At 45.1% G+C, this 65,791-nt stretch overlaps 1 protein-coding gene and 1 pseudogene across 1 annotated transcript; one reads left to right on the forward strand and one right to left on the reverse strand.

Moving 5' to 3' along the window:
• Positions 1-52,061: 52,061 nt before the first annotated feature.
• Positions 52,062-55,988, forward strand: LOC124663028 (BAG family molecular chaperone regulator 4-like). The gene is made up of 4 exons (XM_047200790.1): positions 52,062-52,221; positions 52,987-53,249; positions 53,341-53,487; positions 55,650-55,988. Exons 1-4 carry the CDS (start codon positions 52,062-52,064, stop codon positions 55,845-55,847), a joined length of 768 nt encoding a protein of 255 aa, XP_047056746.1. The 3' UTR covers positions 55,848-55,988.
• Positions 55,989-56,126: 138 nt separating this feature from the next.
• Positions 56,127-59,855, reverse strand: LOC124663029 (annotated as a pseudogene).
• Positions 59,856-65,791: the final 5,936 nt, after the last annotated feature.

Consider the following 65,791-nt stretch of genomic DNA (forward strand, 5'->3'; position numbering starts at 1 on the left):
TCTTGACCGTGGGTCGTTTTCGTACGTGTTTCATGATCCTTGCTATCTGCGGCACTCTTTGAGGCATCTATAGCGAAGGAAAAGAGAAAGGTCCCCGTTGCTTCATGATCCTTGCTATTTGCGGCACTCTTTGAGGCATCTATAGCAAAGGACAAGAGCAAGGTCTTCGTTGCTTCATGATCCTTGCTATTTGCGGCACTCTTTGAGGCATCTATAGCAAAGGACAAGAGCAAGGTCTTCGTTGATTTTGCATAAATGCACTCGTAATTTCAGAGGCTTTTTCATTATCCTTGCTATCTGCGGCACTCTTTGAGGCATCTATAGCAAAGGACAAGAGCAAGGTCCCCGTTGCTTCATGATCCTTGCTATCTGCGGCACTCTTTGAGGCATCTATAGCAAAGGATAAGAGCAAGGTCCTCGAAATAATCTTCAGGGGACCGTGAGCATAGTCAAATCTTCAAGGGACTGTGAGCACAGTCAAATCTTCAAGGGACTGTGAGCACAGTCAAATCTTCAAGGGACCGTGAGCACAGCCGAATCTTCAAGGGACTGTGAGCACAGTCAAATCTTCAAGGGACTGTGAGTACAGTCAAATCTTCAAGGGACCGTGAGCACAGTCGAATCTTCAAGGGACCGTGAGCACAGTCGAATTTTCAAGGGACTGTGAGCACAGTCGAATCTTCAAGGGACCGTGAGCCCCGAGGTTCGTTGTAATATACGAACAAGGTTCCTGACGATGCAGTTCGGGTGTCCCGAATTACTGCAATTCTTCAAAACTTGAGTCTTCATGTCTTCTTGGGTTCCAGCGAACCGGCGCTCCCGATGGGAGTAATAGTCTTCAAATCTTCTTAGGTTCCAGTGAACCGGCGCTCCCGATGGGAGTAACCGCAATAGCTCGAAGATATTTCAGGAGCCCCCGAGTAATTCCAGCGCTCCCGATGGGATCGCATCGGGTCGATATTAAATAAGATGACATCCATTGAATATTCCAGATGATGAATCCACCAACCCGAGAGTGCATCGGGAGAAGATATATCCAGAGCCGAAGAAGATAAGTCCATCGAGTAATCATAGATGATGGAGAAAATAAATCCACTGATTCGGGGAAAATAAATCCACCGAGTAATCGAGAGTACTGGAGGTAACGATGTAATGGCGCTTCCCCAATCATCGGGTGTGGCGAAAGAAAGAGGAACACTTAGTTCCGCGGGCGCAATCGAAATAGTTGCACGGCCAAAGATAGTCTGTGCGGCGCGCGCAGCCGAAATAATTCCGCAGCCAGAGATAGTCCATGCGGCAGGCGCAGCCGAAATAATTTCGCGGACAGAGACAGCCATGCGGCAAGCGCAGCTGAAATAATTCCGCAGCCAGAGATAGTCCATGCGGCAGGCGCAGCCGAAATAATTCCGCGGACAGAGATAGTCCACGCGGCAGGCGCAGTCGAAATAATTCCGCGGACAGAGATAGTCCACGCGGTGCCTAGCTGACGTGGCCGATGAAGGGGACGCGGTTGACATAGTCGATCCGCTGTGAGTGAGCATCCGAATATATCGGGTCCGTAATATCGGGTCCGCGGCAGGCGAGCCCCCGAGTAAGAAGAGTGCGCGATGGCGGGCGCGGTCAGCCGAGCAGAGCAGTCGACGGGCGAGCTCCCGAGCGTGGCGACTGCGCGTGGTGAAACAGTCGAAGCTTGTTCCGATCTGCAGTCATATTACAGCGCAAAAAACTGTGCACAAATAATAGTACGAGCTAAAAATATTTAGCTAAAATAAATTTCACGTAATTAGAAGTATAGCATCTGATAGTTTTTGTGTTGGATGGCGGATTCGAAGCAGCAGGTTCGTGTCAGGCGACTCATTGATGAACTTGCAATCTGCACTCCCGAACTAACACGGTTGTTCGTCTAATTTTCTCTGATGGATTAATCAGATCCGTATATCTCTTCTTCTTTGTTTGGAAACTTATATCCACGCGAAGCTGTTGGTGATCAGAATACGCTTTCTCTCCTTGGAACTTGATCCCACGTGAAATCAAAGAAAGAAGCAACTCCACGATCGTTGTTTTGTCGAAGCTTTCCAGCCGAACTCCTTTCTCTACTTACGAAGGCCATAAGTACTTTTGCCTTCGTGGTCCGGCCTTCACGTGATGGAGTAGTAAGGCTGACGATTGATTAATCCTTTTCCTTAAGACATGAGCTGCTTGTATCCTTGGTTGGGTGATGCATGTGTGCCCATGTAAACTTTTTCCCTTGACTTGTCCTGATTAACTAGATTAGCCGATCTTGCAAAGGTGAAGCTGCAGTCGCGGTTGTTGATGAAGAAGCAGATGAATCGGCCACACAGGATCTGGTGATCATTGATGACGAGGCCGACGCTGATGATCTTGATGATGATCTCGGCGTATCCCGCCCGGATGACAAAATCCAGCCGACGCTTTCCCACAGACGGTGCCAATTGACGAGGCGGTTCCTCGGCAATGCCCACCATGAGGGGCTTGGATTTTAGAGAAAGGCGACGACGGAAGTTCCGGGAGCGAGGCGGTACACGACGTACCCAGGTTCACGTCCCCGCGGTGGAGGATCGCTACGTCCTGCTAGCAATCCAGTATATGAATATATGGGTACAGGGGGCGCCATAGGCGGAGTTGTTGGATCTAGTCTAGTTCTAATCCGCCGGTTGCGGTTTCTAGGCGTGTCGCCTCTATGATTATGTTTCTGATTGTGCGTGTCTAAGTGGTGCCCCTGCCTGGCTTTATATATCAGCCAATCTAGGGTTTACAAGAGTCCTAGTAGGATTCATATTGGAGTCTTCTTTCCTTGTAGTCCAAGTTGAGGCGCGTGCAAGTCCAGCTTGTCGAGTCCTCGTGCTGGTCCACCTTCATAGCAATCACCGGGTATGGCAATGTCGAGTACCCGAAGGGTTATGCCCACGTCAGTTGGGTAGCTTTCTTCGCTGGGGAAGCACAGCGCCTTGGGCTTCTTGCTGATCCCCAGTTTCTTCAGGAGGTTGATGTCTTGGGTGGAGATTTTGGATCTCTCCCACTCGGCGCTTCCCAGATCCACGGAAGCCATCGTCGATTCTGGCGTGCTGTGTCTGGTCAATCTACGCGGTGGCATTAACAATGGCGCAGGAATGCAGCTTGGGAGAAGATGAGCTCAGAGAACTATGGGGCGCAAGAGGAGTTTTTGCAGAAGAGAGCAGGAGAACGACGCGAGCGGAGGTGCTCGAGGAAGAAGAAGGGGATCTTATATAGAGGTGCGGCGAAGCGGCGCACCGTTGGATGGAAAAAGTCTGTGGCAGATGATGTACACGTGGAATAGGGGTAAAAATTAATTTCACCCTAATGGAGTTGCAGTGCGTGCGCCAGGAAAAGTGGAGAACGTGTGTCCCCCACTTCCACGACGTGTCAATACAATGCGAAAATTGGGCCCGCAAGGCAGCGAGAGGGAGCATCTCGCGATTTCCAGGAATTAAAGTCGTGGCTATCGTCAGCAATGACATCACTTTAGCAAAAAAAAATTCAACTCAGTAGCTTCGTAAAAGTGGCGACGGTAAAAATATTGGAGAGCCTTTGATCAAATACAAGTTTTTGATCAAATGCTCGGGGGCTACTTTGGAAAAATGAAAAATTTGAGAAAGACAAAATAGAAATGGCGAGAGCCTATGATCAAATACAAGTATTTGTTCATAGCCTCGGGGGCTACTCCCATCGGGAGCGCTGTTCGCGCACCCGAGAGATTTTGACAAAATATGTGACAGGAGAAAATATAGCGACATAAGGCATGGAGCCTACACCCAAGCACAAGTCCTTGACTGTAGCCTCGGGGGCTACTCCCATCGGGAACGCTGTTCGCGTGCCCGATGAAATTATAAAAAAAAAAGAGAGATGGAGAAAAAGAAGAAGAAAAAGTGAGCATATTTCGAGTTATATACATAACTCTACATATACTCCCATCGGGAGAGCAATATAAGTCATCCGTTGACTCAATAAAATGTGCATTCCAACAGCCGAATAAGCACTCGACAATATATTCTCAGAACGCCAAAGTTGCGAACAATTTCTGAATGCCGCAAATTTGCGAAGGTAAGACCCCAGATCCGTTCGTGTGGCGTGGCGCCGTCTCCGACGTCGGTTTGTTACTTTTATCCGTATCAACAGATACGAAGAAAAATCCTAACGGACGCGTTAGGTACCCGATAAATATGACCGGGACTCGACAGAATGGTAAGACCTTAAGCCGCACCTCGTCGAAGTTTACACCAAGTATCCCGAGATCATGTCCAGGGACGTGATCTTGAAGTAGGTTTTTGTGGATTGCCACTAGAGCAGTTAACTAGTACCTGATCCGTTAGATGAACTAGCCCCAACTACCATTATCCCTGTACAATATAGAAATTCATATGAAGAAATATAGTGAAGTGTTAAGTTGTCGAGTAAAAATAAACAGTGGAGATTTTCCCTGACTCTACGATTCAAGCAAAATCTCGGGGGCTACTGACATAGGCATCCCCAATGGGCCTGCCGAAGATAGTACCCTGGGTTTACTGAAGGCCCACGACCCGAAGAATATGAAGATTCGGAAGCCCAAGTTGATATGAAGGAAAGTTAGAATTGTAATAGAGATGATGTTTGTAATCTTGCGGGATGAGTTGTAAACCCTCCCGGACTATGTAACTTGTACAACACGAATCCCTCGGCTCCACCTCCTATATAAGGGGGAGTCGATGGGACAAAGAATATATAGAATCATTGTCTTTCAAACCCTAGTTTTCATAACCATCGAGTACTTTTCGGCTGAAACCTTCGAGATCTACTTGCCCTCTACTTCCAACTAAACCCTAGTCTACAACCCGTAGGCATTGACAAGTTAATCCCTTGTCAAACTGTGGATCCCGGTCCATTCTTTTACATCTGAAATACAACCTACTGCAATCATTATTCTTTTTTGTTTTATGCAAGCAAACATCATTTTCCATACCATACGTTTAATCCTTTGTTTTCAGCAAGCCGGTGAGATTGACAACCTCACTGTTAAGTTGGGGCAAAGTAGTTTGATTGTGTTGTGCAGGTTTCACGTTGGCACCGGAATCCCTGGTGTTGCGCCGCACTACACTCCTTCACCAACAACCTTCACGTGGTCTTCATCTCCTACTGGTTCGATAACCTTGGTTTCTTACTGAGGGAAAACTCGCTGCTGTACTCATCATACCTTCCTCTTGGGGTTCCCAACGGACGTGTGCTTTACCGTCACAAGCACTTCGCGAGTCGGCGCTCGCGCAGGAGAGGTCGGTGACTCCTCCGGCCATGCCGACGCGTTCCAACGACCGCCCGTCGGCTGCTTCTCCTTCAACGGCATGGGATCCGTGGCCACCTTCACCACGGCCTCCTGCACTGCCGATGGCCTAGTCGCAGTTGCCGCAGCCTACCCTTCCCCTCCACCACCGGCGTACCAGCTTCCATGGCCGGCGCCGGAGTTCATCGACCTCATCAGCGATGATGAGCAGTAGCTGATGTCTACGCCCCCTCCTTTTCCTGTAGACAGTGTTGGGCCTCCAAGAGCAGAGGTTTGTAGAACAGCAGCAAGTTTTCCCTTAAGTGGATCACCCAAGGTTTATCGAACTCGGGGAGGAAGAGGTCAAAGATATCCCTCTCATGCAACCCCGCAACCACAAAGCAAGAAGTCTCTTGTGTCCCCAACACACCTAATAGGTGCACTAGTTCGGCGAAGAGATAGTGAAATACATGTGGTATGAATAAATAGTAGCAACGGCACCAGTAAAAGTGCTTTGCCCAGGACAAGTAAACAAGCAGTAGTAACGCAGCAGTAGTAACACAAGTAAAACAAGAAACAAGCGGCGATAGCAGTATTTAGGAACAAGGCCTAGGGATCATACTTTCACTAGTGGACACTCTCAACTTTGATCACATAACATAATAGATAAATGCATACTCTACACTCTCTTGTTGGATGATGAACACCATTGCGTAGGATTACACGAACCCTCAATGCCGGAGTTAACAAGCTCCACAATTCAATGTTCATATTTAAATAACCTTAGAGTGCATGAAAGATCAACACGACTAAACCAAGTACTAACATAGCATGCACACTGTCACCTTCACACTATGTAGGAGGAATAGATCACATCAATACCATCATAGCAATAGTTAACTTCATAATCTACAAGAGATCACAATCATAGCATAAGCCAAGTACTAACACGGATGCACACACTGTCACCATTACACCGTGCAGGAGGAATAAAACTACTTTAATAACATCACTAGAGTAGCACATAGATAAATTGTGATACCAAACACATTGCAATCATAAAGAGATATAAATAAGCACTTCACTATGCCATTCATAACAGTGAATAAGTATTCTGTGAAATATAGCCTAAGAGACCCACACGGTGCACACACTCGTCACCTTTACACACGTGGGACAAGGAGTCTCCGGAGATCACATAAGTAAAATTCACTTGACTAGCATAACGACATCTAGATTACAAGCATCATCATATGAATCTCAATCATGTAAGGCAGCTCATGAGATTATTGTATTGAAGTACATGGGAGAGAGATGAACCACATAGCTACCGGTACAGCCCCGAGCCTCGATGGAGAACTACTCCCTCCTCATGGGAGACAGCAGCGTTGATGAAGATGGCGGTGGTGTCGATGGAGGAGCCTTCCGGGGGCACTTCCCCGTCCCGGCGGCGTGCCGGAACAGAGACTCCTGTCCCCCAGATCTTGGCTTCGCGATGGCGGCGGCTCTGGAAGGTTTCTCGTACCGTGGCTTTTTCGTCTCGAGGTTTTAGGTCCAGGGGCTTGATACGTCTCCGACGTATCGATAATTTCTTATGTTCCATGCCACATTATTGATGTTATCTACATGTTTTATGCACACTTTATGTCATATTCGTGCATTTTCTGGAACTAACCTATTAACAAGATGCCGAAGTGCCGCTTGCTGTTTTCTGCTGTTTTTGGTTTCAGAAATCCTAGTAAGGAAATATTCTCGGAATTGGACGAAATCAACGCCCAGGGGCCTATTTTTCCACGAAGCTTCCAGAAGTCCGAAGACAAAACGAAGTGGGGCCACAGGGTGCCCAAACCCTAGGGCGGCGCGGCCCACCCCCTGGCCGCGCCGGCCTGTCATCTGGGGCCCCTGTGCCCCCTCCTGACTTGCCCTTCCGCCTACTTAAAGCCTCCGTGACGAAACCCCCAGTACCGAGAGCCACGATACGGAAAACCTTCCGGAGACGCCGCCAACGCCGATCCCATCTCGGGGGATCCAGGAGATCGCCTCCGGCACCCCGCCGGAGAGGGGAATCATCTCCCGGAGGACTCTACGCCGCCATGGTCGCCTCCGGTGTGATGTGTGAGTAGTCTACCCCCGGACTATGGGTCCATAGCAGTAGCTAGATGGTTGTCTTCTCCCCATTGTGCTATCATTGTCGGATCTTGTGAGCTGCCTAACATGATCAAGATCATCTATCTCGTAATTCTATATGTTGCGTTTGTTGGGATCCGATGAATAGAGAATACTTGTTATGTTGATTATCAAAGTTATATCTACGTGTTGTTTATGATCTTGCATGCTTTCCGTTACTAGTAGATGCTCCGGCCAAGTAGATGCTTGTAACTCCAAGAGGGAGTACTTATGCTCGATAGTGGGTTCATGCCTGCATTGACACCAGGACGATGACGTAAAGTTCTAAGGTTGTGTTGTGCTCGTTGCCACTAGGGATAAAACATTGATGCTATGTCTAAGGATGTAGTTGTTGATTACATTACGCACCATATTTAATGCAATTGTCCGTTGCTTTGCAACTTAATACTGGAGGGGGTTCGGATGATAACCTGAAGGTGGACTTTTTAGGCATAGATGCAGTTGGATGGCGGTCTATGTACTTTGTCGTAATACCCAATTAAATCTCACTATAATCATCATGATATGTATGTGCATGGTCATGCTCTCTTTATTTGTCAATTGCCCAACTGTAATTTGTTCACCCAACATGCTGTTTGTCTTATGGGAGAGACACCTCTAGTGAACTGTGGACCCCGGTCCAATTCTCTTTACTCGTAATACAATCTACTGCAATACTTGTTCTACTCGTTTTCTCGCAAACAATCATCTTCCACACAATACGGTTAATCCTTTGTTACAGCAAGCCGGTGAGATTGACAACCTCATCTGTTTCGTTGGGGCAAAGTACTTTGGTTGTGTTGTGCAGGTTCCACGTTGGCGCCGGAATCCCTGGTGTTGCGCCGCACTACATCCCGCCGCCATCAACCTTCGACGTGCTTCTTGACTCCTACCTGGTTCGATAAACCTTGGTTTCTTGCGAGGGAAACTTGCTGCTGTACGCATCACACCTTCCACTTGGGGTTCCCAACGAGCGTGTGCTTTACGCGTCATCAAGCTAAATTTCTGGCGCCGTTGCCGGGGAGATCAAGACACGCTGCAAGGGGAGTCTCCACTTCTCAATCTCTTTACTTTGTTTTTGTCTTGCTTAGTTTTATTTACTACTTTGTTTGCTGCACTAAATCAAAATACAAAAAAATTAGTTGCTAGTTTTACTTTACTTGCTATCTTGTTTGCTATATCAAAAACACAAAAAAAATTAGTTTACTTGCATTTACTTTATCTAGCTTGTTTTATTTACTGTTGCTAAAATGGCCAACCCTGAAAATACTAAGTTGTGTGACTTCACAACCACAAATAATAATGATTTCTTATGCACACCTATTGCTCCACTCTGCTACTACAGCAGAATTCTTTGAAATTAAACCTGCTTTACTGAATCTTGTTATGCGAGAGAATTTTCTGGTGTTAGTTCTGATGATGCTGCTGCCCATCTTAATAATTTTGTTGAACTATGTGAAATGCAAAAATATAAAGATGTAGATGGTGATATTATTAAACTAAAATTGTTCCCTTTCTCATTAAGAGGAAGAGCTAAAGATTGGTTGCTATCTCTGCCTAAGAATAGTATTGATTCATGGACTAAATGCAAGGATGCTTTTATTGGTAGATATTATCCCCCTGCTAAAATTATATCTTTGAGGAGTAGCATAATGAATTTAAAAAAATTAGATACTGAACATGTTGCTCAAGCTTGGGAAAGAATGAAATCTCTGGTTAAAAATTGCCCAACCCATGGACTGACTACTTGGATGATCATCCAAACCTTCTATGCAGGACTAAATTTTTCTTCGCGGAATTTATTGGATTCAGCTACTGGAGGTACCTTTATGTCCATCACTCTTGGTGAAGCAACAAAGCTTCTTGATAATATGATGATCAACTACTCGAATGGCACACGGAAAGAGCTCCACAAGGTAAGAAGGTAAATTCGTCGAAGAAACCTCTTCCTTGAGTGATAAGATTGATGCTATTATGTCTATGCTTGTGAATGATAGGACTAATATTGATCCTAATAATGTTCCGTTAGCTTCATTGGTTGCACAAGAAGAACATGTTGATGTAAACTTCATTAAAAATAATAATTTCAACAACAATGCTTACCGGAACAATTCTAGTAACAACTATAGGCCATATCCTTATAATAATGGCAACGGCTATGGTAATTCTTATGGGAATTCTTACAACAATAATAGGAGTTCACCCCCTGGACTTGAAGCCATGCTTAAAGAATTTATTAGTACACAAACTGCTTTTAACAAATCTGTTGAAGAAAAGCTTGGGAAAATTGATATACTTGCTTCTAAAGTCGATAGTCTTGCTGCTGATGTTGATCTTTTGAAATCGAAAGTTATGCCTAATGAAAATCATCATAATAAAATTACTACTACAGCAAATGCCATTCAAGTTAGAATTAATGAGAATATAAGATTAATGGCTGAACTGCGTGCTAGGTGGGATAGAGAAGAAAATGAAAAACTAGCTAAAGAGAAGAATGTAGCTAAAGTTTGGACTATTGCCACCACTAGTAATGCTAATGCTACACATGTTTCTGCACCTCCTACTAATACTAATAAAAGAATTGGTGTTAGCAATGTTTCCACTTCTAATGCAAAGCGCGAAAAACTGCCTGAAACTGCTAAAACTGCTGAAACTGCTCGTGATAAAGCTCGCTGAAATTTTTTCCAACATTGGGGATGATGATCCCATTGCTTTAGATTATAATGGTTTGAATTTTGATGATTGCCACATCTCTGAAGTTATAAAGTTCTTGCAAAAACTTGCTAAAAGTCCTAATGCTAGTGCTATAAATTTGGCTTTCACGCATCATATTACAAATGCTCTCATAAAAGCTAGAGAAGAGAAACTAGAGCGTGAAGCCTCTATTCCTAAAAAACTAGAGGATGGTTGGGAGCCCATCATTAAGATGAAGGTTAAAGATTTTGATTGTAATGCTTTATGTGATCTTGGTGCAAGTATTTCTGTTATGCCTAAGAAAATTTATAATATGCTTGACTTGCCACCGCTGAAAAATTGTTATTTGGATGTTAATCTTGCTGATCATTCTACAAAGAAACCTTTGGGTAAAGTTGATAATGTTCGCATTACCGTTAACAATAACCTTGTTCCCGTTGATTTTGTTGTCTTGGATATTGAATGCAATGCATCTTGTCCCATTATATTGGGAAGACCTTTTCTTCGAACCGTTGGTGCTATCATTGATATGAAGGAAGGTAATATAAAATATCAATTTCCTCTCAAGAAAGGTATGGAACACTTCCCTAGAAAGAGAATGAAGTTACCTTTTGATTCTATTATGAGAACAAATTATGATGTTGACACTTCGTCTCTTGATAATACTTGATACACACTTTCGCGCCTAGCTGAAAGGCGTTAAAGAAAAGCGCTTATGGGAGACAACCCATGTTTTTACCTACAGTACTTTGTTTTTATTTTGTGTCTTGGAAGTTGTTTACTACTGTAGCAACCTCTCCTTATCTTAGTTTTGTGTTTTGTTGTGCCAAGTTAAGCCGTTGATAGAAAAGTAAGTACTAGATTTGGATTACTGCGCAGTTCCAGATTTCTTTGCTGTCACGAATCTGGGTCCACCTCCCTGTAGGTAGCTCAGAAAATTAAGCCAATTTACGTGCATGATCCTCAGATATGTAAGCAACTTTCATTCAATTTGAGCATTTTCATTTGAGCAAGTCTGGTGCCATTTTAAAATTCGTCAATACGAACTGTTCTGTTTTGACAGATTCTGCCTTTTATTTCGCATCGCCTCTTTTGCTATGATGGATGAATTTCTTTGATCCACTAATGTCCAGTAGCATTATACAATGTCCAGAAGTGTTAAGAATGATTGTGTCACCTCTGAATATGTTAATTTTTATTGTGCACTAACCCTCTAATGAGTTGTTTCGAGTTTGGTGTGGAGGAAGTTTTCAAGGATCAAGAGAGGAGTATGATGCAACATGATCAAGGAGAGTGAAAGCTCTAAGCTTGGGGATGCCCCGGTGGTTCACCCCTGCATATATCAAGAATACTCAAGCGTCTAAGCTTGGGGATGCCCAAGGCATCCCCTTCTTCATCGACAACATTATCAGGTTCCTCCCCTGAAACTATATTTTTATTCCATCACATCTTATGTGCTTTTTCTTGGAGCGTCGGTTTGTTTTTGTTTTTTGTTTTGTTTGAATAAAATGGATCCTAGCATTCACTTTATGGGAGAGAGACACGCTCCGCTGTAGCATATGGACAAGTATGTTCTTGGTTTCTACTCATAGTATTCATGGCGAAGTTTCTCCTTCGTTAAATTGTTATATGGTTGGAATTGGAAAATGATACATGTAGTAATTGCTATAAATGTCTTGGGTAATGTGATACTTGGCAATTGTTGTGCTCATGATTAAGCTCTTGCATCATATGCTTTGCACCCATTAATGAAGAAATACATAGAGCATGCTAAAATTTGGTTTGCATATTTGGTTTCTCTAAGGTCTAGATAATTTGTAGTATTGAGTTTGAACAACAAGGAAGACGGTGTAGAGTCTTATAATGTTTTCAATATGTCTTTTATGTGAGTTTTGCTGCACCGGTTCATCCTTGTGTTTGTTTCAAATAGCCTTGCTAGCCTAAACCTTGTATCGAGAGGGAATACTTCTCATGCATCCAAAATACTTGAGCCAACCACTATGCCATTTGTGTCCACCATACCTACCTACTACATGGTATTTTCCGCCATTCCAAAGTAAATTGCTTGAGTGCTACCTTTAAATTCCATCATTCACCTTTGCAATATATAGCTCATGGGACAAATAGCTTAAAAACTATTGTGGTATTGAATATGTAATTATGCACTTTATCTCTTATTAAGTTGCTTGTTGTGCGATAACCATGTTCACTGGGGACGCCATCAACTATTCATTGTTGAATTTCATGTGAGTTGCTATGCATGTCCGTCTTGTCCGAAGTAAGAGAGATCTACCACCTTATGGTTAAGCATGCATATTGTTAGAGAAGAACATTGGGCCGCTAACTAAAGCCATGATCCATGGTGGAAGTTTCAGTTTTGGACATATATCCTCAATCTCAAATGAGAAAATTATTAATTGTTGTTACATGCTTATGCATAAAAGAGGAGTCCATTATCTCGTTGTCTATGTTGTCCCGGTATGGATGTCTAAGTTGAGAATAATCAATAGCGAGAAATCCAATGCGAGCTTTCTCCTTAGACCTTTGTACGAGGCGGCATAGAGGTACCCCTTTGTGACACTTGGTTAAAACGAGTGCATTGTGATGATCCGGTAGTCCAAGCTAATTAGGACAAGGTGCGGGCACTATTAGTACACTATGCATGAGGCTTGCAACTTATAAGATATAATTTACATGATGCATATGCTTTATTACTACCGTTGACAAAATTGTTTCATGTTTTCAAAATCAAAGCTCTAGCACAAATATAGCAATCGATGCTTTTCCTCTATAGAGGACCATTCTTTTACTTTCAATGTTGAGTCAGTTCACCTATTTCTCTCCACCTCAAGAAGCAAACACTTGTGTGAACTGTGCATTGATTCCTTCATACTTGCTTATTGCACTTATTATATTACTCTATGTTGACAATATCCATGAGATATACATGTTACAAGTTGAAAGCAACCGCTGAAACTTAATCTTCTTTTGTGTTGCTTCAATGCCTTTACTTTGAATTATTGCTTTATGAGTTAACTCTTATGCAAGACTTATTGATGCTTGTCTTGAAGTGCTATTCATGAAAAGTCTTTGCTTTATGATTCACTTGTTTACTCATGTCATATACATTGTTTTGATCGCTGCATTCACTACATATGCTTTACAAATAGTATGATCAAGATTATGATGGCATGTCACTCCAGAAATTATCCGTGTTATCGTTTTACCTGCTCGGGACGAGCGGAACTAAGCTTGGGGATGCTGATACGTCTCCGACGTATCGATAATTTCTTATGTTCCATGCCACATTATTGATGTTATCTACATGTTTTGTGCACACTTTATGTCATATTCGTGCATTTTCTGGAACTAACCTATTAACAAGATGCCGAAGTGCCGATTCTTTGTTCTCGCTGTTTTTGGTTTCAGAAATCCTAGTAAGGAAATATTCTCGGAATTAGACGAAATCAACGCCCAGGGGCCTATTTTTCCACGAAGCTTCCAGAAGTCCGAAGACGAAATGAAGTGGGGCCACAGGGTGCCCAAACCCTAGGGCGGCGCGGCCCACCCCCTGGCCGCGCCGGCCTGTCATCTGGGGCCCCTGTGCCCCCTCCTGACTTGCCCTTCCGCCTACTTAAAGCCTCCGTGACGAAACCCCCAGTACCGAGAGCCACGATACGGAAAACCTTCCAGAGACGCCGCCAACGCCGATCCCATCTCGGGGATCCAGAGATCGCCTCCGCACCCTGCCGGAGAGGGGAATCATCTCCCGGAGGACTCTACGCCGTCATGGTCGCCTCCGGTGTGATGTGTGAGTAGTCTACCCCTAGACTATGGGTCCATAGCAGTAGCTAGATGGTTGTCTTCTCCCCATTGTGCTATCATTGTCGGATCTTGTGAGCTGCCTAACATGATCAAGATCATCTATCTGTAATTCTATATGTTGCGTTTGTTGGGATCCGATGAATAGAGAATACTTGTTATGTTGATTATCAAAGTTATATCTACGTGTTGTTTATGATCTTGCATGCTTTCCGTTACTAGTAGATGCTCTGGCCAAGTAGATGCTTGTAACTCCAAGAGGGAGTACTTATGCTCGATAGTGGGTTCATGCCCGCATTGACACCGGGACAAGTGATGTAAAGTTCTAAGGTTGTGTTGTGTTGTTGCCACTAGGGATAAAACATTGATGCTATGTCTAAGGATGTAGTTGTTGATTACATTACGCACCATATTTAATGCAATTGTCTCGTTGCTTTGCAACTTAATACCGGAGGGGTTCGGATGATAACCTCGAAGGTGGACTTTTTAGGCATAGATGCGGTTGGATGGCGGTCTATGTACTTTGTCGTAATGCCCAATTAAATCTCACTATAATCATCATGATATGTATGTGCATGGTCATGCTCTCTTTATTTGTCAATTGCCCAACTGTAATTTGTTCACCCAACATGCTGTTTGTCTTATGGGAGAGACACCTCTAGTGAACTGTGGACCCCGGTCCAATTCTCTTTACTTGTAATACAATCTATCGCAATACTTGTTCTACTATTTTCTGCAAACAATCATCTTCCACACAATACGGTTAATCCTTTGTTACAGCAAGCCGGTGAGATTGACAACCTCACTTGTTTCGTTGGGGCAAAGTACTTTGGTTGTGTTGTGCAGGTTCCACGTTGGCGCCGGAATCCTCGGTGTTGCGCCGCACTACATCCCGCCGCCATCAACCTTCGACGTGCTTCTTGACTCCTACTGGTTCGATAAACCTTGGTTTCTTACTGAGGGAAACTTGCTGCTGTACGCATCACACCTTCCACTTGGGGTTCCCAACGAGCGTGTGCTTTACGCGTCATCAGGGCTTTATATAGGCGAAGAGGCGGGGTCAGGAGGTCGAAGGGGCGCCGACACTATAGGGGGGCGCGGGCCCCCCCTTGGCCGCGCCGGCCTAGGGTTTGGTGGGCCTGTGCCCCCTCTCTGGCGGTTCTCGTGTGTTCTGGATGCTTCTGGGCAAAATAGGAACCTGGGCGTTGATTTCGTCCAATTCCGAGAATATTTCGTTACTAGGATTTACGAAACCAAAAACAGCGAGAAAACGAGAACCGGCACTTCGGCATCTTGTTAATAGGTTAGTTCCAGAAAATGCACGAATATGACATAAAATGTGCATAAAACATGTAGATATCATCAATAATGTGGCATGGAACATAAGAAATTATCGATACGTCGGAGACGTATCGCATCCCCAAGCTTAGTTTACGCTCGTCCCGAGCAGGTAAACGATAACAAAGATAATTTCTAGAGTGACATGCCATCATAACCTTGATCATACTATTGTAAGCATATGTAATGAATGCAGCGATCAAAACAATGTAAATGACATGAGTAAACAAATGAATCATATAGCAAAGACTTTTCATGAATAGTACTTCAAGACAAGCATCAATAATTCTTGCATAAAAGTTAACTCATAAAGCAATAATTCATAGTAGAGGTATTGAAGCAACACAAAGGAAGATGAAGTTTCAGCGGTTGCTTTCAACTTATAACATGTATATCTCATGGATAGTTGTCAATGCAAAGTAATATAACAAGTGCAATATGCAAGTATGTAGGAATCAATGCACAGTTCACACAAGTGTTTGCTTCTTGAGGTGGAAAGAAATAGGTGAACTGACTCAACAATAAAAGTAAAAGAATGGTCCTTCAAAGAGGAAAGCATCGATTGCTATATTTGTGCTAGAGCTTTGGTTTTGAAAACATATAGAGAGCATAAAAATAAAGTTTTGAGAGGTGTTTGTTGTTGTCAACGAATGGTAGTGGGCACTCTAACCCCCTTGCCAGACAAACCTTCAAAGAGCGGCTCCCATGAATTATTTTTATTTTTGGGTGGCACTCCTTCCAACCTTTCTTTCACAAACCATGGCTAACCGAATCCTCGGGTGCCTGCCAACAATCTCATACCATGAAGGAGTGCCTTTTTATTTTAGTTTTATTATGATGACACTCCTCCCCACCTTTGCTTTCTCAAGCCATGGCTAACCGAATCCTTGGGTGCCGTCCAACAATCACATACCATGGAGGAGTGTCTATTTTTGTTAATTAATTTGGGACTGGGAATCCCATTGCCAGCTCTTTTTGCAAAATTATTGGATAAGCGGATGAAGCCACTAGTCCATTGGTGAAAGTTGCCCAACAAGATTGAAAGATAAACACCACATACTTCCTCATGAGCTATAAAACATTGACACAAATCAGAGGTAATAAATTTTGAATTGTTTAAAGGTAGCACTCAAGCAATTTACTTTGGAATGGCGGAGAAATACCATGTAGTAGGTAGGTATGGTGGACACAAATGGCAGAGTGGTTGGCTCAAGTATTTTGGATGCATGAGAAGTATTCCCTCTCGATACAAGGTTTAGGCTAGCAAGGTTTATTTGAAACAAACACAAGGATGAACCGGTGCAGCAAAACTTACATAAAAGACATATTGTAAACATTATAAGACTCTACACCGTCTTCCTTGTTGTTCAAACTCAATACTAGAAATTATCTAGACTTTAGAGAGACCAATTATGCAAACCAAATTTTAGCATGCTCTATGTATTTCTTCATTAATAGGTGCAAAGTATATGATGCAAGAGCTTAAACATGAGCACAACAATTTCCAAGTATCACATTATCCAAGACATTTTAGCAATTACTACATGTATCATTTTCCAATTCCAACCATATAACAATTTAACGAAGAAGAAACTTCGCCATGAATACTATGAGTAAAGCCTAAGGACATATTTGTCCATATGCTACAGCGGAGCGTGTCTCTCTCCCACATAATGAATGCTAGGATCCATTTTATTCAAACAAAACAAAAACAAAAACAAACCGACGCTCCAAGCAAAGCACATAAGATGTGATGGAATAAAAATATAGTTTCGGGGGAGGAACCCGATAATGTTGTCGATGAAGAAGGGGATGCCTTGGGCATCCCCAAGCTTAGACGCTTGAGTCTTCTTGATATATGCAGGGGTGAACCACCGGGGCATCCCCAAGCTTAGAGCTTTCACTCTCCTTGATCATGTTGTATCATCTCCCTCTCTTGATCCTTGAAAACTTCCTCCACACCAAACTCGAAACAAAATCATTAGAGGGTTAGTGCATAATCAAAAACTCACATGTTCAGAGGTGACACAATCATTCTTAACACTTCTGGACATTGCCTAAAGCTACTGGAAGTCAATGGAACAAAGAAATCCATCCCACATAGCAAAAGAAGCAATGCGAAATAAAAGGCAGAATCTGTCAAAACAGAACAGTCCGTAAAGACGAATTTTATTGAGGCACCAGACTTGCTCAAATGAAAATACTCAAATTCAATTAAAGTTGCGTACATATCTGAGGATCGCTCACGTAAATTGGCATAATTTTCTGAGTTACCTACAGAGAATTTTTCCCAGATTCGTGACAGCAAAGAAATCTGTTTCTGCGCAGTAATCCAAATCTAGTATGAACTTTACTATCAACGACTTTACTTGGCACAACAAAACACAAAACAAAGATAAGAAGAGGTTGCTACAGTAGTAAACAACTTCCAAGACACAAATATAAAACAAAGTACTGTAGCAAAATAAACACATGGGTTATCTCCCAAGAAGTTCTTTCTTTATAGCCATTAAGATGGGCTCAGCAGTTTTAATGATGCACTCGCAAGAAATAGTATTTGAAGCAAAAGAGAGAATCAAGAAGCAAATTTAAAACACATTTAAGTCTAACATGCTTCCTATGAAAAGGAATCTTGTAAATAAACAAGTTCATGAAGAGCAAAGTAACAATCATAGGAAGATAAAACATGTGTAGCTTCAAGATTTTAAGCACATAGAGAGGTGTTTTAGTAACATGAAAATTTCTACAACCATATTTTCCTCTCTCATAATAACTTTCAGTAGCAACATGAGCAAACTCAACAATATAACTATCAAATGAAACATTCTTATCATGAGTCTCATGCATAAAATTATTACTCTCCACATAAGCATAATCAATTTTATTAGTTGTAGTGGGAGCAAATTCAACAAAGTAGCTATCATTATTATTCTCATCATCAAATATAGGAGGCATATTGTAATCATAATCAATTTATCCTCCATAACAGGCGGCACCATAAGACTACTATCATTATAATCATCATAAATAGGAGGCAAAGTATCATCAAAGAAAATTTTCTCCTCAATGCTTGGGCGACTAAAAAGATCATACTCATCAAAACCAGCTTCCCCAAGCTTAGAATTTTCCATAGCATTAGCAACAATAGTGTTCAAAGCATTCATATTAATAACATTCCCATTAGCATGCATATAGAGTTCCATGGGTTTTTTAATTCTCTCTTCAAACACATCATGTCCTAATTCAAGATAAAGTTCATAAAGATCTCTCATATTTTTGTTGTTGTCCATTATGCCTAACTAGTGTAAACAAGAAACAAAAAGATGCAATTGCAGGATCTAAAGGAAATAGCTTCGAGCACAAACACAATGGCGCCAGAAAAGTACTGTTACCTGGAACCGGAGTATGAGTGCCTTTTACCTTTCCTCCCGGCAACGGCGCCTGGAAAATAGCTTGATGTCTACGCCCCTCCTTTTCCTCGTAGACAGTGTTGGGCCTCCAAGAGCGAGAGGTTTGTAGAACAGCGGCAAGTTTTCCCTTAAGTGGATCACCCAAGGTTTATCGAACTCAGGGAGGAAGAGGTCAAAGATATCCCTCTCATGCAACCCTGCAACCACAAAGCAAGAAGTCTCTTATGTCCCCAACACACCTAATAGGTGCACTAGTTCGGCGAAGAGATAGTGAAATACAGGTGGTATGAATAAATAGTAGCAACGGCACTCGAGAAAAGTGCTTTGCCCAGGATAGTAAACAAGCAAGTAGTAACGCTAGCAGTAGTAACGCAGAGTAAAGCAGTAAACAAGCGGTGATAGCGAGTATTTAGTAACAAGGCCTAGGGATCATACTTTCACTAGTGGACACTCTCAACTTTGATCACATAAGAGAATAGATAAATGCATACTCTACACTCTCTTGTTGGATGATGAACACCATTGCGTAGGATTACACGAACCCTCAATGCCGGAGTTAACAAGCTCCACAATTCAATGTTCATATTTAAATAACCTTAGAGTGCATGAAAGATCAACACGACTAAACCAAGTACTAACATAGCATGCACACTTGTCACCTTCACACTATGTAGGAGGAATAGATCACATCAATACCATCATAGCAATAGTTAACTTCATAATCTACAAGAGATCACAATCATAGCATACGCCAAGTACTAACACGGATGCACACACTTGTCACCATTACACCGTGCAAGAGGAATAAAACTACTTTAATAACATCACTAGAGTAGCACATAGATAAATTGTGATACAAAACACATTGCAATCATAAAGAGATATAAATAAGCACTTCACTATGCCATTCATAACAATGAATAAGTATTCTGTGAAATATAGCCTAAGAGACCCACACGGTGCACACACTGTCACCTTTATACACGTGGAACAAGGAGTCTCCGGAGATCACATAAGTAAAATTCACTTGACTAGCATAACGACATCTAGATTACAAGCATCATCATATGAATCTCAATCATGTAAGGCAGCTCATGAGATTATTGTATTGAAGTACATGGGAGAGAGATGAACCACATAGCTACCGGTACAGCCCCGAGCCTCGATGGAGAACTACTCCCTCCTCATGGGAGACAGCAGCGTTGATGAAGATGGCGGTGGTGTCGATGGAGGAGCCTTCCGGGGGAACTTCCCCGTCCCGGCGGCGTGCCGGAACAGAGACTCCTGTCCCCCAGATCTTGGCTTCGCGATGGCGGCGGCTCTGGAAGGTTTCTCGTACCGTGGCTTTTTCGTCTCGAGGTTTTAGGTCCAGGGGCTTTATATAGGCGAAGAGGCGGCGTCAGGAGGTCGAAGGGGCGCCGACACTATAGGGGGGCGCGGCCCCCTTGGCCGCGCCGGCCTAGGGTTTGGTGGGCCTGTGCCCCCTCTCCGGCGGTTCTCGTGTGTTCCGGATGCTTTCGGGCAAAATAGGAACCCGGGCGTTGATTTCGTCCAATTCCGAGAATATTTCGTTACTAGGATTTCTGAAACCAAAAACAGCAGAAAACGAGAACTGGCACTTCGGCATCTTGTTAATAGGTTAGTTCCAGAAAATGCACGAATATGACATAAAATGTGCATAAAACATGTAGATATCATCAATAATGTGGCATGGAACATAAGAAATTATCGATACGTCGGAGACGTATCAGTAGCCAATAGTTAGGTTTTAGCCAGCCTTTCTGGCCTTTTAAAGTCTTTTTATGTTTTTATTAATGTTAATTATGGGTTTTTCAAAGGGGAAAAATTATGCGTCGTGCTGCTAGAGCCACCCCCGCAAAGGGACGCCGATCGATTTCAACTATTTAGGCTAATGCAAACGGACGCGACGCGTCCATTTTAGCGTCCGAAATGCGTCGCCCCGATGGAGTTGCCCTAAGGGTAAAACAAGATCACGAAATAAACTTGAAGCGTAACTATTTTACCTGACTAATCCTTTAAGATAGCATATATGCCAATGGCTCTATACACTAGAGTGTAGCATTCATGGGAGGGGCGTTGCATGACTCGGGTGGGCCATGGCCTAGCCATGCCTAGCCACGTTGGTAGGATGTGTACCATCGCTCCCATGGACACTACACTATGGTGTATAGAGCAGCTCTCAAAGGCTCTCTGCGCATCCTAGGTGTTTTCCTATACGAGATAACAATCTTGGAGATCATCACACAACTCCTTGCTCCCACATGCCCTATAAAAGTTTGAACAAAAATCCCTCATGCACCATGGATAGTGCATGCGAGCATGCCTCGGAATGTTAATCTTAACTGCGTTGAGAATTTCTTGATGACAATTAGAGATGACACAAACTTCTCTTGAAGGCGGAATAACATTTGTTCTCAATAGATGGAAAAAATCACTCCCAGTTGTCGTTGTTCTCAAGTGCAACCAAAGACAAAGACCAAGGCATCAAACGGTTGTCGGCGTCGTTTGCTACTGTAACCAAAAGTGTCCCCATGAATTTTCCGGTCAATAGGGTGCCATCGACGGAGATAATGGGCCTACAATGTTTGGAAGCACTCACGCATTGCTCAAACATCCAAAATACACGGCCAAAAACTCGGACGGTTGCACCGTTGTGTACTGTTGTCTTTTGACCAAAAGGCTCCACCACATGAACCATGCCCGGGTTAGTAGCGGCCATAGCTCCCAACAACCTAGGGACACGGTTGTATGGATCCTCTCAATCACCATACAACATCTTAAATGCGGCTTGTTTGGCCTTCATGTACTTGTTATCACCAGAATTTGACCGGATCAGAGGTGGGCCGCGATCAAGGTTGGGCTTGAAGAATATACATGGAAGAAATACGTGAACCGGCCTTGTACACGAAGTTTGGGTAGTTTGCCCTTGTATCTGTAAATATAATAGGATACGTGTCGGTTAGTTAGAGTTTGGCTCGTGCACGGTTGGGATTATTCCCACGTTAGAAAGTCTACGGACTATAAATATGTATCTAGGGTTATCAAGAAAGACAACAATCACGTTCATCACAAACCAATCTTGGCGCATCGCCGACCCCTTGTTTCGAGGGTTTCTTCCGGGTAAGCATCATGCTGCCTAGATCGCATCTTGCGATCTAGGCAGTATACGTTTATTCGTTATCCATGCGTTGCTCGTGTTGAAGCCTTGTTGATGGCGAGCAACGTAGTTATCATAGATGTGTTAGGGTTAGCATTGCTTTACCGTGCTACATGTTTTCGTCCATGCAACCCTTAGACGTCTAGCCGTCCTTACACCTTTCTTAGGTGTAAGGGCGGCATCTTGCTTGATCATTGTTTAGTAGATCCGATCCGTTATGATCGCTCCTTGATTCATCAAGGATTAGTTTAATATCTGCATAGTTAGGCCTTACAAACGGGTTGAATGATCCAGTGGCACGTAGGGTGTAGTTTGCTAACCCTAGACAAGATGTTCCGGGGATCAACTTAATGTTGGTTTTTAGGCCTTGTCTAGGGTCGGTTTATGATCACCGTGCGTGGCTGCCAGGCTCAATCACGAGTAGGATGTTCCGATTATGCGGTGAAAACCCTAGATCGTCGTAGGTCGTTTTAGCTTTGTTTTGATCAAGCAGGACCACCATGCAATCGTAAACCCCATACGAGTCATGGGTGGATCGGCTCCTTGAGCCGATTCACGGGACAACCTGAGAGCCGATCGAGGCTCGTATTTAATGTTTACGTGTATGCCATGCAGGAAACTAAGCGAAGCAAATCCATCACCTTCCTGATCGGTATAGATCGGGTGGCACGCCCTTGCACCAAGCATCGGGACGTGCGTACCGGAGAGCTTTGCGGGCCGTCGCTCGGAGGGACCAGGGCCAGCCGCAGCCCTAAGGTTGTTCCCGGCTCTTCGTGTTGCCAGCCGTAGCTCGCCGGTGGGTTTCGCACGCCAACACATTCTGGCACGCCCGGTGGGACAGTCTTCGACATCAACTGCATCGCCATCTACATCTGAGATGGTGGAAGGTACTCCAGTCACGTACGAGGATCTGCCCGAGGAGCTCAAGAAGAAGTATGACGACGTCAAAGCTATCCTCGAGGCCGACCTCATCGGCTCTTTCCACGAGGACTCGCTCGCATGGCATCAGGTGGAGAGGGTTCACACCGGAAGGCGCGCTCGATGGAGTGGACCTGTCCACCCCTTCAGAAGAACGCACCAGGTCCTTGCGTCAGGAGATCAATTTCATGGTAGCTCATTCGCTACACCGCCATTCTGAGAGCCTGGTGAACACTTTGGAGCGTGTCGCCCTTCAGGTGCTCCATGAGATCTTGAGGCATCAGTACTCTCCGTCAGGACCTGCTCTAGGGACTCACCAAGGAGAGCTACCACTCCAGAGCCGACCACCGCTGCCGTTCGCGCTGACAGCACCAGAGGTGCCGAGTACACCGGCATTCGTCGTCTACAAGAACGGTGGCGATCCTAGCGATTACCAGTTCTTGTATGAGGCGCCTAAGGAGATCCCTCATGGATACACGTGCACATACGTGCCAGACAGCAGTAATTGGGCACTCATGAACCAGGCTGCAACAGCAGGGACTTCTGGAACAGCAGGAGGAGCCTCTGGATCAGATCTTGAGAAGCAGACGTGGCTAGCTAAGTACGCCACTCCGACGAACGTCCAGAGCTCAACTCCTGCGGCTAGCTCAGATCTTGAGAAGCAAGCGTGGCTAGCTAAGTATGCCACGCCAGCGAATCTTCAGAGCTCCACTCCTGCAGCTAGCACTGCGGATCAGATCAGCACGATCTTGAGAGACCAGTTCGGCATGGTGCCGAAAAGGAGGGCAATCGGCTATTCCAAGCCGTACCCCAACGACTACGATTTGATCCCACTACCACCCAAATATCGGCTCCCCGAATTCTCCAAGTTTAGTGGGTCGGATGGCTCCAGCTCTATCGAGCATGTAAGCCGATATTTGGCGCAGCTTGGGCACGATCTCAGCTGCAGATGCACTACGCGTGAGGTTCTTCGCACGGTCCCTCACGAGATCGGCTTTTGGGTGGTACACATCACCGCCACCGGATTCGATCCGGACTTGGAAGCAGTTGGAGGAACAATTCCACATGCAGTATCACTCAGAAGCTTCCGAGGCTGGCATAGCCGATCTAGCACAAGTACGTCAGAAGCGCGGAGAAACAGTGTCAGAGTACATCCAGCGCTTCAGGACCGTGAGGAACCGATGTTATTCGGCTCGTTTGACTGAAAAAGAAGCAGTCGAGTTGGCGGTGGTGGGTCTCGCATCACCGATCAAGGATATGGCTTCCCAAGCAGACTACCCTTCACTGGCGCACATGGTTCAGAAACTGTCATTATATGAACAGCGCCACCCAGAGCTGTACCAGGACAAGTTCAAGCGTGCAGTAGTCCTGGTTGAGACAGAGGAAGATGAAGGGTCTGCGGGAGATCAAGAGGTAGCAGTGGCTGAATGGACTCGGGGGGCAATGTTGGAGATATGCCCAAGAGGCAATAATAAATTAGTTATTGTTATATCTTGGTGTTCATGATAAATGTTTACATCCCATGCTATAATTGTATTAACCGAAACATTGATACATGTGTGTTATGTAAACAACAAGGAGTCCCTAGTAAGCCTCTTGTATAACTAGCTTGTTGATTAACAGATGATCATGGTTTCGTGATCATGAACATTGGATGTTGTTAATAACAAGGTTATGTCATTGGGGTGAATGATATAATGGACATACACCCAAATAAGCGTAGCATGTGATCAATTCATTAAGTTCAACTTGCTATAAGCTTTCGATACATAGTTACCTAGTCCTTTGACCATGAGATCATGTAAATCACTTACACCGGAAGGGTACTTTGATTACATCAAACGCCATTGCGTAAATGGGTGGTTATAAAGATGGGATTAAGTATTCGTAAAGTATGAGTTGAGGCATATGGATCAATAGTGGGATTTGTCCATCCTGATGACTGGATAGATATACTCTGGGCCCTCTTGGTGGAATGTCGTCTAATTAGCTTGCAAGCATATGATTGGATCATAAGAGATGACATACCACGGTACGAGTAAAGAGTACTTGTCGGTAACGAGGTTGAACAAGGTATGGAGATACCGATGATCGAACCTCGGACAAGTAAAATATCGCGTGACAAAGGGAATCGGCATCGTATGTAAATGGTTCAATCGATCACTAAGTCATCGTTGAATATGTGGGAGCCATTATGGATCTCCAGATCCCGCTATTGGTTATTGGCTCGGAGAGGAGTCTCGACCATGTCTGCATAGTTCACAAACCGTAGGGTGACGCGCTTAAGGTTCGATGTCGCATAAGTAGATTCGGAATATGAGATGGAGACCGAAGTTTGTTCGGAGTCTCGGATGGGATCCGGGGCATCACGAGGAAGTCCGGAATGGTCCGGAGAATAAGATTCATATATGGGAAGTCATTTTCGGGGTTACCGGAAAAGTTCAGGATTTTTCGGTATTGTACCGGAGGTTCTAGAAGGTTCCGAAGGGTACCATAGTGGGGCCCACCTATCCCAGACGACCAACATGGACCGAAGGGGTCGCATAGGCCCACATGGGCCATGCACACCAGCCCCCCCAAGGCCCATGTGGCTGTACCAAGTGGATAAGATCTAATCCCTTGAAAATAGGGACTTAACTTGGGGGGAAGTTGCCCCCCTTGTTTTGGCCGACCCAAAGGCTTGGAGGAGGGGCCAAGGCAGCCCCCCACGCCTATATAAGAGGGAGGGGAGGGCTGGGGCGCAACACATCATCCCCCAAGCCCTAGCCGCCCCTCTCTCCCTCCTCCTTCCTGCGCAGGCTTGGCGAAGCCCTGCAGGAATTTCTCCTCCACCTCCACCACCACGCCGTCGTGCTGCTGGGATTCCGAGGGGATCTACCACACCTCCGCTGCCCGCTGGAACGGGGAGAGGACGGGCTTCATCGACACCGTACGCACGACCGAGTACGGAAGTGCCGCCGGATTGCGGCACAGGATGATCGACTACATCAACAACGAGATCTAATCTCGTAGGCTTTGGAAATCTTCGAGGGTTAGTCTCACAGGCATCTCGTTGCTTCGATCTTCATAGATTAGATCTTGGTTTTTCCTAGATTGGATCTTGGTTTTGTTCTTGTTCACGGTAGAAATTTTTTGTTTTCTATGCAACGAACCCATCAGTGGTATCAGAGCCATGTCTATGCATAGATCTGTTGCACGAGTAGAACACAATGGTTTTGTGGGCGTTGATGCTTTTGTTGCTTTAGTTTGTGTACTTTGCATCTTGCGGGATGGTGGGATGAAGCGGCCCGGGCTAACTTTACATGACCGCGTCTCATGAGACTTGCTCCACGCTTGACATGCAACTTGTATTGCATAAGTGGCTTTGCGGGTGTCTGTCTCTCCCACCATAGTGAAGATTCCAATTTGCACTTTCTATTGTCAACACTAGTATCACCGTTGTGGTTCATGTTCGTAGGTAGATTGGATCTTACTCGAAAACCCTAAACCACGTAAAATATGCAAACCAAATTAGAGGCGTCTAACTTGTTTTTGCAGGGTTTGGTGATGTGATATGGCCATGATGTGATGATGATTATATTTGATGTATGAGATGTTCATTATTGTATTATGGCAACCGGCAGGAGCCTAATGGTTGTCTTTAAATTTGTTAAGACCTGCGTGTCTATTCTTCATGTAATAGCTTTATTTCAAGTAGTTGTTATAGTAGCTATAAGTGATGGACAACCATGAAGCGGTGCCATGGACCCTGGTGCAATGCTGGTGATGATGGAGATCATGCTCATGTGCTTTGGAGATGGAGATCAAAAGCACAAGAAGAAAGGCCATATCATATCACATATTATGAATTGCATGTGATGTTAATCCTTTATGCATCTTATCTTGCTTAGATCGCGACGGTAGCATTATAAGATGATCCCTCACATTAATATCAAGATAATAAAGTGTTCTCCCCTCGTATGCACCGTTGCTACAGTTCGTCGTTTTGAAGCATCTCGTGATGATCGGATGTGATAGATTCTACGTTCACATACAACGGGTGTAAGCCATGTTTGCACACGCGGAATACTTGGGTTTGCTTGGCGAGCCTAGCATGTACAGACATGGCCTCGGGACACAGGAAACCGAAAGGTTGAACACGAGTCATATGGATGATATGATCAACATGTTGATGTTCACCATTGAAGCTACATCATCTCACGTGATGATCGATTTTGGTGTAGTGGATATGGATCGTGTGCCACTTAACAACCATGAGGGATGTTGTATTAAGTGGGAGTTCATTAGTAATTAGATTAAAACATGAACTAATTATCATGAACATAGTCTCGAATAGTATTTTGAATTAAAGTTTGTAGAATTGGCATCCGTTTTCTACCATGCGCTAGTCTTGTAATTGAGATAGAAATACCGTTAAGTCTGACAAGTAACTTTACGGACTGGTACCGTATTGTTAAAGAATCAAGATATGATTAAGTCCTAATGCAAACTTTTAGTAAACCTCACATTGATGATTCAAAGAGCAATGGTTTCAATTAGTACAAAATCATCTTGTCTCCGTGAAACTTGAAGTTCAAATCCGTTTGAAAAGTAAGGAGCTGAAAATTTTGTTTTCAGAAATAAGCGAGGTATGAGATATATGTGATATCTAAGACCTTATTGCAAGATGATAGAATATAATCTAGTGAGACTACATAAACTCATAAGTTTTATGGGAATGTACGAAGGTTGAAGACGCCAGGCGTCCCAATCCTCCAACTAAGTTGGGCACTAACGATATTCGCATATCCATGAAGTGATCGTCCTCGTATGCACCGTTGCTAAGACTCGTCGTTTCGAAGCATCACGTGATGATCGGGTGTGATAGATTCTACGTGTGCATACAATGGGTGCAAGCCAGATTTGCACATGCGAATACTGAGGTTAAACTTTACGAGCCTAGCATGTACAGACATGGTCTCGGAAAGTCGTCATGATATGATGGATAAAATGATGAGTGAAATTGTTCATCATATTACAAAGTTGCTAATAGTGAAGTCTGGAACACTTGTCATATGATGATCAACTTCAAGGTAAGAACCTCAAGGTTATTGGTATTTGACCAACAAACCTAGAAGTTATTGAAGGTGAAGTGTTTTCTGAATAATGAGGAAAGCTAAAAGAGAAACTACAAAAGATATTTTGGCAGAAATAAAAAGACTAGAAAGTCTAGCTCAGGTGTATATAGATGATATACATGTTATGGATGTATTCCTTGTTTGGTCACATAATAAAATTCTTGGGTATTTGTACCAGATTGGTTGGTATGAGATGTCATACAATACAACGCAATACAAGAATCCGATGGCCTAAGTGACTTATAAGGAATATGGTAATAATGCACGTCTGGAACATAATAAAGTGTTATTATGTTTGTCGTTGGCATTCTACCTAGCCCTTAGAATTTATAATAAAGAACTTAATAAATTGTTATTTTGCTCTAGTCAAATGAAAACAATGAGTTGTTCAAATTATGACATTACTCCATGTACGATGGATAAGTTATTATAAATCTTAATGGTGAAACACACACACACATAACACTGACGCTAAAATGCCATAAGGCAAATGATTTGAATTCCGCTTATTTGTGGAACCGCCATTTAGGTCATGTTAGAGAGGAACGCATGAAGGAACTCCATGCAAATGGGTTTTTGGAGTCATTTGATTTTTGAATCGTTTGGCGCTTGCAAATCTTTTCTAAAGAGAATGACTGAAATACCGTTCATAAGCTAACAGTTGAACGGGCAACTAACTTAGTGAAGACATACATGATGATATATGTGGTTCACTGGGCATAGTTGTGTGCGGGAGATTCTTCTACTTCATGAAAACTTCCAACAATGAATTGAGTATATATATGTGGATATATTCGATAAGGAAGAAGTTTGAAACATTTGAATGGATTCAAATAAATTTCAGCATGAAGTGGAAATCATCGTAATAGAAAAGTCAAGTATCTATGATTGGATCATAGTGGAAATATTTGAATTACGAGTTTTTAGCGAACATCTAAGAGAGTTATGACGTTGTTCTACAACTCACGTTTCTTGGAGTATCATAGTGATGATGAAGTATCCGAGAGACGTATCCAAACCTTGTTGGATCAAAGATGAGATAAAATATTGATGCCATTATATTTTTATGGATTATGCTTTAGAGACTACCGATTTTACACTGAATAGAGCATCATCATGATCCGCTGAAATGACACCATACAAGTTATGGCATGGGTATAAACCCTAATAGTCCTTTCTTAAAACTTTGGTATAAGCAAATGAGTTTACAACCAAAACCGGATGAATGTCTTTGTTGGTTATCCCAAGAGAATGGATTGGGAATTCTTCCCACTATGAAGTAAAAGACAAAAGTGTTTGTTAATGTTACTTTCTTATTTCCAAGAAATTGTTTTCTAGCAAAGTATTTGAGTGGGAGGACAATAGAACTTGATAAGGTTTATGAACCTGAGCATAATGATCAGAGTAGCACAACATCGGAATTGGTTCCGGAAGCAGCTACGAAGATCATGGCTCCCATGTCTACAAAGTGTTATAGTCATGGGGATCAAAGTACTTATTGAACCTTATAGATGTGGTTTATTTTGTGATCAAATAAATGATTTGTGGACAAATGATTGTTTTTGAACAATGATAAACCGACTACATACAAAGAAATTATGATGGGCCCTGACTCCGTTAAAATGGCTGTGCGCCATGAAATCCAAGATAGATGAACACTTTTTGAAAGTAAATGGATCTATAAAATTGATGGACTTGGATGAAATATCATTGAAGAAGCTTGACTTGTTGAAAAGTTGTTTACGACAAAGTTCAAAGAGTTGACTACAATAAGATTAGATCTTCCGTACCAATGCTTATAGTCTATGTGGATTATTCTAGTAATCGCTACATATTTCTTTTATGAGATATGCTAGTAGGATGGCAAAATACATTACTTAACAGAAGTGTGTATTAAAGGTGTATACAAGATACAACCAAGAGTTTTGCTAGTCCGTGGAATACTAGATAGGTATACGAACTTCAAATGGATGAAGTAAGTATCACGGAGTTGGAATCTTCACCGGATGAAATAGTCAAAGAGTTTTTGATTTCATCAGAAACGATGAAGATGCTTGCATTTGCAAGAAATTAAGTGGGAGCGCTGAGACATATTTATAATACTTTATGTAGATGACATATAGTTGGTTATAAATGATGTGATTATATACTTGATTAAAAGGTTTCATTTAGAATTAATTTCAATGAAAGGATATGGACGGAAACATATTTAGTGTCAAGATCTATGAAGATAGATTGAAACACATAATAAGTTTAAGTCAAAGTACATAGAATGAAAATTGAAGTAGTTCAATATAAAAATATTAAGAAGGTGTTCTTTTCCATGTTTAACAAGATTTGAGTGTATTTGACACTCGATGAGTAAAAACACATGAGTGATTTTAGATCACGAATAATATGTACAAAGTCAGATGTCTTGTGCTCTAAAGTGTTACGAGCATATACCAGAATGATTCATGTAATGATCATTGGACAACAGTAAGAATATCCCTGAGTGCTTTAGAAGAACCAAGGATATATATATTTTTATATGGGTAATGACAAACAAATCACTGTAAAGTGTTGCACCGATATTAGTTTGGTCACATATAAAAGTAAAATTTTAATCTCAATTAGGCTAAGTGTTATTTAAAAGGGTAGCACAATGAGCTAGAATATGTCTATCCTAGATTTAGATGAGTTCTAAATATTGTGACGGATTCTACAAACGAAGGCAGAGTATGTCATTGTTTTGACAATGACTGAGGATGTTGAGTCAAGGAGTTCTTTGAGAACTTGGTGTAGTTCCGATAGTGTCAGAACTTTTAAGCTACATTGTGTATGACAATATTAGTGACTTATTTTCAGACCGCGGAATTAAGGTTCCACCAGAGGACTAAGCATATACAATTAATGCCGACTCATTTGGAAAATGAGTGATGCGTTGAGACGCAAATGAATTGCAAAATACATACGTTTCTGAGTGTGTCAGAACCGTTGACTAAAACCTCTCCCGTGAGCAAAACATGATAAAGCACCAGAAGGCCAAGGTGTTATATCTTTACAAATGTAAATTAGATTATTGACTCTAGTGCAAGTGGGAGATTGTTGGAGATATGCCCAAGAGGCAATAATAAATTAGTTATTGTTATATCTTGGTGTTCATGATAAATGTTTACATCCCATGCTATAATTGTATTAACCGAAACATTGATACATGTGTGTTATGTAAACAACAAGGAGTCCCTAGTAAGCCTCTTGTATAACTAGCTTGTTGATTAACGAGATGATCATGGTTTCGTGATCATGAACATTGGATGTTGTTAATAACAAGGTTATGTCATTGGGTGAATGATATAATGGACATACACCCAAATAAGCGTAGCATGTGATCAATTCATTAAGTTCAACTTGCTATAAGCTTTCGATACATAGTTACCTAGTCCTTCGACCATGAGATCATGTAAATCACTTACACCGGAAGGGTACTTTGATTACATCAAATGCCATTGCGTAAATGGGTGGTTATAAAGATGGGATTAAGTATTCGGAAAGTATGAGTTGAGGCATATGGATCAATAGTGGGATTTGTCCATCCTGATGATGGATAGATATACTCTGGGCCCTCTCGGTGGAATGTCGTCTGATTAGCTTGCAAGCATATGATTGGATCATAAGAGATGACATACCACGGTACGGGTAAAGAGTACTTGTCGGTAACGAGGTTGAACAAGGTATGGAGATACCGATGATCGAACCTCGGACAAGTAAAATATCGCGTGACAAAGGGAATCGGCATCGTATGTAAATGGTTCAATCGATCACTAAGTCATCGTTGAATATGTGGGAGCCATTATGGATCTCCAGATCCCGCTATTGGTTATTGGCTCGGAGAGGAGTCTCGACCATGTCTGCATAGTTCGCGAACCGTAGTGTGACGCGCTTAAGGTTCGATGTCGCATAAGTAGATTCAGAATATGAGATGGAGACCGAAGTTTGTTCGGAGTCTCGGATGGGATCCGGGGCATCACGAGGAAGTCCGGAATGGTCCGGAGAATAAGATTCATATATGGGAAGTCATTTTCAGGGTTACCGGAAAAGTTCAGGATTTTTCGGTATTGTACCGGAGGTTCTAGAAGGTTCCGGAGGGTACCATAGTGGGGCCCACCTATCCCGGACGACCAACATGGACCGAAGGGGTCGCATAGGCCCACATGGGCCATGCACACCAGCCCCCCAAGGCCCATGTGGCTGTACCAAGTGGATAAGATCAAATCCCTTGAAAATAGGGACTTAACTTGGGGGGGAAGTTCCCCCCTTGTTTTGGCCGACCCAAAGGCTTGGAGGAGGGGCCAAGGCAGCCCCCCCACGCCTATATAAGAGGGAGGGGAGGGCTGGGGCGCAACACATCATCCCCCAAGCCCTAGCCGCCCCTCTCTCCCTCCTCCTTCCTGCGCAGGCTTGGCGAAGCCCTGCAGGAATTTCTCCTCCACCTCCACCACCACGCCCGTTGTGCTGCTGGGATTCCGAGGGGATCTACCACACCTCCGCTGCCCGCTGGAACGGGGAGAGGACGGGCTTCATCGACACCGTACGCACGACCGAGTACGGAAGTGCTGCCGGATTGCAGCACAGGATGATCGACTACATCAACAACGAGATCTAATCTCGTAGGCTTTGGAAATCTTCGAGGGTTAGTCTCACAGGCATCTCGTTGCTTCGATCTTCATAGATTAGATCTTGGTTTTTCCTAGATTGGATCTTGGTTTTGTTCTTGTTCACGGTAGAAAATTTTTGTTTTCTATGCAACGAACCCATCAGGCAACCCCCGTGTCCTGCAAATGGGTTAAGCCACAAGGTCCTCCAAGAGGGTTTGATTTTGACGTAACTAAAGCTGAGCAAATTTTCGACCTCTTACTTAAGGAGAAGCAACTGAAGTTACCCGAAGGCCTCAAAATCCCCACGGTACAGGAGCTGAACGGAAAGCCATACTGCAAATGGCATAACACGTTCTCCCATACGACCAACGACTGCAGGGTGTGGCGTCAGCAGATCCAAATGGCGATAGAACAAGGACGTCTGATTTTCAACCAATACGCCATGAAAGTCGACACACACCCCTTCCCCGCCGTTAACACGGTGGAGTACGCTTACCCCGAAGGGTGCCAGCCAGGTTTCTCGTTGAGCATTAACATGGTCGAGCCTGGGCACCACTCTGGTAAGGACAAAGGCGAGGGCAACCGCTCTCGTACCAAGGATAAAGAAGAAGCCGCTCCACGCGATCGGCTCCGGCACGATGGCAAACGCTACATCACAGAGGGAGAAGTAAAGAATGTGCGATATCAACGACCTCTCTCTGATCATCTCCTCAACAAATATGTAAGTCAGTACGACCAGCGCCGGCGGTACAACAGCGACGATGAAGGGGATCGTCTAGCTAGCAGGGACGCCAGGAGACATCGGTGCGCCGTGCCAAGGAAAGGTCAAGAGAACAAGACGACGTGGACAAGCACTGGGACTGTCCTTTCTTCAAACATTGCTGGGATTCAGGAATGAGCCGATTGCCCACAATCGGCAACTGCCCAGAATGTAGGCAGAAGAAGAAGGGTGCGCCGTGCCAAGGAAAGGTCAAGAGAACAAGACGACGTGGACAAGCACTGGGACGTGTCAGTGTTCAAACATCTAGGGCCTCTCCCATCTAGGAACAAGCAAACTGAGTCCTCTCGGGAAGAAGACCTCGAGGAGTTAGAAGATGACTACGAAGAAGAAGAGGACAAGTACCACCGGCCAAGGTGGTGCCCTGACGGACTCAGCCGTTCCCAAAAGCGTAGGGTTCAGCGACTGCGTGGCTTGGAGGAAGCCGAAAGGTTATACCTGCACACGCTAAGGAAGGCGCGGCCTGATCTGGCCGCGAAAATTCAACGAACCCTGGACGAAGAGGGTCGACCACAAAAGATGGAGTGGCGCCCCAAGCAAAGGAAAGCCGATGATGAGACATCGGCTAGTACAAACATGGTCTTCATCCTTCCAGCGGAGTTTTGTGCTCCAGGATTAGACGAAGCGCCTGTGGCACAACTTGACTGCGGCCCACGGCCGGTTATCTTTGAGAAGCCACGTGAAAGAAGCTACAGACACCTGAAGGCCCTGTACTTACGAGGTTATATCAATGGGCAGCCTGTCAATAGGATGCTGGTGGACACCGGAGTGGCGGTCAACATCATGCCATACTCCATGCTAAGTCGGTTGGGACGCTCTAGCTCGGATCTGATCAAGACCAACGTTACACTGAGCGATTTCAACGGCCAAGCATCTGATGCACAAGGTGTTCTGAACGTGGATCTGACCGTAGGGAGGAAGACCATCCCTACGACATTCTTCATTGTCGATAGCAAGAGCACTTACGCTGTCCTGCTAGGGAGAGATTGGATCCACGCCAACTGTTGCATTCCATCTACGATGCACCAATGCCTAATACAGTGGGATGGAGATGAGGTAGAAGTCGTCTAGGCAGACGATACAACCGAGATTTCAACGGCTGGCATGAACGTTTGGGAGACGGAAGGCCAAGAGCCACTCTCAGGCATCACTTTGGACGACTGCGAGTACATCGACGTGTCAAAAAACGGGGTGAGGCTGGTCTTATCCACTGGCCTAACCGTGTAACAGGAGCAAAGTCTATGAACGTACATGGGAAGGCCGATCCTTGTGATCGGCCCCAAAAAATAAAAAGTAATGATCTTGTCTCAAGCATGTCACGTAGTCATAGTGAAGCACGAACAAGATGTAAACCTCTTTTAAGCAATGCAATCAAGATGGGGGCCGATTCCAGCAATCGGCCCATATTATCCTTGCCACACGTTTTCCCTGTGTTCAGTGTCGATCTAACAGGTGACGAAAAGCTAGGGTATGGGTTTACATCGGTCGATGAGCTAGAAGAAGTCGACATTGGTCCCGGGGATAAGCCACGACCAACCTTCATCAGCAAGAAGTTAGATCCACATCTCAGGAGCCAGATGATAGCTCTATTAAAAGAGTACCCAGATTGCTTTGCATGGGATTACACAGAGATGCCTGGTTTAGACAGGAGCATCATTGAGCATCGACTCCCTCTCAAGAAAGGATTTCGGCCATTCCAACAACGAGCACGTCAGATGAAGGCCAAAATCCTCGAAGAAGTCAAGAAAGAGATCGAGAAAATGTTAGCCGCCGGGTTCATCAGGCCATGCAGGTATGCTGAATGGATCTCCGCGATTGTACTCGTGGAGAAAAAGGACGGCCGATGGCGTGTGGCCATAGATTTTCGAGATCTTAACAGGGCCACTCCAAAGGATGAATATCCAATGCCTGTGGCAGAAACATTAATCAACGCAGCTGCTGGCCATAAGGTGTTGAGTTTCATGGATGGCAATGCCGGCTACAACCAGATTTTCATGGCCCCAGAAGATATACACAAGACTGCATTCCGAGTACCAGGATCAGTGGGCTTGTTCGAATATGTGTTCATGACTTTTGGTTTGAAGAATGCCGGTGCAACATACCAACGAGCCATGAATTATATTTTTCATGATCTGATCGGCAAGTTGGTGGAAATCTACATCGATGACGTGGTGGTCAAGTCCGTCTCCATGGAAGGACACTTAGATGATTTGCGACGCATCCTAGACCGAACTCGGAAGTTCGGACTCAGAATGAATCCAAAGAAGTGTGCCTTTGGTGTGACGGCCGGTCAGTTCCTAGGTTTTCTTGTTCATGAACGAGGAATTGAGATCGGCTCGAAAAGTCGGAGGCGATACGTACCATGCAGCCGCCTACCACGAAGAAGGAGCTCCAACGTCCGATCGGCAAGATCAATTTCGTCCGGCGATTCATCTCTAATCTCTCGGGACGAATTGAGCCGTTCATGGCGTTGGTCAAGATTAAATCCGATGACGAGTTTCACCGGGGGCAGAACAGACGGGCGTTTGACGAGATTAAGCGGTATCTAACAACACCGCCTGTGCTAGTTCCGCCTCGGCGGGACAGAGCCGTTCTACATCTACCTATCGGTAGCCGACACGTCCATTGCTTCGGTGGTGGTGCAACTCTACGAGGGCGTTGAAAAGGTTGTATTCTACCTCAGCGAAGGATGTTGGATGCGAGAGACAAGGTATCCCGAGGTCGAGAAGTTATGCCTCCGCTCGTTCTTCACCTGCACCAAGCTCCATCACATCCTTTTGACAGCAGAAATCATCGTCATATGCAAGTCAGACGTTGTCAAGCACATGCTGTCGGCTCCTGTTTTGAAAGGCCGACTTGGTAAGTGGATGTTTGCGCTATCGGAGTTTGATCTCCGGTATCAGCCTGCAAAGCAGATCAAGGGACAAGCGTTGGCCGATCTCATAGCTGAACGGATCAATACTAATATAGCAGCACTATCTATACGTGCATGGGCTATGTTCTTCGATGGATCGGCTTGTGACGATGGTTGTGGCATCGGCATTCCGCTCGTGTCGCCCGGGGGGCAACATACTCCTTCTCCATCAGACTATCTACTCCTTGCACAAACAATGTCGCTGAGTATGAGGCAGTACGCAAGGGACTGGAGTTGCTGCTGGAAGCCGGGGCAGAAGCGGTGGAGCTTTTTGGAGACTCGAAGTTGGTAATTTACCAGCTCATGGACGAATACAAGTGCGAGAGTGAGTCGCTCTTCCCATATTGGATGGAATGTCGTGAGCTGATGACGCATTTTTGGTACATCAATTTCAATTGGGTCCCAAGATCTCAGAATACCGACGCCAATGATCTCACGCAAATGGCGTCAGGGTACAAGGACATACCAGATGGGTCAGAAGTTCAGGTGCAGTTCCTGGAACAGGATGATTGGAGAGCCGATATCTTCAATTACTTGAAAGATTCGGCTCGGGGGGCACCTAAACGGATAAGATACAAGGCCATGAAATATATCCTTATAGGAGATGACATGTTCTACAGGACGTTGGAAGGGTTACTACTCAAGTGCCTAGGGCCAACTGAGTCTAATCGGCTCTTACATGAGGTGCACGAAGGCGCCTGTGGAACTCACCAATCGGCTCATAAGATGAAGTGGCTGATTAGGCGATCAGGGTTTTATTAGCCCACTATGCTTGAGGATTGCTTCAAGTACTACAAGGGATGCCAAGCGTGTCAGATGTTCGGGAAAATTCAGATGGTACCCGCATCAGCGATGAACCCCATCATCAAGCCTTGGCCATTCCGAGGTTGGGGCATGGATATGATCGGCAAAATCCATCCTGCGTCGAGCAAAGGCCACGAGTGGATCCCGGCCATTACAGATTACTTCACCAAATGGGTGGAGGCCGTCCCTATGAAGAAGGTAAAATCAGAAGATGTTATCAAATTTGTGAAAGAACACGTCATTCATAGGTTCGGGATTCCCCAAACAATCACGACCGATGGAGGTTCGGTCTTTATTTCTAAAGAATTCGAGAAAATTCTGCGATGACATGGGGATTAAGCTGATCCGATCATCTCCATATTATGCTCAAGCCAACGGGCAAGCTGAAGCGTCTAATCGAGCCCGATCAAGCTGATCAAGAGGAAGATTGACGAGAACCCTAGGGTGTGGCATGAAACACCGTCGAAGCTTTGTGGGCCTACCGCATGTCATGCCATGGAGCCATAAAGACTTCGCCTTACCGGCTTGTCTATGGGCAGGAAGCCGTATTGCCTTGGGAAATTACGGCTGGATCAAGACGTGTCACGTTTCAGAATGATCTAACAGCTGAAGAATATGCAACTTTGATGAGTGACACTATTGAGGATGCAACGGAACTTAGACTTTGGTCGTTGGAAAAGATTAAAGAGAATAAAGCCAGGGTGGCTCGTGCATACAATAAGAAGGTGAGACCAAATGAGTTCCAAGTTGGTGATCTAGTGTGGGAAGCCGTGTTGCCATTAGGAACCAAAGATAAAGCATATAGCAAATGGTCTCCTAATTGGCACGGTCCATACAAGGTCGTTCAAGCCTTGAAGGGTAATGCATACATGCTGGAGCAGCTGGACGGCGCTAAGTTCCCAGTAGCTGTCAATGGTCAGCATCTCAAGAAATATTTCCCAAGCATGTGGGATGACCAGTAAAATGGGGGCCGATTCAAGAAATCGGCCAGTAAATTTTTTTTTTATATACAAATCATAGCCGATGCGCAGACATCGACTTGAGAAATATAGATATCAGTACAGCCGATGCATGGACATCGACTTTAGAATAATGAAAAAGCCGATGCATTACCATCGACTCTAGACAGAACAAGCTCGATTGAGCAGGTTAACAGGTCAGGTTCAAGCCAGAGCCCATGGCATTTGAGATGATTTTCTCGATTGGATTTGCTGAATTTGTGCGTTTGGAATTTGAGGTTGGCGTGGACACAAATTGGATCTGTTGACCGTGTGAACAGGCAACTTTTATGGCTTTAGAGCATGTTTATGGCATAAGCCGATGCCCTGCCATCGGTTCTTTGTGCATTGATTTCATTTGACAATCGGCAAAATCGACAAAGAAGCCAAATTAATTGGGGAATATTTCTTCATTAATAAAGGATTTCTTACAGAGAAAGAGCCGATTGCTCAAGGAAGGAAGAACAAAAGAAGGGCTTATTGGCCAATCTACTACTACTAGGCCTATAATAGTAGATCCTAGTCTACGGGCCGTTGATGCCCTCGTCGTCGTCGGAGCTCTCGTCGACGCTGCTGCCGGCGGGCTCCTCGTCACTGCTCCAGCGGCCCCCAGGGGGGGCCTCGTCATCTTCATCATCGACGTCGTCGTCGTCGTCGTCGTCATCATCGTCTGACCCGGCGCGGAACCGCTTCGCCGGCGGGTAATCCTCGAGGGAGTCGGTGTCGTCGTCTTCCTCCTCCTCTTCCTCGGAGAAGGTGTACCCGTCCCAGGAGAACGAGTCATCCTCGCTCTCCGATTCCAGTTCCCCGTCGGCGAGGAACTGGAGCTCTTCGTCTCCGCTGGTCAAGGACTTGTCGTCCTCGGACCAAACGGAGGAGGCGTGGTCCTCCTGGTCCCACTCTTCTGGGGCGCGCCTGTTGTGCGCCCTCATCTGAGCAGCCACCGGGTCCCACTCCGGCGTCGGCTCACGGGATGAGGAGGAATCGAAGAATACCGACGAGCTGGAGGAGGACGAAGAGGAGAAGGACTGGGAGGAGAGATCCGATGAGGCGAAGGAGGAAGAGGAGGAAGCCATTGCTCTGGATTGGGGATTTATGGGTGCCGATAGCCAGAACAGAGCAAGGGGATGAAGAGGCGAACTGTTCGGCGCGGTTAAATAAAGGGGATATAGTGGAGATTCAATGCCACAGCGGTTTCCGAGGAGGTGGTGCCCAAAGAAAAAAAGAAAACAACGGTCAAATCACGCGGAGAAGTTGAGAAGGCAGGGCATCATGATGAAGGATACTGCGACGGTTTTGCTCTGCCACGACATGACCCGACGAAGAAAAAGCAGAGTGATTTTGGAATTATCAATTCCAAAACCAGGGGGGCATGTGTTATCACCAGAATTTGACCGGATCAGAGGTGGGCCGCGATCAAGGTTGGGCTTGAAGAATATACATGGAAGAAATACGTGAACCGGCCTTGTACACGAAGTTTGGGCAGTTTGCCCTTGTATCTGTAAATATAATAGGATACGTGTCGGTTAGTTAGAGTTTGACTCGTGCACGGTTGGGATTATTCCCACGTTAGAAAGTCTACGGACTATAAATATGTATCTAGGGTTATCAAGAAAGACAACAATCACGTTCATCACAAACCAATCTTGGCGCATCGCCGACCCCTTGTTTCGAGGGTTTCTTCCGGGTAAGCATCATGCTGCCTAGATCGCATCTTGCGATCTAGGCAGTATACGTTTATTCGTTATCCATGCGTTGCTCGTGCTGAAGTCTTGTTGATGGCGAGCAACGTAGTTATCATAGATGTGTTAGGGTTAGCATTGCTTTACCGTGCTACATGTTTTCGTCCATGCAACCCTTAGACGTCTAGCCGTCCTTACACCTTTCTTAGGTGTAAAGGCGGCATCTTGCTTGATCATTGTTTAGTAGATCCGATCCGTTATGATCGCTCCTTGATTCATCAAGGATTAGTTTAATATCTGCATAGTTAGGCCTTACAAACGGGTTGAATGATCCAGGTGGCACGTAGGGTGTAGTTTGTTAACCCTAGACAAGATGTTCCGGGGATCAACTTAATGTTGGTTTTTAGGCCTTGTCTAGGGTCGGTTTATGATCACCGTGCGTGGCTGCCAGGCTCAATCACGAGTAGGATGTTCCGATTATGCGGTGAAAACCCTAGATCGTCGTAGGTCATTTTAGCTTTGTTTTGATCAAGCAGGACCACCATGCAATCGTAAACCCCATACGAGTCATGGGTGGATCGGCTCCTTGAGCCGATTCACAGGACAACTCGAGAGCCGATCGAGGCTCGTATTTAATGTTTACGTGTATGCCATGCAGGAAACTAAGCGAAGCAAATCCATCACCTTCCCGATCGGGTATAGATCAGGTGGCACGCCCTGCACCAGCATCGGGACGTGCGTACCAGGAGCTTTGCGGGCCGTCGCTCGGAGGGACCAGGGCCAGCCGCAGCCCTAAGGTTGTTCCCGGCTCTTCGTGTTGCCAGCCGTAGCTCGCCGGTGGGTTTCGGACGCCAACAGTACTTCACGTTGTAGTGAAAGAGGGCTTTCACAAGATCTTGGACGACCTAATGCTCATCGTTGGAAGTGACAAAATCCGGTTCGAAAGCTTGTAAGCGATGAACTCGGAGTTAAGTTGTCGGTGGTCGTACTTTACATCTTTCCCATCAAGCATCTTTCCCCGGAACATGTGAGTTGCTATACAACTAGTTATTTGCCAGTGAGCCCTCCTTTCAAAGTTCTTGCACGACACACCCATGAAATCCACCCTCTTCAAATTTAATCGTGTAGCGCATTTTGATGTCCAAGTGAATAATGGTGTACAACCGTTGAATTATAATCCAAAACTACTTGATCCATACCTTAAACTCCAACAAGGTTTCGAACGTTGATGCATGATGCATACATGAACTTTGTAGTTTGTTGACTGATACCTCTGATCCGGATTACGAATTGTAGTATGGTAAGCTTTTTTTCTAGAAGACCTAGATTTAATCGAACCATGAGAAGCACTGCTAAATGGTTTATGAAACAAACATCTACAAGATTTTGCTAGTGTATTTTATCTTCAGTTTACCAAACCTATCTAGTTTACTTTTAAGGGGGTTGTGTTCAATGATGGAAATAGGCAAGAGTTAAGGTTTCACCTGCGGCTATGCATACATATATAAATAAAGCTCATATGTGTAACAAATAAAATAGAGATAAGAGATTTGTGAGTAGCACATCTGTAAATACCCTTGCCCCTAAAGCCAGAGGTGACATGAGCCTAATGGTTCAACCATTTTCCTCACAGCCGCAAGCAACAACAATTTTTAAGTAAATACAGACCAAAGCCTTAAGCTAGATGCTTGTGATATGATCATGAATGAATCACTAAACATGTACCGGTACTTTCCCCTTTATGTTACTGAGGTTTCGTGATAGCACGCCGTTCTCCACTCATTCCACCTCTTCCCTTGATCCTCTCGAATGATATGGGTACCTACAGATCGTCAAATAAGAGGCAAAGAGGCAAAGAGACAAAGATACAATATCGCAAAACTCATATTCAATCCTTACACATAACATAACATTAGATGCATATAATTGTTGCGAGGATTTACCCCAACCTGCATCCCGTGAGGACTACTCAAACATAATATAAAGATCAAATACAAAGATAGAAATCATTATGCAAAATACTTAGATTGAAATCACAATATTCTTACAATGATCGCCAATTCTCAAGGAGATCACTATTACAATGTAGTGGCTATGGCTATGGAGGAGATGGAGGATGGAATGGATGAACTACGGGGATGGATCTCCTTCGGTGTGTTGCAGATGAATCTAGTGGATGGCGGCTCTATTTGGCGACGAATTGCTCTCTTTTCAGCGTCGGTCCCTTCACGACTTTTATAGTGTTTGACCTCGAGAACGTAGCATGTGGATGGTACGGGCATACGGTACGGGCGGGGCTTGCCTATACTGATGCCTGTTAAAGCCCCTGGAACTGCCTTTCCGAGCGTAGTCAACTTTGCCATGCTCCCGACGCGATTTTCTTCAGTAATTGTAGGTCCATTTGCCACTATGACGTGATATCCTGCACAACATCAAAAAATAGAAGAGATTGCACATATTTGCATTGATTAGGCATTAGTGGCAAGTTGAGAGGTAAACTTAGTTAATTTCTTGACTTAGCTAGGGATTTAAACGCGAGAAAATATGGCGTATTTCACAGCTATCATTGACACATATTCCCATACATTTGTAACATATATGATGTTATATCCATATTTAATATTTATTTTTGCGGATTTATCAAACATCCCATTTATTTTGGTTATAACTTTGTAGGATAGGAAAACTATGTTTTGTATATTTTTAACTTTCAAGGACCTAAAAGAAGTCAAATTAAGCTAGAATTGATTGTCCTAGATCTGCTTCACCGCTACCGCAATCGTAACGATACCTCTTCACTAACATCCACCGCACTGGAACAAGTTCACTCAGTCTCTCGTCCACCGCACTTGATACGCTTCACCGACCTCGTCGTGCATGGCAGTAGATATGCTTCTCCCATGCTCACGTTCACCGCATAGAAGCCTTCAACGGCCTTCCTAGACCTACATCTCGTGTAATAACCCTGATTTTCAGAGTTATTATCAGTTTGTGTTAAATAATAATTGGGCCTTAATTCTGTTTATTTTCCCTAATTTCCATGCTTTAAAAGGTTATGATCAAGTTTGATATATACATGTAATACAAGTTTAGCCAAACAAATAGGTAGCACATGTCTAGTTGGAGCCATCGAGTAGTTAATATTCAGCCATACATGCATCTAGTACCAGATATTTAGCTATGAAAGTGCAACGTGGCTTCTTCCTAGAGGTAGTTGGGAAGTGTTAGCAAAGTAGAATGGTTGAGTCAGCAAACTATCTACGTGGAGTAGCTGCATGATGGCCATGATTTTTTTTTTTTTGAACAGAGGAGTGCCCTAGAAGGGCCACGAACCTTTCATTAAAATAACAGAGGAGGTACAAATATGTTACAAAGGACCCCATAAAATGAGAAAAACACACATAGGTCCCTAGCTTTTGTAGGAAGGACCTTGCTAAAAGATCTGAGATTACAATCTAGTCCCTCCTCTTCTCCACTGCGGAGCAGCAAACGCAGCTCGCTGCAGCCATCGACGACGGCGGGGACAGAACCACTTGCCGTCGGCCTGGCAAAGCTCCCAGCGACTGCGCCGATGAAGGGCCTCCAAAAGGAGGTTGAAGACTTGCCGGAGCACACCGGCGTTGATGAGATGAGCGCCCAGATCATGAACGCTGCAGAAAAGCTCCATGAAGAAAAGGATCTTGGACCCCAAAGCTGCTTCAGAAAATCACTTGGAACACGGCACCACGACGGCAGGGAAGCCAGCCAACCATCAGAACCAAGATTACTGCCACGAATCTGGGTAGGTAAGCAGAGATGATATCGATGGCGACGGATCTGAGCACTTGCTGGAACAACTTCAAGAGCCTCCACTTTATTACAACAAGAAGAAGTGGGGATGGAAGGAGCAAGATCCGCCGAGGCAGAATCCCGCCATGGATACGGCATCAAGGTGGTAGCATGAGATCCACCGATGCTCTTCTCCGTTCCAGGAACAGATCGAAGAACAAGAGGAGAAACATCACCAGATCCGGATCTGACCGCTTTTTTATTTGCCAGGGGAAAGCTACAAACTACAGAGGCTAAATCTAGAAGAAGCCAGACCTCTCTCCCACCCACCGTCGGCCACCGTGGCCGCCGGCGGCGAGGGGGAGAGAGGCCGGCGGAGGAAGCAGAGAGAGGAAGGCTCAAGCAAAGCAATTCTCCACAGGGGGTACTGTAGTTTAACGAGAGCTACGAGGGGGGCAAATGCACGTCGCATGATGGCCATGATGAAGTACTAGTTAGCTTTGTTCATTCCCTGGACGTCGGCCAGAGATATTTTACTCATGTCCCTGGATTGGTCTAAGCGGTAAGCGGCCAGTGTAGATATTTGGTGCTGATCAACCGACGTTGCTCTCTTATAAATAGATGTCCCTGCTGCACAGTGCACACTAAACGTTGCACTCACACACTGCTGTCTCGGAGCACATGATCGATCGGCCGAAGAGAGAACAGATGAGAAGTAGTACCAGAGAGATTAGTCTAGCGAGAGGTCGTAGCTGGGTTTAGGGTGTGTCCATGTTTAGGAGGAGATTAAAGTATACACTAGGAGGCGATGCAGAAATATAGAGGAGAGCCAAGAGCCGTAGTTTGGAGCTTGTACTGCTTCTGGCTTTCTTTCCATGGCAAGAAACAATCGATCTGTTGTGTTGGAGTGCTATTGATAGCGTGGATCATCTCTCACCGAGGCAAGCTGTTTTATACTATTTCATATACTTTTGTAGAATATACTTTGCTGTTGAATTTGATGATAGATTAATTGGTAGCGATGTGAATATTTCCGTTGAAATATTTGTGACTAATGTGTCGGTGTCGGCATACGGTGATGGATCCGGTGTGAGCCACCGATACGAGCCGGGCATTAGAGTGAATATCGCTTTGGAAAGTGAACATCGAGAATACTTGTTTTTATAAGAGAAAACTTGGTGCTACGAAGGTAAACATATTGTACCGGTCACAGTTCAGGTATGGGACTGACTAAGTTCTCCTCTGGGACGACCTCTGTTCGGGAACGTGTCGGTGATGGATCCGTAGGAGCGACCGACATCAGTAGGTCAGAGTGTTCGAGTTCTAGTGGGCAAAAAGGGCTCTGCTCCTCTAGCGGCCTGTGTGGTGCTAGTTGAGGTTTGTGTATAACCGGTTTGCTGAGTATGACTTGTCGTACTCACCCCAGCTCCCCAATATTTTTTATCAGAGTTGCGCAGCAGAAGAGTTCGTCGATCGGAGGTTTAGGCTGGACCAGCTGGTGGGAAGCGAATTAGAGAATCTAGTTGTAATTCTTTTGTAAATGTAAAAGAAATATCTAAAGATGTTGTATGTGAGCTTCTCGTGGTCCACTGTGCTGGTTATTGCCTGCGTTTTTAGCCTTACGCGAGTATAAGCCTCTCGGTTTATAGGCGCGCGGCGGCTGTCTCGTCCAGGCCCGGTTTCAGGGCGTGACATCTCGAACACCGACAACCAACATAACTTCAGCTACATCGGAGGACTGGACGTGTGACCGCCATTGACACCGACAAGCTAGGGGGAGAAGGGGAAGAAGCGGATGAAAAAAGGCTAGCCCATCAAAAAGATATACACAAGCGAGCTGCATTGCCGCTCACTTTGAGCGATAGATAGGGTTTGCGAGGGACCTCCTATCTCTTGATTGAAGCAAGTAGTACGCCTGCTCGCCCGCCTAGGAGTATGCCTGGGATCTCAGCTTGCTCACATCCTGCCCACAGTCAAGTACATGGGCCTGGCCCACCGAGCGGGTTATACTCAGCGAGCGCACCCCGCAAGCAGGTGTGATTAGCTACCAACAAGCTGGTTCATGCCATTAAAAATGGTTCAGAATTTAAAAAATTTACTAGGAGAAAAGGTTCAAATTTGGAAGTGTTCAATGGGGTTAAAAAATGATCACGATTTTAAAATTTTACTTTCGAAAAAATGTCCTGGTTTTTAAATGTTTAGTTTTCAAAATTGTTCAAATTCAAAAAAAATGGTTCACCGGGTAAAAGAAATGGTTCCTAAGTAATGGTGTCCATGATTTAAAAAAATCACTCGTAAAAATGGTTCCAAATTTTAAAAACGTTCATGAATTTAAAAAACTACTTTTACGGAGTAGAACAAAAAAATAAAATAAAAACATAAAACTGAAAATAAATGAAAAAAGGAAAGCGAAGAAGAACATGAAGAAATGGAAAGAAGGAAAGAAAAATGAAATACAACAGAAAAAGAATAAAAAAGAAAAATGATCTAATACCAGTTTAGTTTCGAAAACTGTTCATGATTTTCGAAAGGATTCAAAATTTATAAATTGTTCATGGGGTAAAAAAGGTTTAGACATTAAAATGGTTCATGATCTAAAAACATGCTCAGTTTTAAAAAGGTTGAAATTTTAAAATATTACTCCCTCCGTTCCTTTCTATAATGCCTATAGATTTTTGGCATTTGTTTCAAAATATAAGGTTGTAGCATATCTTTTTTTCAATTACCCCCTCCCCGTTCAGCTCTCAAATCGTTCAGCTCCTAAAATTGTTATGGTAAGTTAGGAAGATATGGATTTCCCAATTTTTACGTTGATATCAAATCGTTCAGCTAGGGGTCTTGTGTAAAAATACTCTTGCGCTAATTTTCGTGCCAAAAAACAATAGGCACTATAGAATGGAACAGAGGGAGTAACTAGGTAAAAAATTCATATTTTAAAACTGTTCCCTGGATAAAAATGGTTTAGATTTAAAAAAGTTCACCAGAAAACAAGGCTCAATATTTTAAAATGGTTCATATTCAAAAATCGTTCAAAGATATTATGGTTGCAAAATAAATATAGATGTTCATTATTTTCTAGAACAAATCATGGTTTTGAAAAAAATCATGGTTTCAAAAAATAAAAGAAAAAAGAAGGAAAAAATGAAGAAAAAAAATGCTCTTGACATTCCCGTTAGGTAGCAAAAAAAAAAGGACAAGAAATGGTGTGTTTTTCCCGTCAGCGAAAAAGAAACTATGGAAAGAAGGAGAGGAAGCAGCGAACGAAAAGCGCCGGCCTGTTAAAAAGATTTACACGGACGAGCTGTATTGCCGTCGCAATAAGCGATGAATAAGGTTTAGCGGCACGGCGGATGTGAGGGCAAATCCAGGCCGTGGCCCGCCCAGCCTAGGAGGAAACAAATGTTTTCCCTATACGTTGCTAAATCTAGCCCCATAACAGCCCAACCTGAGGATTCATCTTCAGTCTGGCCGGGCCGCGCAGCTTCGCTTCCCCGCCGCACCGAGTATGCAAGAGAGCACCGATAAACACTCTTAGAGTATGTCTAGCAGACGCCTCAAAACGCGGACATCTCGTATAATTTCGATTGGATAAGGGGTGAGGACGTTTTGGGTCGTCTAGCAGGCCCCGTATTCGGGCTAGCCCGTATCGGCAGAATACGGGATCTGTCAAATCCACCCCGCCGCTCTTTAAAAATATAGGTTGAAGGTGCGAGTGGGGGTCCAACCCCTCACTCGCAACCCTAGCCCCGCTGTGCGCCGCCGTCTCCCGCACCCACTCCGGCGAGCAATTCGCACGCGCTGCCCGCCGCATTTGCACCGCCGCCGGCCATGAGCGTTTCGCGGAGGAGTAGCTTCTCGCCCGCCGCCGGATCGAAGCGATCCTGCGAGCCGGCGACGATGGAGGAGGCGTGGCACCTCCACTACAAGTTCTCCGTTGTCGGGAGTCGGCGTGCAAATACGTCGGCTCCGACAGGGTGCTGCCGAGGCTCGTCGACTTCGCGGAAGGCGACCGCTACCACAAGGTCGACCCGCCGCTCAAGCCGATGAGCGGCGGCGAGTTCGACAAATGGCGGAGCGCGTGGGAGCTGCAGCGCTCCTGGAAGGCCGCATGGGAGGGGAGCTCCAGCGGTGGAGGAAGAGGAGGCGCCGATGAGAAAGAGGAGGCGCCGATGAGAAAGAGGAGGCGCCGGGGGAGGACCCCCTCTTCTTGGAGGCGGTGGCGCGTCCAAGAAGGAGGCCGCCGACAAGGCTCGGGCGGAGGCGGAGGAGGCGACGCACGCCATCGCCGCCGTCGAGGATATGAAGGAGCGGGAGGCTGCCGCCACTGCCCAAATCATCATCCTCGACGACTAGGTGCCACTGTAGAAGTCGCGATCCAGTAGGATCGCACAATTTTGTAAATCCCTATCTATGATTAATGTGATGAACTCTATGAATTCTTTTGGGTTTTGCAAATTTTAAAAATACGGGATAGAATAAGAGTTCTGTTAGACGGAATGGTTCGTGCATCATAAACTATAATCAATTTTTCTAATACAAAACCATGTACTCACTTAATACGGAGCGAGCAAATAAGAGATCTATTAGACTTAGACATGCTCTTACACTACTACACCGAGCATCTCAGAATTCGCAGCCTTATCCATTCCGAGGCTTTACTTCCACAGGCATTGGGAAACGAGATTGTAGAAAGTTCCATTGGCTGCTAGCCAGACCCACATACCACATCCACGTCGCCAAGAATTACACAAACGTGTCACGAAGCTGGCCGATGGCCCAATCGCCGCAGCCACAAGGCAACAGCAGCACACGCGATTAGCTTCTCCCGCCGCTCTTCTCCTGCCCGAAAATCAATCCAGAGCTACTCTACTCCGCCCTTGCGAAAATCTCACTCCCAGAACAGCCCCTCATTTCACCGTCCGTCGTCTGTCTCCCGTCGGAGGGAAGGAACCCGCGAAGCCGGCCAGCCACCCTCCTCAATATCGACGCACCACTGATCATTCCGTGCTCTGCTTCGGCCTTCTTGTGGCGCAGCAGAATCGATGGGTCGAGGGAACCGTAGAGGCCGCAAGAAGCCGGCGGCGACGGACGGCGGCACTTCCGGCGAGAGGGAGTCCGGGAGCGAGACGGAGGTCCGGGAGCCGGCGCATCGCAGGGACGGCGAGGTGGAGCCAACCATGAGGATCAGGGTGTCCCACGGACCGGCGCTGCGCCACGTCTTCGTGCCGCCGCAGGCCACCTTCGGTACGTCGCTTCCTTGATCGGCCGGTCGGTACCCTCCTCTCGTTTGGTAAATGGTAATTTTGCTTGCATGCTCGTTGAGCCTGGCTCTTGACCGGTCACCTGACAATTTGGTGAAGTAGCGGTACATCCAAATTAAAAAATTTTTTACGATTCAGATAGCTTTATTGATTAATTGATAGGATTACAATCACTCTTTAGAGTATAATTGATCCATAGGCACATCCTCCTATCAGAACTAGCTTGTTGAGCACATAAATGGGCAGCACGATTCGCATCTCGCCCAATGAAACTAATGCTACAACTAGAAAAGCTATCTTAGACTCTGCTATCTCCTGACAAATAGCCATGATCTCCGATCGGTTTGACCCGTCTCCATTGCAAAGATTCACCACCTCCTTTGAATCACTTTCGATTATGACACTCGTATATCCTCTCTCGATCCATAGCCAAGTTAACGCCTTCTCTGATTGCCATGGCCTCCATGACGCGTGCATTCGCCGCGTGTTGTTGCCATCTCGCTTGAGCCCTAATCAGGTTACCTAGGTGATCTCTCACAACCAACCCTGTAGTGCTAGACATAGAATCCTGAATAAAACTTGCATCGGTATTGATTTTCACTGTACCCTCATCTGGTGGCTTCCACTTCAATTTAGGCTTTGGTGTTTTCTTCTCTTTTTCTTTGCCAGCACAAGCCAGGTCTATAGTGGTTTGTAGCACCCACCTCACAGATTCAACCACAGATCTGACACAACTCAATAATACAATTGTACAGTACTAAACATAGTAATATACACGCGCCAATTAATTTGGGTTGTACGAGTATGTGCATGAAATAGTATCGTTCTCTATCGGTTATTTTTTTAAAGTTCATTGCTCTATTGATAATCCTCAACAGCGGTACAAGGAAACAAAAAAAAAGTAACAAAATAATAGAAATGACTTTGGACCACCTAGTGAAGCGAGGGAAGTGAGCATGGATGAACACCGAGGAGAAGAACATGTTCGGTGCAGCCCTAAACCCCTAAACCTCCCTACTCTTCTCTCGAAGTTGTCAAAAAATATGTTTTTTTTACTGAAATTAGAGTCTTTGAGCATCAACCTTATCAATCAAAAAAATGCCTGCTCACCATTTGAAACTTTCTAGCACACCCCCCAGCACCCACACTAATTGTACTCATGGCCACGGTACGCCTTTCCTCTTCTCCCTGCGAGTTGGATCGGCCCATAGTCGGGCATTCCCACATCAACGAGTCTTCATCCACCCTAGTCATCCATTGCTTGTCCGATCTTCCGTGTTTCATGATGTTTATTCATATTATTTAAAAGTATGGGTTTAAAATGATGCGGAATTTTCTTTGGTAGAAATTTGAATATTGAGTTATGTTTCTTCAAAACTAGAGATAAATAAAATGACGTTAATATGCCTATGAGCTGCAATTTTAGAGGATCTGTCTTAGCAGTAGACAATAGAAACAAAACATAGAGAACTTTTAAGGTCTGCACGTATAACCATTATGAATTGCATTAATATGCTTGAGTTGCTCTCAGGCTACTATTTTTTAAAGATCGCGCTCGGATACAAACCCTTCAAGAGGCGTGCATATGAGTCCCTCTTGGTAACCCTCCCGGGCCGCTCACGCGAGGGCGGCTCCGGAGGCCACCAACCACCCCAAGAGCACCTGATCCCGATCCCCCACACCGGCCGCTGCCGCCGCCGATGCCGGCGGTGGCGGCCACGCCTTGCTGTCGAAGGGCAGCGGGCAGGGATGGCGCGGCCCGTCAGGCTTCCTCCGCGTGGGGGGCTTGACATCGGGGCGGCGCGGGTGGAATCGAGGCGGCGGGACGGCGGCGCTGGCCGGTGGGCGGCGCGCGCTGGCGCGGGGCAGGGAGGCGTGGAGGAGACAGTGATGGGCACACACGGTGGTGGGCCGGCGGCGCTCGCGTGCAGTCCTGCCTCTCGGTACCACGCTCGCGCGCTCGATCTAGGGACGACCTGGATCCCGATCTGGGTCAGCACGGGTCGACCCGTTCCATCTATTAGCCGGAAGCCGGCCGGCGGTGAGGGGGCTGCTGGCTTAGCCAAATAATGGCGGTTGTCCTAGGGTTCCAAATCACGCCAAGATGAAGATCTGCCTGTTGTGAGTTCCTGTTGATCTGGCTGGAGTGTCGTGTTCCGGAAGGTGCCGTCGGCGAACTCCATTGGCGATTCATGCCTGGAGATTGCTGGATCGAGTGAAATTCGGTTGTGCGAACCCATGTTTTTACTCTGACTGTTTGGTTACAGAGGGAGCGTTTCGAAGCTCTGCTGGCGGTAATTATCATGAAGTATGTTTTCATTCCGTGGTACTGGCGGAAAATGACATGAAAGTCGAGATCTGTGGTCTTGCAATGGTGACTCGAGTATAGGTGGTGAGGAGAAATTGGCTTCGTGATCGATGTCTTTGGAGCAGCGGCATGCGAGTGGTGGCGACTGCACATGAGAAGTTCAAAATCTTACCTTTCAGGGTGAAAATCCAAGGTCTGATCTTAATTGGTTGTGTCTGACAATGTCCTTGTCGAAGATATTGTTTTAAGAGTGAGGATTTTCTTCAGGGTGAAAACCTAAAATCTATGATCGGGCGACGACAGGTACTGGTGCATTGTTACCTTCTTGGAGGCGTTGCTTTTGAAGAAGCTGAACTTCTGGTGCTGTCATGGTGGTGTTGGTGCTCTTGTTTAAAAGATTAATGTAGCGGTTTTTTTTTCTTTTTGGTAATTCTTCTTTGTTTTTTTACTATGTGCATCCATAATATTAATATACACTTCTTTATCGAAAAACAAACCCTTCACGACATATAGAGAGTTCGACTGGCTGCTAGGCAGATCCACATCCACGTGGTCAACCATTTCACGAACATGGCACGAGGCCGGCCGAGGGCCCAGCCGGCCCAAGTCCAAACGAGTGACCACAAACCCTCTGACCCCACGCGACATTCAGCCAATCCCCAACCAAACCCAGCCGGAGCCAGTAGTTTCCCCCACCGCCCTGCCTGCGCCTCCCTCCCGGAGAATCCAACGCTGTACTTGCGAAGCACACAAGCCTCGTCCGTCGTCTCCACCACAACTCCTCTTCCCCCACCGCCCCATCCGCCGCCGTCTCCTCCCCTTGCGTCTCCGGGAGGGAAGGAACCAGCCACCCGCCAAGCCGAAGCCGCCGTCCCACCCTCCGCAAAAGCCACGCGCCACCAACCCTCCTCATCCGCCCGTCCGCGCGTCGCTTTCGCCTTTTCCCGACGCAACCGAATCGGTGGGTCGCGGCCGAGAGGCCATAAAGAGGCGGCGATGGGCGGCGGCAGATCGGGCGAGGGCGAGTGGGAGGTCCGGCCGGGCGGGATGCTCGTGCAGCAGCGCAGGGACGCCCAGGACGGGCCCACCGTCAGGCTCAGGGTCTCCCATGGCCCCACGCTCCGCGAGGTCATCGTGCCGGCGCACGCCACCTTCGGTAACGTTCGCTTTCCTCGATCCGCCTATCGATGCGCTTCGCGTTTGGTGATTATTACTAGTTCTGTGCCCTCGTCGTCGTCTTTGTGAACTCGTTCGTGATGGGATTGTACGTTGGGGGGCAGAGGTCTCCTGATCAGTTCGGGTTATAGATTTGCTTGCTCGCCCAGCGAGTGCGTGACGAAACCGCCGTGTTCCCAATTACGGTTCCTGTTGTTCACTTTCGCTGAGCTTGGATCGTTGACCAGTCAACTGGCAATTCGGTGTAGCACTACTTCCATGAAATTGCATAATTGTTGTGGTGGCCTATATTAATAACAGAAATCCCTGCATATGTCATTCTATAGCAGACAACTCGAGCACGTATCACGGACTTTGCTATGCAACTGCTACTAACCTTACCGTGTTGGACTGTGGCTAGTAGAGTACATTGGTACATGTCATGTTCTACCTTACTAAAAACCCAGTAATTAGTCTCATTCCTTCAACATTAGGCCCCACAATCAGTTACTGCGGTCCTGTTGCATCAGCAAACTACTGTTCAGTTATTGTGATCAGTAGGACTCTTACCGAGATCCGAAAGTTGTGCTGTGAGCGTCTGTTCTAACCTATCCTGGGGAAACTCAAATTTAACGATGAATCTGTATGGAACTTAACTGTGGAAAGAAACTTCCGATCAAGCTGTTCGAGCAACACCCCAAAATCTACTTTCACCTTAATTGCAGTGATACTAGGTCGTTGAAACTGATTTCAACTTTGTATGAAGTTGAACTGAAGAGGGTCCTTGTCCCGGTCACCGGCTTGGAGCCCGAGAGGCAGAGGCTCATCTTCCGCGGGAAGGAGAAGCGTGACGACGAGCTCCTGCACGCGTCAGGGGCCAAGGATGGAGCCAAAGTGCTTCTGCTGGAGAATCAGTTCCCAGCCAATGTGGAGCAGAAGGCTGAGCCTGTGATGATGGATGAGAGCATGATGAGGGCCTGCGAGGCTGTTGTGCGTGTCAGATCTGAAGTTGACAAGCTTTCTGCTAAGGTGAAGGAACAATACTTGTGATATCTGCTTTGTACAACATTTTTTTCTGCTTCTTATACAGAAGTGCTGACTTGGCTTTGTTTTGTAACAGGTGTGTGATTTGGAGAAGAGCGTGCTTGCAGGGACAAAGGTGGTGGACAAAGAATTTGTTGTCTTGACGGAGCTGCTTATGGTGCAGCTGCTGAAACTTGATGGCATAGAGGCTGAGGGAGAGGCTAGGGCACAGAGGAAGGCCGAGGTACAGCGTTCACTGAACACTCAATTACTGTTTTTTTAACCTGATTAATCGTGAGTTGTGGCAAATGCATGCTTGATTAAACACATATAGGAACTGAAACATCTGTGATGCAACATGCAAGACAAGATAGATTATTTCTGTCAATTTGTTGGTATTTTCTTGCTCAAAACATCCTTTCCTGTAATTTTTTAATGGAGAACGCAGTTACATAAGTCATGTATGAGACTGATATACAACAGATGCTAAGTGTGCAGTACCAATCACTTCCTGATTCTTTGTACAGTTATAACATATCTATCATGAGTTTGTCCTCTTACCAAACACACTGGTATCTGTATTGATCCAATCTGTCACTGATAATTATAGGACATCTGTTTCACAACCTTCATGAGATACATGTGGTACACCTGCCATTCGAAGCTTGCATCTCAGTAGCTTGTCTGCTATCTTTAATCCATCTTCTACTTGTCACTGAAGCTTATAGACACTCTATCTAATTCCAAGAATTATTTTGTGGGTTATGGGCAATGAACTTTCGTCTATCTATCTGGTTTGCTGCTAGAGTAAGGCAGTTTGTTCAGTCTCGGGTTTATAGAATTGCCACCTATTTATGCTTATTTGGTGACTTCTCACTGAAGAGGGGCTCAAACATGCAAAGTCCTATGTTGACCTGGCTGTATCTTTCCAAATTTTGGCCTCATGTACTCCCTCCGCTCGCAAAAGATTGACGCAGAGGTAACACAAAGCTAGCGTATAGTACATACACTTAGTGGCGGAGCTACAAATAAAATGTTGGGCGGGCCAAGCAAAAACAAAGCACACAAAATTGCAATTCTAAACCATATATACTGCAGTAAGAAACAGGGATTAGTCAATATACTAGTGACCTTCGGTTCAGCAGATCATGCATACAGGATAATGTGCATACACACATGAGATACTCCAAAACAAAAGAGCAAACCACGGTTCAGCTTGACCATAAGGCATAAGGCATGGAGTTATACTACAAATCAGCTTGACCATTATAAGGCATAAGGCATAAGTGAATTGGGGAACTGAATTACCTGTCTGTCCCAATTGCTGTGTGTTTTGCCTCAGAGGAAGTCGAGCAGCAGCAGTGAGTAAAATTGGAAAAGAGGGGGAGGAGCCTGTGCCTGCTGTTGCCGGAGCGCTGTCTGGCCTGATGCCGGCCTGTGTCTGTTGCCTAGCAGCCTAGGGATTGGCTGCTTGGGGGTTTGGTGTGTCTGAGACCTGGCCGTCTGGGCGCCCTGCTGGAAAGTCGCCGGATCGAGTCGCTCCGTCAACCTGGCTCTCAGTTGCACAGTCACCGGTGGCCGGTCGGCAGCACCTCAGCAGCTCTAGACTACCATTGTGGATGTTTCCGAGTAGAAGCAGAGCAGAAGCTACGAGGCGAGTAAGCATCGAGACCAATTTCAGCTTCCCTTGTATCGACTGGGCTGGTTAGTGGGCTTTTAGCACAGATGCATACCTATAAATTTTTCTCCCTTTTTAGTCTGGGCGGGCCATAGCCTGGTTTTGCCCTCAAGTAGCTCCGCGTCGATTAAATATGACTGGAGGTAGTAGTCATGGTGAATAAACCCTCAGATTCATTTTCTTGGTTTGTGTTGAGTTTTTGAACTATAAAATATTTGCAGTTTCCTCCTTATTTAAATTTAACTTATAGATTAATAAGATAGGCAAAATAATCTGCAGATGCAACTTACGTAATTCAGATAAACGATTGCATTGAGGAGATTATATACAGTGAGGTACTATACTGGAAGATGAATAGTGTTGTTTACTAGGTCAACATAATTCTTACTCTTAGCTTAGCAGAACTCTGCCTATGCCTTTCAGGAATAGCAGATCCCAAGCCCTGGTAAAGGAGGATAGTTGTGATAGGCTTGGCGAGCCAACATAAAAAGCAGCCATTCCTATGGATATGAAACCCAATAGTAATTCTAGCTTAGCATAGTCCTTATTTTCTCAGTTTGATATATAATTGGATGACCTCTGGTATGATCGTTTCACTATGGGGTTGATCACTGTCGATAAAGTTCTTGGCATGCCAATTTATGATATAATAGTAATAATAATGTCACTAGAGTTCCTTGTGTACAACATAAATGGTAACTCATACAATGCTGTGTTTAAATTTGCAGGTCCGCCGAATTCAGAATCTTGTCGAGGTCTTGGACAAGCTGAAGGCAAGGAATGCCAACCCTTTCAGCGATCAGGACAAGTCTGCTTCGGTGTCAACCGAGTGGGAGACCTTCGACAACGGCATGGGCAGCTTGAATGCGCCCCCTGCACGGTTTTCGTCGACGCAAAACGACACTGACTGGGAGCAGTTTGATTAGCATCAGAATGCTTTCTCAATGTATCATGTAACTTGTGACGAAAGCAGATGTGTACATGTATGAAGTTTGGTGCCAGTTTACTACTCCAATACCCACTGGTGAATTACCCTGCAAAATTGTTATGCACTCTGCTCTTGCCAATGCGTGTGGTACCCTGGGCAAACCCTCTCAACAATTACAAGGTCCATTGGAAGAACACGGGGACTAATTGAAGTAAGAAGTGTGGCACATCTGGGGGACTTCTTACTTCAATGAAATTATTTTATTCTTTTAGTTGGCCTACGAGGACGAACTCTCATTCTTGGAGCTACTGGACTGCGCCGCGTTAAACCTAGCAGCATTCTCCATGTGCCGCGAAGAGCTGAAGCCCACTTTCGCGGTTTGTTCATTCAGCCTGCTAACGTCCTTGCAGACGCGATCAAGAACAGCAAGGAAGTCACGGACCACCATGAAGATCCTCAGAGGGTGGCCTTCCTCCTTCGCAGAGTTGCCATGGGTGGCCTTCCTCCTTCGCAGAGTTGCCATGGAAGAACTCGGTTGTCTCCCTGACGAGGGAAAGGGCAAGGCCCTCTTGATACTGCACCGCGGTAATCTCGGCTTCAGTCTTCTGCAGGAATTCGCCGATGGAAGCGCGGAACCTATTGCAGCTATCGTCCGAACCGAGCTGTTGGTTCAGCTGCACGACCTCACTGATCTTGCTTACACCAGCTGAGAGTTTCGAGACGTAGCTGGCTAGCGAGTCAGAATCCATTCCAGTTGCCTTCTTGACATTGTTGAGCTCACCGCCAAGGCTAGCCACGATTTTGAGTCCGACCTTCTTGCACTGGAAATCATCAGCAATGACGCTCCCTTGGCTGCCCGTTTGGCCAGTGGCCACAATGTTGGCACCTTCAGACTTGGTGATCTCTTCGATGACGAAGTGCAGGAGGGTCGTCTTGCCATCTGCGCCCTTTACATCGACCAACTTGAGGAGTTTGCGTCAAGCTTGAAGGCGTGCGCATTCCCGCGGTTTGTGCCGGTGTTCATCCGGTTACCGGTCTTCAAGACGGCATCCAAGATCTTGTGGAACAATCTGCTACCCCTCAGCTCTTCACACGCTGCCTGTAACAGTAATGGAAGATAAAAGATTACTTACTGCTATAACATAAGAAAATTCATGTCCTAGGGGAATGGTTTAATCAAACTCCTGAGTCGATAATTTTTCAGTTTTTAAAAAACTTGATTGAGCACGGGGTGCAGACATGTTGCCCCTCCACCAGACAGTAACCTCAACCACAAATTATTTTACCAATCCCCAGTGCAAGTTTTGCCGCCTTACTCAAACAGTGAAACCTACTGTTCTTTTTTCGATGTACATACTCAGGGCTCCTTTGATTCATATGAATATGAAGAGTGTAGGAATAGAAAAGATGTAGGATTGGAATGTCATGCTAAGTTGAATTCTATAGGAATATGGTATGTCTTTGATTGTAGCAAAAGAATTTTTCCATGAGGTATGAGCTAATGCTTTTTTCCTATAGGATTTGTACTACAAGATTCCTATAGGAATAATTCCTATAGGATATGTTCCTATGAATCAAATGACTTGTATAGGAAATTTTCCTATAGGATTCAATTCCTACATAATTCCTATATCAATCCTATGAATCAAAGGAGCCCTCAGGTTGTAGGCTATCTATTGGACTATTGCAACACCGAGAATTTGCGTGTATCGATGGAACATGAAAGATATTTTTTGCGAGAAAAATGCAACAAAGAGGACAATTAGTTCATGATAAAAAAAAAGTCAAACAAGAAATGTCAAATATTGGAGAAAATAATTGTAGACATGTCTTTAATTAGCTATTTACTTACACCCACGCTAGAAAATTACATACACTAGAAACTTCTATCAAGATATTTGTTAGAGTATATATACATAGCAAGTCCCTCTCTAGCAAGATATTTAAAAATACTGAATTGATGCTAACACATATTATATATAAACTATAAATCTAAGTGGCATAAACCAATCCATGGAGGAATATGATTCCCACCTTTATGTTTTTGTTAGTTCCAATAAGATTGACTAAACAAAGGGTTATTAGAGAGCAATGCTTCGATATAAATGAGATGACTAAATGACTGTCATTGCAAAATGTGGTTCAAATCGAGCAAGCGTATTTGGAGTGCTAAACAATAAATTTTATAGTAATAACATATCACATTCATATTCAACGATAGTGTAACCTTGTTAATTTTTCTTGTACTAAAGATATACGAGTTACAATAGTATGGTTCGATAAAATGATCAGTTAATAATAGGTAATGTGGTTAATTTTGCTAAGTGTAAACAAGATATAGACTATGCATGTCCCCACATATGCAAAACGAGTTATAAATAAGTAAAAAATGTAATTAATTTTGTTAAGTGTAATGGGGACATATATTAGTCTTAATAGTATATTGATAGAATAAGTTATAACGAAATAAAAAAATGTTATATTCAAATATCAAGGCCAGTACATATATGTTGACCGAATAATTTGTAAGAAAATAAGAAAAAATGTTTAATTTTGCTAAGTGTAATAGAAAAATGCATAAATATCTAATAAAAAGGATTATGGAACATACATCAAAATGTTTCGATCATGATTTAACTGATCTTAATCACGGTCCAATCAGCCAGGCCCACTTAGCTAAGAGCACCCACAATGGGGTGTTTATGTATGGGCGCTTACGCATCGATGCATACATAAGAGTACGGAGCCTGGCCCTAATGACTTAATGTGGTTGTTTCTTATTACAATATGTCAGCAAATCATGGTTATTACTTAGCTAGTTCATTACATTTTCAAGCTTGCACAGTGAAACAATTTGTTGCCACATCTCATATGTCATGCCGACATCAACTTGTTACAACTCCCACTACTATTTTGGGGAGACTTTTCCTAGCTGCAGAGGTTGTCATCGATGTGAAAGATGCTAAGATCACGCTTCAATTTGTGGCTACCCAAAGACTTGATAGAAGGAGTGAATTTCCTCCACACCACGGCCACTGATCGATTTAACTGACCAAAAGTGCAGTTGTTCGCCTTTCCCAACTTGCATGGCATTGCCGGGAAAAGATGGTAGGCAACTCATTTCGTACCTGCAAGTTAAAACTTGCTTAACGCCTTCATGGTCTCTTGTTATCAGTTCCTTGCAGAACAGCCAGCGCCACCTTGCTCTCAGATTGAGACTGTGATTCTCAGAAGATGCCGATTCACGCTCGGAATACTGGTTCTGCTCATAGTAAACTTAGAGCACGTGTCAGGTGTGCATGCTTGTGTGGTTAGACACAAATCAGACCCGAGGAAATGGGAATAGCTGTACTCTACCATGATTGCTGAAGCAAAGACAAACTATGCTCAACAACAGCAATGTCTGGCGAGAACAGAGTAGAGAAAGCACAAGACATTAAAACTGTTGAACACACGTTATGTTGTCACTTTCTACTTGCAACCATTGTACTCCCTGGTAGATAGGATCTCATGCACTTCATTCGCCTCATGTAACAGATATGTGTACTGCCTCTCCGTAATGCAATACCGTCAGTTCAGTTCTATTATTCAGTTTGGTATCAGAGCCTAGCGCTCCCTCCCTCTGTCCTCACATGGCCGAAACCTGTCTCCCTCAGCGACGGCCACCGTCCCGGCCACCAACAGCTCTTCCCTCCCCTCCCTTGACACTGATCCCCACACACCCACTCAACTCAGGCCTCCCATGCCCCGTGCTCCACCAACTCACTCTCACACGGACCACCTCTCCTTCGGCGGCTTCGCCGCTCACCTCCCGGTCATCCCTGCCACCACTCAACCTATCCTCGTTTTCCCATCCCAAATCCCAACCTCTCCCTATTCCCACCCGATTCTCGGTGTCCAAATCCACAATTACGTCAAGTTTCAAGTCAATTCCTCCGGGCAAAACTTCTCCAACTGGCATCAGATCTTGAAGTTCCTCTTCACCATGTACCAGGTCATGGACCATGTCACCGAGGGCGCCGCTCCGCTGACGTGCCGTCAATATCCACATCAGTCTTTGGTTCAAGGCAACCTTGACTGACGACCTTCACCGCCTCGTCTGCAGGACTGACGGCCTGGTGTGCACCACCTGGACCCATCTGCACCGGTTCTTCCTCGACCACTCGACCACCCGGTACCTCTATCTCCGCAAGGCGTTCAGCAACACGGTGCGCGGCGACATGTCCATCGCGGCGTATGCCAGCAAGCTCCAATCGCTCGCCGATGATCTGGATGCCATCGGGGTGCCCCATCGACGACCAGGACCTCGCCACACAGTTCGTGGATGGGCTCGGCGAACGGTACAAGTTTCAGGCAGAGATCCTCAAAGGGGCACTCCCGTCCTTCGCGGATGTGTGCTCGCGTCTGCAGCTGGCGGAGGAAAACAACGAGGGCGGCAACAGCGCCCAGGCCCTTGTTGTCCACCACGGCGATCGCGGTGGTCACCGCGGCGGCACCCCTCGCCCACCCGGCGTCAGCCCGAACTACCGCGGGAAGAACCCCATCCCCGGCTCCGTGCACGATGGTGGCCCGAACGGACGACAACAAGGCCGGTGCGGGCGCGGCACTCCCCACGGTTCGTCCTCCCTAGGTGCCACCCAACGTCGTCAGTGTGCTCGGCTCCCGGCCCGGGCCACACTCCCAAGCCTACCCCGTGATGTACTTGGGGCAGACACCGCCGCCTTCCTCGCCGTACTCCTACCAGACTCCACCATCGTACCCTCTCTAGCAAGTTGCATCTCCATACACCTTCGACCATGCCGCCATGATCCACACCGCCTTGAGTAATGGACAACAACCCCAGCAACCTGAATGGATTATGGAATCGGGGGCCTCACCACACGTCACTGGTAAGACGGGTAACTTGACCTCCTTTCACTCCAGTTTAGGCAGTAATTCAAGGCATATACTTGTTGGCAATGGGGCAAAACTTCCTATACTTGTTGTAGGGTCTGTCCAAATATCCTCTCTTCCTTTACTCCTCCAAGATGTACTTGTCTCCCCTAATATAGGAGCCTTGCTGGAGCTCTCCAATACCTCACACGCACTCGGCCAGATATTTCCTATGACCCTCAGCAGATGTGCTTGTTTATGCATGATCCCAGGGAGTCTCATTTTCAGATTGTCAAACGCATATTGCATTATGTCAAGGGTACATCACATTTCAGTTTGCAGCTCCACCGCTCCTCCACCCGTGACCTCATTGCATACTCCGATGCCGATTGGGCTGGGTGTCCCGATACCTGTAAATCCACCTCCGAGTTTTTTGTCTTTTTGGGCAGTAACTTGATCTCCTGGTACTCTCGTCGCCAAAAAACCGCCTCAAGATCGAGTGCTGAAGCGGAGTACAGGCCGTGTCATTGCCGAATCATGCTAGTTGGGGCAGCTGAAGGGATTCGTAGCATAGAAAACAAAAAATTTCCTACCGCAAGAACGAATAACAAGCCAAGATGCAATCTAGAAGATGGTAGCAACGATAAGATCATGAGACTAACCCTCGAAAATTTCCAAAGCCTACGAGATTAGATCTCGTTGTTGCAGAAGATGATCACTTGCCGCTTTCAAAAGCGCGTAGAAGATCTTGACGGTGCCACAGTCAGGCAGCACCTCCGTACTCGGTCACACGTTCAGTGATGATGACGACGTCCTTCTCCCTGTTCCAGCGGGCAGCGGAAGTAGTAGATCCTCCTCGGAATCCCGACAGCACGACGGCGTGGTGGCGGTGGTGGTGGAGAACTCCGGCAGGGCTTCGCTAAGCACTACTAGAGGTGTATGAGGAGGAGGGGCGGCTAGGGTTTGGGGAGAGGGGGCGCCGGCCTTGGTGCCTCTAAGGGGTGCGGCCAAGGTGTGTTTGGTGTGGCCGTCCCCCTCCCCTTGTCCCTCATTATATAGGTGGAACCCCCAAGGGTTTGCCCAAAGTCTTCGAATAAGACCCCAATTCAAAACTGCCATATGGACGAATCCTACTTGGGGTGGGACTCTCCCCTTTCCCTTTGGGCGGGGTGGCCGACCCCTTAGGTGGAGTCCACCTGGGACTCCTCCTCCCTATGGCTGGCCGGCCAAGCTTGGTGGAGTCCCACCTTCCATGGTGATTTCTTCCGGACTTTTCTAGAACCTTCTAGAACCTTCCATAAATACACCGGATCATTTTCAAACTTAGAAAACGACTTCCTATATATGAATCTTATTCTCCGTACTCATTCGGACCTCCTCGTGATGTCCCGGATCCCATCCGAGACTCCGAACAAAACTTTGAACTCCATTCCATATTCCATATCTACTTAAAACGACATCAAACCTTAAGTGTGTCACCCTACGGTTCGTGAACTATGCAGACATGGTTGAGACTCTTCTCCGACCAATAACCAATAGCGGGATCTGGAGATCTATAATGGCTCCCACATATTCAACGATAACTTAGTGATCGATTGAACCATTTACATACGATACCGATTCCCTTTGTCACGTGATATTTTACTTGTCCGAGGTTTGATCATCGGTATCTCTATACCTTGTTCAACCTCGTCTCTAACAAGTACTCTTTACTCGTACCGTGGCATATCATCTCTTGTGAACCATTCACATGCTTGCAAGCTAATCAGACGATATTCCACCGAGAGGGCCCAGAGTATATCTATCAGTCATCGGGATGGACAATATCCCACTCTTGATCCATATGCCTCAACTCATACTTAATCCCACCTTTATAACCACCCATTTACGCAGTGGCGTTTGATGTAATCAAAGTACCTTTCCAGTATAAGTGATTTACATGATCTCATGGTCGAAGGACTAGGTAAATATGTATCGAAAGCTTATAGCAAATTGAACTTAATGACGTGATCTTATGCTACGCTTAATTGGGTGTGTCCATTACATCATTCATCTAATGACATGACCTTATTATTAATAACATCCAATGTTCATGATCATGAAACTATGATCATCTATTAACCAACAAGCTAGTTATACAAGAGGCTTACTAGGGACTCCTTGTTGTTTACATAACACACATGTATCAATGTTTCGGTTAATACAATTATAGCATGATATGCAAACATTTATCATAAACATAAAGATATATAATAACCACTTTATTATTGCCTCTTGGGCATATCTCCAACAGTCTCCCACTTGCACTAGAGTCAATAATCTAGATTACATTGTAATGTACCTAATGATACGTCTCCAACGTATCTATAATTTCTGATGTTCCATGCTAGTTTTATGACAATACCTACATGTTTTGCTCACACTTTACAATGATTTTATGCATTTTCCGGAACTAACCTATTAACAAGATGCCAAGGTGCCAGTTCCTGTTTTCTGCTGTTTTTGGTTCCAGAAAGGCTGTTCGGGCAATATTCTCGGAATTGGACGAAACAAAAGCCCACGATCTTATAATTCACGGAAGGTTCCGGAAGTCCGAAAGGGAGACGAGGAAGGGCAGCAGGGGACCCACACCATAAGACGGCGCGGGTGGCCCCTGGCCGCGCCAGCCTATGGGGAGGGGGCCCCCTGGCCCCTCCGACTCCGCCTCTTCGCCTATGAAGTCCCTCGTGACCTAAAAACCCGACACCAATTGACGAAACTCCAGAAAGACTCCAGGGACGCCGCCGCCATCGCGAAACTCCAATTCGGGGGACAGAATCTCTGTTCTGGCACGCCGCCGGGACGGGGAATTGCCCCCGGAGTCATCTCCATCGACACCACCGCCATCTTCATCGCCATCGCTGTCTCCCATGATGAGGAGGGAGTAGTTCTCCCCCGAGGCTGAGGGCTCTACCGGTAACTATGTGGTTCATCTCTCTCTCCCATGGTGTGATCTTTATGTGATCATGAGCTTTGTATCACTATTAATCTATGTGCTACTCTAGTGATGATATTAAAGTAGTCTATTCCTCCTCCATGATGTAATGTTGACAGTGTGTGCATCATGTAGTACTTTGCGTAGGTTATGATTGTAATCTCTTGTAGATTATGAAGTTAACTATTACTATGATAGTATTGATGCGATCTATTCCCCCTTTCATAGCTATTGTTGACGAGTGTGTATGCTATGTTAGTACTCGGTCTAAATTGCAATGGTCTATTATGCACTCTAGAGGTTACTTTAATATGAACTCCGGATGTTGTGGAGCTTGTTTACTCCGGCTTGAGGTGTGCTTTTGTAGCCCTACACAATGAATGGTGTTTGTTATCCAACAAGAGAGTGTAGAAAGTAGCATTTCTTTATTCAGTTATGTGATCATTGTTGAGAGTGTCCACTAGTGAAAGTATGATCCCTAGGCCTTGTTTCTAAGCATTGAAACACCGTTTCCAACAAGTTCCGTTACATGTTTGCTTGCTGCCATCTTTATTTCAGATTGCAATTACTACTTACAATCATCCATATTACTTGTATTTCACTATCTCTTCGCCGAACTAGTGCACCTATACATCTGACAAGTGTATTAGGTGTGTTGGGGACCCAAAAGACTTCTTGTATCGTAATTGCAGTGGTTGCTTGAGAGGGATATCTTTGACCTCTACCTCCCCGAGTTCGATAAACCTTGGGTGATTCACTTAAGGGAAACTTGCTGCTGTTCTACAAACCTCTCGCTCTTGGAGGCCCAACACTGTCTACAGGAATAGAAGCGTGCGTCGACATCAAGCTATTTTCCGGCGCCGTTGCTCGGGGAGGTAAGGTAAAAGGTATTCACATCCTCCGACTACTAAGCTATTTCCTAGCACTGTTGCCGGTGCGTGAGTGCTCGAAGTTATTTCCTTTAGATCCTGCAATTATATCTTTTTGTTTCTTGTTTTTATTTTCACTAGTTAGGCTTAATGGAAAACAACAACAAAATTAGAGATCTTTATGAACTTTATATTGAATTAGGACATGATGTGTTTGAAGAGAGAATTAAAAAACCCATGGAACTTTGTTTGCAAAATAGTTGTAGCAATGTTATTAGCATGAACTCTTTGAGCACTATTATTGCTAATGCTATGGAAAAATCTAAGCTTGGGGAAGCTGGTTTTGATGAGCATGATATTTTTAGTCCCCCAAGCATGGAGGAGAAAATTTTCTTTGATGATACTTTGCCTCCCATTTATGATGATTATAATGATAGTGGTATTTTGGTGCCACCTACTATGGAGGATAAAGTTTATTATGATTATACTATGCCTCCTATATTTGATGATTATGGTGATGAGAATAATAATGATAGCTACTTTGTTGAATTTTCTCCCACTACAATTAATAAGAATGACTATGCTTATGTTGGGAGTAGTAATTATTTTATGCATGAGACTCATGATAAGAATGCTTTATGTGATAGTTATATTGTTGAGTTTGTTCATGATGCTACTGAAAGTTATTATGAGAGAGGGAAACATGGTTATATGCATCTTAATAATATTAAGTTTCCCCTCTTTATGTTGAGAATCTTGAAGTCGCGCTTGTGTTGCCTTTCTATGCTTGTTGCGTTATGCTTACATGACTTGTTTATTTACAAGATTCATTTTCATAGGAAGTGGGTTAGACTTAAAAGTGTTTCTTATTTGCTTTTGATGCTCTCTTTTGCTTCAACTCTTATTTCTTGCGAGTGCATCATTAAAATTGTTGAGCTCATCTTAATGGCTATAAAGAAAGCACTTCTTGGGAGATAACCCATGTTTTTATTTTTGCTACTATTTTGTTGTGTATTGGAAGTTGTTACTACTGTAGCAACCTCTTCTTATCTTTATTTTATTGCATTGTTGTGCCAAGTAAAGTCTTTGATAGAAGGTTGATACTAGATTTGGATTTCTGCGCAGAAACAGATTTCTAGCTGTCACGAATTTGAGTAGGTCTCTCTGTAGGAAACCCGAAAAATTCTGCCAATTTTCATGCATGTTCCTCAGATATGTACGCAACTT

Source organism: Lolium rigidum, chromosome 6, assembly GCF_022539505.1.
Source record: "Lolium rigidum isolate FL_2022 chromosome 6, APGP_CSIRO_Lrig_0.1, whole genome shotgun sequence".
Classification (NCBI taxonomy): domain Eukaryota; kingdom Viridiplantae; phylum Streptophyta; class Magnoliopsida; order Poales; family Poaceae; genus Lolium; species Lolium rigidum.

Coding starts and splice junctions, on each gene's coding strand:
- LOC124663028 (XM_047200790.1), top strand. CDS start 52,062: ATGGGCGGCGGCAGATCGGGCGAGGGCGAGTGGGAGGTCCGGCCGGGC. Junction 53,250..53,340: donor TTGACAAGCTTTCTGCTAAG/GTGAAGGAACAA, acceptor GTTTTGTAACAG/GTGTGTGATTTGGAGAAGAG. Junction 53,488..55,649: donor GGGCACAGAGGAAGGCCGAG/GTACAGCGTTCA, acceptor TTAAATTTGCAG/GTCCGCCGAATTCAGAATCT.